At 42.9% G+C, this 72,089-nt stretch overlaps 1 protein-coding gene across 1 annotated transcript; it reads left to right on the forward strand.

The window, feature by feature from the left end:
- Positions 1 to 28,349: 28,349 nt before the first annotated feature.
- On the forward strand, positions 28,350 to 30,518 carry LOC146058525 (uncharacterized). The gene is made up of 2 exons (XM_083170814.1): positions 28,350 to 28,596; positions 29,971 to 30,518. Exons 1-2 carry the CDS (start codon positions 28,470 to 28,472, stop codon positions 30,516 to 30,518), a joined length of 675 nt encoding a protein of 224 aa, XP_083026940.1. The 5' UTR covers positions 28,350 to 28,469.
- The last annotated feature ends 41,571 nt before the right edge of the window (positions 30,519 to 72,089 follow it).

The raw sequence follows: 72,089 nt of genomic DNA on the forward strand, positions 1-72,089 counted from the left end.
TGTTCCTGATTCTGGGGCAAATTTATTAAGACTGGTGAAGTGGCTGGTGATAATGCACCAGCTAATCTGCTCACAACTGGCAAGTTACAATCTAGGTTAAAAAATGACAGTTATGCGCTGATTGGCAGGTGCATTATCACCGGCCTTTTTATCACTTCATCAGGCTTAATAAATCTGCCCATGCATCTCTTACAGCCAGATAGCACCCATTATATCCCTTTAACAGATGCCACAATGGATATAGAGGGAGCGCTCACCTTAGATGAATATTTTGCAGCACTGGGTATTTTGCTCTGTGAACCGGTAAAGATTGTGCATGTGGGAGACAGCAGGGCGATGGGCCACAACTCTAAGTAGGGCCAGATCATAATAATAAGTCACTGGCTTACAAGTGGCCTCATTGGTGCGTGGACCTCCTGGGATTATTCCCTGTAAGGGCAATGGCCAAACTGCCCCATGGGGTACACTGAGAGGGTGCCAGAGGCAGAGCTATGGGGCCTGGAGGGTTAGGTGGCACTCATCCATGTCCTACCTCCCTTATATCCAGTTCACATCAGCATTGGCGCTGAACAATGTAGTGAGGAATCTGCACCCAACAGAAAAGAGGTAACAGTCTACATACTGCACACAACTTTAATAGTGTATTCAATACAGTGTACTAAATACAATTGATAGTGGCAAGAAGTTTGTAGACTCCTACTTGCCCAACATGGAGGCACTATGTAGCATTATGTTAATCTTGGGGCATAAAATGAGTGCATAGACAAGTGTCTTGGGGCGAGATGTACTAAGCTTTGAAAAGTGATAAAATGGACAGTGATAAAGCTACAACCAATCAGCTTCTACTGTATCTGTTATTTTTCAAACCCAGCCTGTAACATGGAAGTTAGGTGCTGATTGGCTGGTTATTTATTACTCTCCATTTTATCACTTTTCAAGCCTAGTTCATCTAGAAGCATTGGAGATGTTTCTATTGGGATCGCAAAGTCCTACTTACACCATTGAGCTCAATTTTATAACCTTATATCAGGGTTGCCTACCATCCCGGAATGGCCATGAGGGTCCCGGAAATAGGGACCCCCTCCCGTTGCCCTAGAAAGGGGGGCAAGCCTCCCGGATTTCTGCCCGTTTCCCACACCCCTCCCATTGGCGAGGGTCTGTGGGATCAAATGACATGTTCATGTCATTGGAGCCATATAGGCATTGCACTACGGGGGGCGTGGCCACGAGGACGCGATCACACTCGCCATGCCACCAAAAGACAGCATAACACTGCGACTCTGCCCCTGTTCGGCCCCTTTTGCCTCCCCATCAGCTGCCCCGCCCACCTGTGTCAAAGAACTGTCTGGTTTCTCCCAGAGAAGGCAGCGCAAAAGTAGACAACCCTGCCTTATATAGTATATAATATATACACTATACAATGTGCAAGGAGATCAGCTATATCATTACATATACTCTGCAGGAAGGTATCACTTGTTAAGTGCTATGTAGGATTGTCCATTGATGAATAACAATCATAGATGGCTTATGACCAATGACAAATGCTTTTGCCATTGATGGGAGAAAACCAAATGGTTTCCCTTCATCAATGGCACAGAATAAACAGATAATTTTTTCTTTTACAGATGTAGCCCCTCTCTTCTTTGCCTGGCGCTTGCCAGAACGTCCCCACTGGCGAGCACTGGCGGAGAGGGTCTCCATCAGACTGGAACATGGATGCGCCCCAGTCTTTCAGTGGCTGGGCGGCGGGACCCTGCCCGTCTCCATTTCAGGGAGAAGGGCAGGGTTAGGGAGGGGCTTCAGGGCGGTAGTGGGGACCAGTGATGGCGGCGGGGTAGGCAGCGGATGGTGGTGAGGAGCAACGTTGAAACGGGTCGTGTAAGCGTCTCGTGCGCACGCGCCCCATTCCGACGGCTGGAGATAGAATTGCCAGCCCCTGCAAAGAAGAGAAGGGCTCCATCTGTATATTGCAAGGCCTTTTAATGAGCATAGCTCCGCCCCTGACACCTGTGACGTCCCGCCCATGGGCCATTCACTAAAAGAACAGGGATGGCCACCAATAGGTGAAACCATCAATGGTCTCTCATAATATAATTGGTGACCATCGATCCCACTCACTATCGATGCCATTGATTAGGAATGAGCTTATGGCCATCCCTAGCTGCTAGCTCCTAAATGAAAAATTCCAAACCGTCCCCTCTGTGTCTGTCTCTGAGGGCCAGATGTATCAAGCTTTAAAGAGTGATAAAATGGAGAGTGATAAACAACTAGCCAATCAGCTCCTACCTGCCATGTTACAGGCTGCATTTGGAAAATGTCAGGCAGGAGCTGATTGGCTAGCTGTTTATCACTCTACATTTATCACTTTTGAAGCTTGATGCATCTGGTGCTTTCACTCAAATTACAGAAGTACAGTATAAAGCACTATAGCCCTTATTCAGATCTGATCGCAGTACAAATTTGTTCTCAGAATGGGCAAAACCATGCTGCACTGCAGGTGGGGCAGATGTAACATGTGCAGAGAGAGTTAGATTTGGGTGGGGTGTGTTGAAACTGAAAACTAAATTGCAGCTTAAAAATAAAGCAGCCAGTATTAACCCTCCACAGAAACAAAATAACTCCCCCAAATCTAACTCTCCCTGCACATGTTACATCTGCCCCACCTGCAGTGCACATGGTTCTGCCCATTTTGAGAACAAATTTGTACTGCGATCAGATCTGAATTAGGGCCTATATACTGACACTTTCTGGACTTTTATATCCATCCCAGGTGAGGGCAAGGTCACTTTGAAAATGAAATGCATAAAAACTAGTTTCTCCATATTAGATGAAAAAGTGGCTATACTTTTATCTTAGCTTACAGCTTATATTAAAAAAAGAGTTAAAGAATGAACAAAAGGTAAAGTAAGCTGTAAAATACAATATGGGAATAACAACAAAGGATTTGGACATAGGAGATAAGAAAAGCTGAAAGTACTACTGTATGTAATAATCCAATTTATGCATACTTTTTCCTCTACAATGAAATAAAGTAATTCCACTATCAAATCATTCTATATATAGAAGTGCATACAATTCAATTAATGTATAAAAGAAAATGATTCTGAAAGGATGTGGAGGATAGAAGGAGTTTTTGGTTATCAGAAGATTCACAGGAAGCTGAACTCACAGCATGAGCTGGATAACATTCAGGTGCCGTTCCATCGCAGGAAGCAGAAATTGCTCTAGAAGAAGCTGTGAGTCTCAGTGATATAGTATAAGCTGATATAGCGCGATCCTCTGAGACAACATTGCATGAAGTACTGAATGTCTTATGCGAATGCAACCATTATTACAATGAATAAATTATTAATTAACTATAGGCAAATGTTACGTTGGGTGCACACTATAACATATATTGGATAATGTTACATTCTGTGATAGAACGCCACTCAATTCCCTCCAGATGGGACGATGCTGTGGATGTAGTAATGGTGTTACATTATGCATGTAACTATATAGCATATTGTCATACAGAACTTTGCAATGGAAATAAATATATTGCTACTGTACATTGCATAACCACATTGCTCATTGGCACCATCAGGTGTGTACTTAGCTATAGGAAACATCTCTGCTCCCAGCAACCAAGACTGGTTATCCACAGGTGTTAGGACAATGTAATCCTGTTTGACATGCTTGTAATCATTGTATTGAATGCAAGTTAATACACCCTGCAGTGCAGGCATCACTGGTGTAGCCTTTTGAACAGGATGTGGATTATTAGATAAACAGTTTCTAGATAGACAGTCAATAGGTTGACCCCAAAAGGTCGACATGCAACACTGTCAAAAGGTTGACATGGGATATGTCGGCATTGGAAAGGTCAACAGGGTCAAAATGTTGGCAGGGTCAAAGGGTTGACATGAAAAAGGTAGACATAGTAAAAGGTCAATATGAGATTTTCACTTTTTTTGTGTCATTGTCAACAACTGTTGACATGGACCACCAATTTGTGTAATGCGTACCCTCTATGCACTTGCCATGCTTCAGACTCACTATGCACAGCACAGTATTATATTGCCCCTCTATACTGAAATGGTTGGTGAAGTAAAAACAAACCGTTTAAAAAAAAAATCATTAGAAACTGTCACCCTTTTAATGGGCCTACCTTCTTCATGTTGACCTTTTGACCCTGTTGACCTATTACACATTGACCTTGTCATGTTGACCTTTTGACCCTCTCGACTTTTTGACCCTGTCAATTTATTGCATGTCAACCTGTTGGGGTAGACCTATCTAGACACTGTGTAGATCTATGAACCTGAAACAATTTAACAAATATCTCATGATGGGAATAGCACACAAAGGGGTCCATGAACTAACATTGCAGAGAGATGAAGTGGACAGAGATAAAGTTCCAACCAACCAGCTCCTAACGGTTATTACTTAAGGCCCATAGCCTCCCTCCAAGACTTAGTATATAGACTACTAAAGACATTCAAAAAATAAGTAGTCCAAATAAATAAAGCATTCTTTGACCAAAATGTCTTATTGATCTTGTGCAGACAGGCCAGGGTCAGATTAACATTGCCAGCTACAGTGCCTGGCCTCCACAAACAATAGGCCTATCATGATGACAGCTGTCACATGCTCATCCATAAATCATAAGTATTAAAATATTTGGTACTTGTGGAGTATCACGGCTCCCACGATGTGCATCGCACATGAAAAAATCGCATCGCATCGCATGCGATTTTTAATAGAAAAGCATCCAAATGCATTGAACTTAGTATGAAACATGTTCAATGGCCCCCAAATGTCATTTTTGAGGCTGTACCACCCCACTATCAACGTGAACCCGAAGCGTGGCGAGCGCAGCGAGCCCGCGAGGGGCGTCGGTACGCGTCCTACGACCTTTTCATACCCGAAGCGTGGCGAGCGCAGCGAGGCTCGGTGGCTCGCTGCGCTCGCCACACTTTCTGTTCTCAACTCCACGCCGACGTGGATAGTGGGGGTATGAAAAGGTCGTAGGACGCGTACCGCCGCCCCTCGCGGGCTCGCTGCGCTCGCCGCGCTTCGGGTTCGCGTTGATAGTGGGGGTGGTACAGCCTCAAAAATGCCATTTGGGGGCCATTGAACATGTTTCATAATAATTTCAATGCATTTGGATGCTTTTCTGTTAAAAATAGCATGCGATTGCATGCGATGCGATTGCATGCGATTTTGTAAAAACGTTAAAAACCGGCAAAAATCGCATCCCATCGCATGCCACTATATATGGCATGCGATGGCATGCAATGGGAGCCGTGATAATCCACAAGTACCAAATATTTTTTCCAGTTTTTCTACAAAATTATTAAATTTTGCTCATAGTGTTGCTTATAGTGTAAGGAGTGCACATGCTTCCATGGCACTGGCCACACCCACACAGCGCTGGTCACAGCTCCTCTTCCCAGTATAGGACTGTAACATTTTTAGCCCCAGGCTCGTGTGGCCCTTAATCCAATTCTGTAGTTGGCTCACACTAATGGGCATCATGCCTAGACTTGGTACAAGCCAAGTTAGCTGCAAAATGGGGCTTGTAAGAACAGCATTTATCTACTATACAGTACAATGCTGCGTTTTTATTTCTGTGCAATATAGACTCAGTGGCAGAAGATAATTTCAGAGATCTGGAGGCATGGTCTCCTCTGTTCCTGCTCCCTTGTTACTTATCAATAGAGACAGGATTATATGCAACATAAAAAGCTTAAAATATGCATGCAAATATGCATGAAAAATACTTAAAATATGCATGAAAAGTGTTAAAATATGCTACATTAAATAATAAAAGAAGTAATCTTTAACTTATTTATTTCAAAATCAGCATAAAATTTGTTGCAAATAAACCTCAAAAAATAGGCCCGCAGCATCTGCAGATGTCTAGTGCTATACACAGTATACTTGCATCATCTCCAGCGCCAATGGATCAAATGTCAGCATAGCGTGTGAGGGCGGCGCAGTGGAAGGCTCCCTGCACAGCATACTCACTGGGAAACGGCATTTCCTCCACGTCGCGTGATGTCACAACCCTTCCGCCACCTCATCTGCTGCAGAAGTCTGTCTCTTGGTGTAAAGTCCCAGGCCAGGGGCAGGCAAAGGTTCAGGAGCTTCGTAATGGCATCTGCCCCGACTGACTTTTATCAACATGGATTGGCAGCCTAGAGCAGTGTCAGACATACAGATGTGTCCACATACATCTTGGCATATTTTCTCAATTTGTCACAACATGGAAAGCATGGCTTAGCTGCTTTTCCAAATGTATCAAGTAGATGGATTCTAAAAAAATGTGCTGCAGTAGAATTTGTATAAAGTAATAGATTAGTGAAGATTTTTTTTAGAAAAATCACAATGCGTGACTTTTGCAGAGTCCAAGGTGTGCCAAATTGTGCCATATAAAACCAAGATGTATGTGGACATATCTGTAGCTTGCATCCAAGGTTCTCCACACTGCGCATATATTGCCCCAGCCTGCACACTCTACCACTACCTTGCCAGCAGCAGCAGGGCAAAGCAGTGCTGTGACTCGTGGGTGGAAAGGTGGAAGGGCCTAAAATATGCACCATCACTAGATTTTAGGTAAAATATGCAATAACCAGTGAGAATGGGTAAAATAGGCAAATGCATATAATCCTGTCTCTACTTATCAACCTGGATGACAGCAAAGTGAAGACCAGTAGCAAGTAGGGATACACATTGTAGTTGGCCACTCACTCTCTATCAAATCTTACAGGCAGAGACTACCAAGACAAACACCTTAGGCTGTCTGACCCAGTTTTCTGTAGGTACACTATCCCATACATACACACTTCATGACACCTGGTGTGTGAGAGGATGTAGGTGTCATCCTGACTCATAGAATTTCAGTGATCAGACGACTGGTGCTGGGTCCCAACATCTGTCATAGGACCAGTGGAGGAATCTCGAAGTCAACAAGCCAAAGTAAGCATGTTGGGGAGGGTTACTTACGGTTAGACTGTGTAGGTTTGAACACGGGGGGGGGGGGGGGGTTTAAGTTTAGGCACTAGAAGGACTTTTAGGTAAGGCTATCTTAGGGTTAGTCTGTAGTAGGAGTTTGGGGTTAGGCTGCAAGAATGGATAGTTATGGTTAGGGAGAGCAAACTTACCCACCAAGTTTCAGGATTCTTAGAACCAGGATGCAGGCATCAGTCTTGTGATCGCCTGCACTGTAAGTGGCGGGATCTCTTACCCAACCCAACTGAAAGCAAATAAGCAAATGTTTCTGTTGCATTTGGGGAGTTCGGGGGCCTCTTTATATAATAGCTAACTAGGAAGGGATGAAGAAGACTGTTTGAGGAAGGAGTCATGGGCCGGAGATTAAATGAGCCAAGGCATCCCCTCTTACTTCTTGGCACAAGACATCAGGTCATCTTAACCTCTATTACTGGTAATCACCACGATTTGTATTGCTTCAGAAACATTTTCTTTCTAATTAAACATACACCTACAGCAGTGAATTTATTACTCAATTGTATTTGCATTGTACATTAAAACTTTTAATTTCTATGATAATGAATGTGTGATTTGCTGTCAGGAAAACTGTCTTAGTTACTGAAAGCAATCATGTAGCAAGAAAATCAATCCTCATGGTTAATTCGTGACAATGAGTTTGAACAGAACCTGGACACATTGCCACACGACTCAAAGGTTCAATTTCATTTAATCAAATCTCGCAAAAGAAGTTTGTTTCCGAAGATGGTATCCCATCAGGCAGTGATCTAGAACTATGTATATCTGCAGCCATTTGTGAATGCTGGTAATCACTTGGTATCATTAGTAGGGAATAAGAAGATGATAAGTATTGGATATTATCCCCATAACAGCATCAATCTTAATCAGAATGAAACACATCTTGTGTACAAAGGAAAAGATTGACTTACAATCTCTCAATAAGCATGGATAAAGCCATATGCTTTACTTTACTGGAGCTCAGGGAAAGATTTTATGCTTATTTGTTAAAGGTATGATAAAATTGTATCCTTCTGTATTAAAAGTGCAATCTTATCCTTAATCCCATCTCCCATCCTCTCTCTTTCTAATAAGATGATGTTTAGAAAATGAGTTAGAAAAATAAACATTGTCAAATAAGAGTCTCTTGGGTTGGTGGGAGTGCACTTTTCAGCTTTAGAACTTTCTTCCCAAGACTAGTCAGTGGGTGGTGGATCTTCTTCCTGCCAAATAGTATTAGTCTAATTAACATAAAAATGAAGCACAAACATTTTAATCGACAGTGATAGCACTGATGTTCCAAAAATACTAACGGCCATTTAATAATGACTTACATGTATAAATAATATCAGTATGTAACCACTTGCAAAGGTAGTTTCTCTCTCTCTCTCTCTCTCTCTCTCTCTTTATTTAATCGATCCACCCCCAGACCAAGAGTTCCTGGACCTATTTTTATAGTACTGTTTACCATTCAAACTTGACAAACTAATTGATGCTCAGTTCTCCTAGAATAGAGGCAAAAGCATTTTTATCAGATGTCATTTTCCCTGAATTAAGGGTTTTTCTCAGTATCATAAATACTGTAGATCCCAGAATGTTCTTTCTGCTCTAAAGTAATGTATCAATATAGACAATGCATGATGGGACTTTATTTAAGATATTATTATTATTATTAATAATAATAATAATAATAATAATAATAATAATAATAATATAGTGATCTTCAATAATAATCCTTACTGACAAAGCAGTGTAAAACAAAAATAGATAGTAATTCATAATACAATATATTATTGTGTTCACCTTTTGTAAATTTGAGAGTGTGTCTGTGGTACAGTATTTGATGGTGTGTCCTAGAATTCTACTATGTGTGCTTCACAACTACAAACCAAGCATGTGGGCCTTCATTTTGTTTGTTTCCTATTCTGCCTTATTATATATTCTACATACACAGCACAAATACCTAACTTATTCACAATACCAACAGCTCCACCGCTTCTGCCCACCCCAATAGTTCAGTTCCTGAACCCATTTTTTTAAATAGCACACACACACACACACACACACACACACACACACACACACACACACACGCATGCACACACATATTCCCCAAAACAGGCACTCTGTATCAGAGGAGGATTTAGGCAGGCAGCACTGATAGAGTACATTGGCACATGCATTGTCTGCTGATAAATGCTCAGCTGCGTGAACATTGGCATTGCGTACAAATCTAAATCACTTTCTAGTCTTTTGGCAGTAGGTTTAATATTCGTGTCACATTTATGGTAAATTGACTGCCCACATACAGTGGATGAGACCATACTGTGTGTCCCAACATTTTTTATCCCATCAAAGAACATCAAAGGAACTTTGGGAGTGGGAGCAGTTCCATGTGATGTTATGCTGTCACGCGGTAGTCACGTAATGCTTCTCTGGGAACATTTTTGACTGCCAGAATATCTTTATAGGACCCCTTGCGACCTTCTGGGCCCTAGGAAGATGCCTATTTGCCTTGTGGACAATCTGCCTCTGCTCCGTATATCAATTGGTTACTTGCCGTAGTTCACAACCATGGTAGATAAATGTAGTAGAGCATCTGTTGGCACTCTGATGGTCAATTACTTATAACACAGGACACCAGTCGTTTTTGATATTATTCATTTATCAAGACCTGCAGGTGCCTTTCTAGACAGCAGGGTCCTCTTCAAGCATCACACAAGCTGTAAAAGAGCACTGTCTGGCCTGCTACTATGTCACCTTCCATGCCTTGTCCCTTGGGTGACAGTTGTGCATTTTTGCTCTGGCCCTGGTCATTGAATATATATTTTTAACACTATATTTACTTGTGACATGCCATTTTGCACAACATTTGAAATTTACATGTTAATAAAATACTTTTATTTCTAATATAAATTTTCTACATTTTTCACCTTAATTGCATTATTTCATGCCTCACATTCTCTTACGTTTTTAAATTCATTGCTATTATTACTATATTAATATCTTGAAATAGTAGTATGAAGATTTTCTATATTTAATTTCCAGTTAGACTGATTTCTTCTTCTTTATGTAATGTGCATCTCGGGGGCATTTCACAGAAAAGACTGATTTAAACCAACATAAATCCGTTCTTCTGACAGTAGATATTTGCTAAATATATCCCTCCTGCTTTTCCCACTTCTGGTTGCCTACATGGCACTGAATCATTCCAAATCATAAAGAATAGAAATAACAGTCATCTTCAATGGAATACTTAGGAAATCTGGTTTTCAGTTAACTTTCACAAATACAACGGAAGGTTTATGTAATTATTTTCTATGGTTCACATACAAGAATCTTTGATGTTGAATTCTGATTTACTGAGCTGATGAGATATACATTATAAGGTAATACTAACTTCAATAAGGGACAATAACCAAATCTATTGAGAAATAACTTCTCTAGTGATGTTTTAATCTGCATAACATACAGATATTTCCTTTACAATCTATCCAAATGTAATTAACGTTTTCAGTGCACTGTTTGTAGAATGCAAAAGCAGCTTTGCTAGAAATGCAAAAATAAAATGTTACACGTCCTGTCACAATAACAACGCCTTAAGTTAGAATTGAACGCATCTGGAACATTCATAATCAAAGCGTTTATAAAATAATATAAAAACTGTCTGGGATCTGGTTTCGCCCACAGCATTTTTTTTTATAAATTGAGAAGTTTTAATGGATCTGCCAAAAAATGTAGTATAGCAAATAAGAATATATAATTAGGGGGAAATTCACTAAAGGAAATTTGTAAAAAATAGGTGTATTTGTATCCAGAAATACACTTATTTTTTACATTTACTATCCCGAAAATATGGCAATTCGTATTCGTATTGATGTGCTATCAATACGAATACGAATTTCCGTATTTTCAGGATAGTAAATGTGAAAAATAAGTGTATTTCTGGATACAAATACACCTATTATTTACAAATTTCCTTTAGTAAATTTCCCCCTTAATGTCAGGATTTGTTGTAGGTATTTGTCATGCTGGGATACCACATTTCTTGTATATGCTTCAATGTAAGTGCTCAGTGTGAAGCATGCCAATGATAGAGTTACATACTGGCTTACAGTGGGTATGAAAGAATTGGTAGCATCAGTCACTGATCTATTACTAATCTATAAGTGTGGCAGCCCAGATAGTGGGATGAATAGGAAAGTACTGCAGAAATATGGTTTGTCATTTTGGGGGATCGGTGAATGTAAAGTAAATAGACATATAAAAGTAAACAGTAAATACAGGTTGAGTATTCCTTATCCAAATATCCCTTATCCAAAATATCCCTTATCCATAGCTTCCAGAATGTTTTTTTTTTCTAAAAGCACTAATGGGACATCTGTAACTGGCACTACTGGGGAAATGATATGTAACTGGCACTACTGGGGAAATGATATGTAACTGGCACTACTGGGTAAATGATATGTAACTGGCACTACTGGGGAAATGATATGTAACTGGCACTACTGGGTAAATGATATGTAACTGGAACTGCTGGGGAAATGATATGTAACTGGCACTACTGGGGAAATGATATGTAACTGGCACTACTGAGGACATGATATGTAATTGGCACTACTGGGGAAATGATATGTAACTGGCACTACTGGGGAAATGATATGTAACTGGCACTACTGGGGAAATGATATGTAACTGGCACTACTGGGGAAATGATATGTAACTGGCACTGCTGGGGAAATGATATGTAACTGGCACTACTGGGGAAATGATATGTAACTGGCACTACTGGGGAAATGATATGTAACTGGCACTACTGGGGAAATGATATGTAACTGGCACTGCTAGGGAAATGATATGTAACTGGCACTACTGGGTAAATGATATGTAACTGGCACTGCTGGGGAAATGATATGTAACTGGCACTACTGGGGAAATGATATGTAACTGGCACTACTGAGGACATGATATGTAACTGGTACTACTGGGGAAATGATATGTAACTGGCACTACTGGGGAAATTATATGTAACTGGCACTACTGGGGAAATGATATGTAACTGGCACTACTGAGGACATGAGGACTGGCACTAAATAAAAGTAAGAAAATGATTGATTGACATTCAAATTCAGTGCCTGAGATAGTACACAAACTTTGTTTCATGTTTTGAAACCTTGTTTCATGCACAAATACAATATATTTGTGTGTATTTCATGTGTCTGATGTGTTTAAATAACATAAATGCAAGATACCTCAAGATACATCGTTTAAATATAAAAATATTCCGAAATATGGAATAAACCATTATCCAAAATTCTTCTGGTTCCGAGCATTTTGGATAAGGGATACTCAACCTGTATACCTAAACAACACAACCTGTGTAATGTGCAGACCCCCCCGCCGCCCATGCAACCCCCCCCCCCCCAATCCCCCACAGTCTTACCTATCTCGCTGGTCCCGGCGGCTCTGTTCTTCTGCTGAGGACCACCACAAAATGGCCACCCCCATTCAGCAGACAGTTTAAGAGAACAGAAGAAGAACAGAGCCGCTGGGGCCAGCGAGATAGGTAAGTCTGCGGGGGATTGGGGGGGGGATGTAACTATAGCACTGCAGGCCCCGGCGCCCCCACATGCACAGCGCCCCCCAGCGGTGGCAGGGGCTGTGGTGCTATAGTTACGCCGCTGCATGTGGCTTGGTCTCAGGGGCGGATTGGGAATTAAAACCAGCCCGGGAAAAATCTTGAAGCAGCCCTAAGAGGGGGGGGGGGGGGGGAGTGTTGTTGCGCGCCGGAGGCGTGCCCGAATTTTTAGGGGGTGTGGCCTATCAATATGGGGGTGTGGCCTATTCCAACAAGGCCACGCCCAATTTTTGCCGCTGTGAGGGCATGGCTAGTGGCTCTCTTAGCTGCTGGCTATGTCCCCAGCCCCTCAGGCTGCAGAATAGGCGCATGCGTACAGCGTTTATTCTACAGCCTGTGGGGCTGGGGAGATAGAGATGGGGGGGGGGGGGGGGTGTGACAGGGGGTCTCCCAACACAGTAGAGTGGCAGGGTGGAAGAGGATGCAGGGAGGGAGGGGGGGATGGAGGGTGCCGTACAATGCTGGGAGGGGAGATGCAGAGTGGCTGAGAACGAAGGGAGTGAGGACTTACACAGGGTGGCACAGGACGCAGAGTGTGAGGGGGCATGGTGGCACAGGATGCAGGGTAGGAGGGGGGATGCAGAGTGGCAGGGGATGCAGGGAGGGGAGTCACAAAGTGGTGGAGGAGACAGTGATGCCCATTATAGATATGCCATACACCGTGATGCCCATTATACATATGCCACACATCCTGATGCCATTATACATATGCCGCACACCGTGATGCCCATTATACATATGCCGCACACCCTGATGCCCATTATAGATATGCCGCACACCCTGATGCCATTATACATATGCCGCACACCCTGATGCCATTATACATATGCCGCACACCGTGATGCCCATTATACATATGCCGCACACCGTGATGCCCATTATACATATGCCGCACACCGTGATGCCCATTATACATATGCCGCACACCGTGATGCCCATTATACATATGCCGCACACCGTGATGCCCATTATACATATGCCTCACACCGTGATGCCCATTATACATATGCCGCACACCCTGATGCCATTATACATATGCCGCACACCGTGATGCTCCATTATACATATGTCACACACCGTGATGCCCATTATACATATGCCACACACCGTGATGCCATTATACATATGCCCCACACCTTGATGCCCATTATACATATGCCACACACCGTGATGCCCATTATACATATGCCACACACCGTGATGCCCATTATACATATGTCGCACACCGTGATGTCCATTATACATATGTCGCACACCGTGATGCTCCATTATACATATGCCGCACACCCTGATGCCATTATACATATGCCGCACACCGTGATGCCATTATACATATGCCGCACACCCTGATGCCATTATACATATGCCGCACACCCTGATGCCATTATACATATGTCGCACACCGTGATGCCCATTATACATATGCCGCACACCCTGATGCCATTATACATATGCCGCACACACCGTGATGCCCATTATACATATGCCGCACACCCTGATGCCATTATACATATGCCGCACACCGTGATGCCCATTATACTTGTGCCGCACACCGTGATGCCCATTATACATATGCCACACACACGTGATGCCCATTATACATATGCCTCACACCGTGATGTCCATTATACATATGCCACACACCGTGATACTCCATTATACATATGCCACACGCCGTGATGCCCATTATACATATGCCACACGCCGTGATGCCCATTATACATATGCCGCACGCTGTGATGCCCATTATACATATGCCACACCGTGATGCTCCATTATACATATGCCACACGCCGTGATGCCCATTATACATATGCCGCACGCCCTGATGCCCATTATACATATGCCCACACCGTGATGTCCATTATACATATGCCCCACACCGTGATGTCCATTATACATATGCCCCACACAGAGATGTCCATTATACATATGCCACACACCGTGATACTCCATTATACATATGCCACATGCCGTGATGCCCATTATACATATGCCGCACACTGTGATGCCCATTATACATATGCCACACCGTGATGCTCCATTATACATATGCCACACGCCGTGATGCCCATTATACATATGCCGCACGCCCTGATGCCCATTATACATATGCCCACACCGTGATGTCTATTATACATATGCCCCACACCGTGATGTCCATTATACATATGCCCCACACAGAGATGTCCATTATACATATGCCACACACCGTGATACTCCATTATACATATGCCACACACCATGATGGCCATTATACATATGCCACACGCCGTGATGCCCATTATACATATGCCGCACACTGTGATGCCCATTATACATATGCCACACCGTGATGCTCCATTATACATATGCCACACGCCGTGATGCCCATTATACATATGCCGCACACCCTGATGCCCATTATACATATGCCCACACCGTGATGTCCATTATACATATGCCCCACACCGTGATGTCTATTATACATATGCCGCACACCCTGATGCCATTATACATATGTCGCACACCGTGATGCCCATTATACATATGCCGCACACCCTGATGCCATTATACATATGCCGCACACCGTGATGCCCATTATACATATGCCGCACACCCTGATGCCATTATACATATGCCGCACACCGTGATGCCCATTATACTTGTGCCGCACACCGTGATGCCCATTATACATATGCCACACACACGTGATGCCCATTATACATATGCCTCACACCGTGATGTCCATTATACATATGCCACACACCGTGATACTCCATTATACATATGTCACACACCGTGATGCTCCATTATACATATGCCACACACCGTGATGTCCATTATACATATGCCACACACCGTGATGCTCCATTATACATATGCCACACGCCGTGATGCCCATTATACATATGCCGCACGCTGTGATGCCCATTATACATATGCCACACCGTGATGCTCCATTATACATATGCCACACGCCGTGATGCCCATTATACATATGCCGCACGCCCTGATGCCCATTATACATATGCCCACACCGTGATACCCATTATACATATGCCCCACACCGTGATGTCCATTATACATATGCCCCACACAGAGATGTCCATTATACATATGCCACACACCGTGATACTCCATTATACATATGCCACACGCCGTGATGCCCATTATACATATGCCGCACACTGTGATGCCCATTATACATATGCCACACCGTGATGCTCCATTATACATATGCCACACGCCGTGATGCCCATTATACATATGCCGCACACCCTGATGCCCATTATACATATGCCCACACCGTGATGTCCATTATACATATGCCCCACACCGTGATGTCCATTATACATATGCCCCACACAGAGATGTCCATTATACATATGCCACACACCGTGATACTCCATTATACATATGCCACACGCTGTGATGCCCATTATACATATGCCGCACACTGTGATGCCCATTATACATATGCCGCACACTGTGATGCTCCATTATACATATGCCACACGCCCTGATGCCCATTATACATATGCCCACACCGTGATGTCCATTATACATATGCCCCACACCGTGATGTCCATTATACATATGCCCCACACCGTGATGTCCATTATACATATGCCTCACAGTATGAACCTCTCTCTCACACTTTAGTTACCTTAAAATCAAGCTGGCTGGCACTTCATCTACTTCTTCCTTTCATTAGATGTGTGCTCCCGTGTAGCTCCGCCCCCTTCCACTCGTGTAGCCCCGCCCCTCAACTCCGTGTTGCTCCGCCCCCTTTCCAGTCCCTGCTGTCATGACTCATGACTGATGACACATGAAAGTGGGTTGGAAGCCAGGGAGAGAGCTCTGTGCTGCCGGCGCTGCTGCCTCTAATGTAGTGTGACAGTGTACTGGCAGCCGGCAGCTACAGAGTCTGAGGACAGAAGCGGCCGGGGATGTACAGCAGGGAGAGAGCCTCCCTGCGCAACCATCCTCACAGTGAGTGCTTGCCACACACAGAACCGCGGGAGCAGCTGCGTGCGGTCGCACATGCGCACCAGCACTCCCGCGGCCATTTTTATTTCTGTAATAGCCGAGGCTGCCCGCAGCCATATTTGTTTGGGGCACAGTGCTGCGGCCGCCCGTTAACCGCAGAGATGGCGGTCTGCGGCCCCGCCAATGGGGTGAGCGGCCTTTTAGTGACTATTAGGGGCCGGCCCACCGGGAAATGGCCCGGTTTCCCGGTGGTCCAATCCGCCCCTGCTTGGTCTTCTAGTAGAGCATGTATGAATCTTCAATAAACTATTTATTTGGAAGAAGTGGTGTTGACTATTTAATTGGGGGGACCTGTACCAGAAAGGACATTGGGGCAGTTGTCTTAAGCCTGGTGAAGTGATAAAGTGTTGATAAAGTGGAAGGTGATAATGCACCAGCCAATAACCTCCTAACTGTCATATTTCAAACCCAGCCCATAACTTGTCAGTTAGGATCTAATTGGCTTCTACTTTATCAGCACTTATCACTTCACCAGGCTTAATACATCTGCCTCATTGTTTGCATTAGATTGTGTTGGAGAATTACTGGAATTTTTCCTGTTTTTAAGGCAACAAAAGCCAACAGTTATTTGGAATCAATTCTCTGAGTGGTTAGAGCCTTGGTCTGCGTATTTCTAATCTAAAACAATAGATCTTTTCTAAACATACAGTTGAGTGTCAATGTACCTGTATTTATGTCGTCATTGAACATATTTTTCATATAGGGGATACAAAAACTTTTAAAGAATTGTTTCTGAATTTTCTAAAGAATGTGCTCATCTCTCAGACACCTGGTGCGGCAGGAGGACTCTGTAAGCACACCAAAAGATGGCTTAAAGGGAAGATCATAGCTTCATGGCCTGATCCACGTGTTCATCTCTCCAGGGGTCCTGGAGTTGCAGGTTGGCCCTGGTGACTGTGTAGACTGCAGTTCTGGTTCTTACATGGTGACAGGAGCCAAGTATTGCACGTAATGTTACAGTCAGCACTTTGGCGTCACTCCTCGGTGACACCAGGGTGTCGCAGGCACCCCCCTTTGTGATGCCACTGAATATTATACCTGTAGCCTTATAAGGCATTGCTGGTACATTTAGTATGGTGCAAACATAAGAACTTTAATTGAGGGAATATATTATACCAGATCATTGCAATGTAAAACACGTGTGCAGCCAATCTACCTTGATAAATGATTATCCAATATCTTATATCCTTGTTAGACCAGCCTTCATTACAGAGACTAATCTAGTGACCAATGTACAACACCTGGACACAGTGCATATATGCAAATAGTATGCTAATGATCTTTATATTGTAAGTGATGTTGGGCACATTGTTAATGGAACTCTCAAAAGCAATGTGAGGATCTTCTCCAAAAGTACAGAATGTCATCAATCTAATGATGAAATGCCAACAGATTTCCTCCCCAAGATATGCACATGTTCTTCTTCACAATGGGACATGAATAGGTTTGCATAGCTTGATGAAAACTTCATACCCATTGCTGTGCTGACTAGTTCATTATCATAATGTTATTGAAATGGAAGCCATTGTTCATGCGAATAAACTCAATACCACGGATGATAAATTCATTTTTATCTACCATATACTCTGATGAATCCAAAAGCCATGTGATAGCTTTAATTCTATTCTTATGGGTGTGGTAAAATGAGGGCAAAATTAAATTTTTTGGGCTTTGGACACATTTTCCATATGTGCTAAACTCAGGCATCCTGACCCCCCACAGCCACTTAATCTCATTGCTCATGCGCAGAGGAACCCCAGGGCCGAACTTGGAAGTTCTGAAATTGCAAAGGACAGCTCTTATCAGGATAGCTGTTCTTTGCATTACTAATAACATGTGTCCCAAACAGTGTCAGTGTCCCGCCCTGCCACTCGCCGCTGCCCATCACCCACGATCACCGCCGCAGCTGCCTGGCACTTGCTGCTCTCTGCTGCCCAGCACCCAACACACACTGTGGCACGGCACCCCCCCCCCCCCACTGTCCACCCCTGCACATAGGTGTGTGCCATCAGTAGCACACACCTACAGATCCGATAGATTTTATGTGCAGCAGGGTCAATCTGTAGGGTCTGAACAGATGCACACGGGACCGCACATCGGGTCAGATGGGATGTTACACATTCGATTTGGGCCAATTTCTTGTCAGGATTGGAAAAAATCGGACCAAATTGTGCTGGTGTATGGGGACCTTTAAACAGATGCATATTACATGGTCCAGCCTGTATGACTCAAACTGTGCCACCATAAACCTGTTTAGTCATTAATGTATGCTAGCTATATAAGATGCACTGTAGCTTATCCTTTGAACATGTAATGTAGTGTTTGCATACTCATACCTCCCAACATGACCCATTCCAGGAGGGACAGATGCGCTGCTCCTGGATTTCCTTGCCAGTGGTAGTTGCAGAGGTGGGACTGCACCACTGTCCACAATTCAAATAGGGGAGTCACACCTGCCAATGAGTCCCGGACTGTGATGTTTGGGGTTGGAGTTGGTGGGGCATCCCTATCTGCATTTTGGACTGTGCTGCTACTCTGCAACTGCCTGTCCAGAAACAGAGCATCTTGTCCCTCCTGGAATGGGTCATGTTGGGAGGTATGCATAATTCATGTTATATGTACTGCATGTTTTCCTTGATTTGTTCATATGCATATTGTAATTGCATCTTCTCATTATGCTTACAGTTTTACCAATTTCACCACGTCACACTATAGCAACTTCATGTCAATTTCACATTAGCTCAACATCTCAACATTTTACAACGTATTGCTTACTATATAATTTCATCAGTCATCGCATATATTCGTGATTCCTTTACTAAATAATAAATACAGTTCTTCGGACATTGCAACTTAATGGATTATTGAAAAAGTAAAAGTTTTTATACTGTAGGCTTCAAATTCACCAAAGTTGTATAGTGAGAGTCTGAAAATCTCCAAAGGTTCCAAAGGAGGAACTGCAGTGCAGTTCAAAATTCAAATATGGGAGGCCCAGCAACTGCCATCAGCTGCCAATCCAAACTGACTCACTGGCAGTGGGTGTGGCTCCCCTATTTGAATTTTGGACTGAGGTACAGCCCCTTCTCTGGAGCCGCCACTGGTTACAATAATAAGTGTTCTTTGTTATATACTTTTTGCACATACTGTATGTACAGTATGCTTTGCTACACATGGGAAGAAGAACAACAAACTTACCACACTGACCTGTGGGCTACACTGGAGTTTCCCATGTTCATTGAGGAATCAAATGTTAAGTTTTTCCAGCTGTAATAAAAATGAGTTTTTCTGAATTTGCAAATTCCCACATTTGAATCATATTGCTTAATGTATAAATGTGCATTCTTCTGCTTTGTTATGTTTGTTTCTATCATTTATAGAGAGGAAAGCGGTGGGTTTTATACATATTGGAAAAATTAATTCTCTGAAATGAAAGCTTTTTTACTGCAAAAAACAACAAAAACATAAATATACTGTATTCTGAGAACGGCAGTTGAAAAAGCAGTTGTACTTGTTTAATACTTCACTGTTACATAAAATAATGTTTTGTAACATTGATAACATTGTGGTCTTGCTTTGTTAGAGCTCATAAGAACATTATGCTGAAAAGTGGCTGTTTTGAAAGGAATTCATGGATGTAGAAGCCCTTTGTAGTGTAAGTTAGGCTTTTATAAAGAAACATCCAATGTCACTAGAGCAGAATTAAAAAAAGAAAAATATATAGTGAACAAATTGACAACATAGCTGACACTAGACTTAGCACTTTTATTGTATAATGAGGTTTATCTTAGTAACTGCTTTTCTTTCTGTATATAGGGTCTGAGATGGATTTTGTCATGCCACGCAGAACTGACGCATGGCAGCACTTTAGAGTGGTGGGATGGTTGTCTCAGCTACACATTCCCGTTGGTGGCCTTTACAGTGTACGGATCGAGCCGTAAACAAAGTGTCCATTTTTTACTTCTGTCAAGGTTCAGGATGGAGTATACCATCGAGCAATGATATGCGATCAAGTTTTGTGTTAAACTCGGGAAATCGGGTACTGGGACGCTTGCCATGCTTCAAAAGGTCTTTAGGAAGGTATCCTTACACTGAAAAAAAAAGGTTGATTTTGCCATGTAATTCACTTTTCTTGATCAGCTCCACTCCTTCAGATGACATCCTGGCATGTACTGTGGGTCACTGTGCATGCCGTATTTCCTGCATCACCCTGTGGATGCCGTTCCCAGCATACCTCTGTTTCCATTTTGACATTATGACTAAGCCGAGTACATCATGGGTCCAACCATCTTAAGTCAAATCATGTGAATGCTCTACAATTATCTGGTTCCTGCATTATTCCACAAGTTCACTGTAACCTATGGACACTTAGATCTGCTTATTTAAACCATTCTGATTCACTAATGCATTGCCAGATCAGTAAGTCACATTTCCGACTACCTGACTCCTGGTGTGCTGCTTGCCTGCAGTCTCCCTGTTCCTGAGTTTTCTATACTGCTGGATTCCACTATCCTCACAATACAGCTATACCTGTGTTTCAAGCTCTGAAATGGTGTCTGCTCATTTTTTAGATTACAAACTCTTCCAATTATGTTTCCCACTGTTCTTCAGACCTTCTGTACTGCACTGTGTTTCCAGTAATACCTGCTCAAGCCTGGCTAGTAGAATAGAGTCAACTTTATTGGCCATGTGTGCTTGCGCACACCAGGAATATTTTGTGGATTACAGTGCAGCATCAAGCAGGGATGAAGGGGGTGGAGACATTACATATATTACATAAAGACATTAAATGCATTCCATTTCTAGCTATGACTATGGTGGTCAGGTCGACAAGTAGGGACACGTTGTTTGGCTGTTGATATTGGGATTGCATTCACTTTGGATTGTTCAGGTGATGGACAGCTAATGGAAAGAAGCTTCTTGCAGATCTGGACGTTTTAACGGGGATGGACCTGAACCGTCTTCCGGATGGTAGGATGTTGAACAGGTTGTGACCGGGATGCAGCTTGTCCTTCGCGATCTTCTCAGCACGTTTCCTTACCCTGGATGAGAACAGATCCCTTATCGGGGGGAGGTTGGTCCCTATGATCTTTTCCGCAGTCTTCACTACCCTCTGCAGTTTTTTTGTCGATCTCACTTGCGCCACCGTACCAGATTGTGATCGATGAACATAAGACAGACTCCACGATGGCGGTGTAGAATACGCACATCAGCTCCTGTGGGATGTTGAATTTCCTGAGTTGCCTCAGGAAAAACAGGCGCTGTTGGGCCTTTTTGATGTTTGTGGTTATGTTTAATCCCCATCTTAGGTCGCTGGACATGGTTGTCCCTAGGAATTTGAAGGATTCAACCCGTGACTCCACTACGTTGGCTATTGTTAGCGGGACCAGTGCATTTGTTTTTTTCCTGTAGTCGACCACCATCTCAACTGTTTTGGTGGGGTTTAGAACGAGGTTTTTGCTGCTGCACCAGTGTCAGCTTCTCCACTGCACGCCTGTACGCGGTCCCGTCACCCTCCTTGATCAGGCCGATGATAGTGGTGTCATCATCTGCAAATTTGATGATACAGTCAGGCCCGGCGACAGGGGGGACAAAGGGGACAGCCGTCCCGGGCCCCAATGTCCTGAGGGGCCCCAAGGATAGACTACCCATTGTCCCCCGGCCACTCGATCCCCACACCTAGCAGCCCCCCTGCCCTAGCTCAGATGCCAGTCCTCGTTCAGATGCATGGGACTCATGGGGCGCAGAGATACAGAGATACAGGGGACTCGGGGGGGGGGTATAGTGGTATACTGTTACTTACAATATCCGTCCATCCGTCCTATAGCACAGACAGTGGAGCCAGATTTAGGGGTCTGGGAATCAATGTGTATGGGCCTTAAAAGTTTTTTTGTTTTACTTTGTCTTTTACAGAAAAAAAATGAGAGAATGTTTCCTCTAACTAATTTTTTCTCCGCTAATCAATCATACTCCTGGCATTTAGTGGCTGTCCCTGTGCACCAAAATTGGTTTATTCCTGCCAGGGAAGGCAGATGGGGTTCAGTCACCATGGCAGCTAAGCTCCATTTCCTGCTCCTCACCTGGCTCTGACAAGCTACATCAATAGGATTTTGCAGTCAGTGTAGGACAGAGGTTCCCAACCTTTTTTCTCTCCCCTACCTCTTGAATAGACTTTTCAGTTATGAGTACCCCTTCCACTCAATTTGAAATATCCAAAGTGGAGTGGACGTGGATGGTTTGCTTATCTTTAATCGTGTCCTTTTATTAAGGAGTAGCGGAGGTATAATGTGCGTCAGGGGGTGCCGGACAGGAACCCAACAGTTGGGATCCCAACAGGCATTAACCCGACTTGGGATCCCGACTGTGAAAACAGTGACAGCCTGGTTCCCGACGGCCACCTGCTATTTTCCCTCTTGGGGGACCACGACCCCCACAGAGGGAGAATAGAATAGGTGGCGAGCGTAGCGAGCCACTGTGCCCTCAGCGTGGCGAGCGCAGTGAACCCGCAAGGGGCTTTGTTGTGCTCACCATGCTGTCTGAGTCCGGCCAGTTGGGATCCCGACGTCGGGCTAATGACTGTCGGGATCCCAACTGTCGGACCACTATACCACACCCGGTAGTGTCCCTGTTTTAAATGTATTTATGCTTTACTTAGAAACATAGAATTTTATGGAAGATGATACACACATACAGGGTTGCAGTTCAAATTCCGGCGGTCGGAATCCCGGAGTTCAAAATCCCGATTCTGGAATCCCGACCGCCGAAACCCCGACAAGGGGGGGACGTAGATCGCCCCCCCTTGCGGGCCCGGTGCCTCGCTGCGCTCGGCACACTAATTTATTCTCCCTCTATGGGTGTCGTGGACACTCACGGAGGAAGAAAGTGTTGGGATTTTGGCGGTCGGGATTTTGGCAGTCGGGATTCCAGCGTCGGGATTTTGAACACCGGGATTCCGGCGTCGGGATTTTGATGCCGGGATTCCGACCGCCGGGATTTGAACTGCAACCCTGTATGTGTGTATCATCTTCCATAAAATTCTATGTTTCTAAGTAAAGCATAAATACATTTAAAACAGGGACACTAATAGGTGGAGTAATAAATTCCCAAGTACAACCAAGATAAACAATTCAAATAGGTAATTTGGAATGAATATTGACGCTGTATGCAGCCCCCTAATCAGAGTATATGTTGGGCTGCTGGGTGGGACTAGGGTAAGTGTACTAGTGTGAGTAGTTGCAGTGGGAACAGTATAGGTCAGGGTTGCCGACTTTAATATTCTCCTCTCCGGGAGAAGCCCGGAGAGGAGAGTTTCAGCAGCTGCTCTGAAGGCGGGACTTGAGAGCCCCCATGATGTTAAACAGTTGAATTTGCTTATCTCCGTGGAGGGGGCGGGGCTAAAATGACACAATTTTGCCATTTTAGCTCCACCCCTCCTCTGAGACCCGCGGATTGCGGCATTTAAATGCCACGATCGGGGGCGCAGCGGGGGTCCCCCTGAATCCGGGAGGGTTGCCCACCCTTCCGGGGGGGCGGGAGGGGTACCCGATTTTCGGGAGACTCCCGGCCATTCCGGGAGGGTAGGCAACCTGGTATAGGTGTGAGGTTGCGCCAGCATGAGCAGAATACATACAGTATGTGTCATCATAACCTAGCACCTATACAGCATAAGGTGCAAGACACCAGGCATGAAAGACATAAACTGAAGAGTAGTGTACTGTGTTTTTCTTAATTGCACTGCTGACACAGCAAAACCCTACTCATATTGTACTAGAGATACTGGGCAACAACTTCAACTGCAGAGGAATTAGTACAAAGTGACAGAAGAAACAAAACGGAACTTGGCAGGAGAAAAAGCTATGAGCACTACATCAGAGCACTTCTTAAATAGATTTGGTTGCACAGTTTTTCACTCTCAGTTTTATTTATGAGGAGTCACACTGGCCATACACTTAAAAATGTATTGTCCGATCTGGCTCTTTCTGGGCCTTATTCTAGTTCACTCTTTCTGACAAAATCCTTCTTAGATGGACAAAACCATGTGCACTGCAGGGGGGCAGATGTAAAATGTGCAGAGAGAATTAGATTTGGGTGAGTTATTTTTTTTTCTGTGCAGGGTAAATACTGGCTGCTTTATTTTTACACTGCAATATAGATCTCACTTTGAAGTAAAACCCCACCCAAATCTAATTCTCTCTGCACAAGTAACATATGCCCCACCTGCAGTGCACATGGTTTTGTCCATCTAAGAAGGATTTTGTCAGAAAGAGTGAACTAGAATAAGCCCCTATGTTCCAAACGGCCAGATCGGACAATAAATCTACAGTAGGTGTATGACCAGGTATAAAAGCACATATTGGGAAGCTATAAGGATGTACCACTGTGAACAGATGACCTATATCCAGGAATAAGACAGGTGGTAGAATCTACCACCATGAGTATTACACTGTAGATATTGGTAAGGAAGTTGTAAGGGTATACCATTATGTATAATGTAGGTAAAAGCAGGGTAGGTATGATGGTGAACCAGTGTGAACAATATAGGGGGAAGTAGCATAGATGTAAGATAGCCAACACATTCGACAAGCCCCGGTATTGAGTACTCAAAGGGCCACTATAGGATAAGGCTACACTAAGCCATGCTAAATTATACTCATTTGCACTAAGAGGGAACGCAAAGTTGTGGGATCGAGGAGAGAATGTCTATACCTCCCCTGCACCAATAAGCTTGAGCCCAGGTACTTTGCATCTGCCCTCCCTCTTGGCACCACTTTGTAGGTTTGAAAGTGTATTGTTGGGTATAGTAAACTCTAGTAGCATTTGCTACTACCACTGTTACTCACATACGCTCTGCCATATGCCAGATGCATGCACTATCACTCCTGTGTAAAAGCTATTCTAAAGGCCATTTCTCACTTCTTATTCTTCTAGATCTCTCAGCTGCCTTTGACACGGTTGACCACTCTCTTCTCCTACAAACACTACAATCCCTAGGTCTTCAGAACACAGCCCTTTCTTGGTTCTCTTCCTACCTACCTAATTGCTCTTTCAGTGTTCGCTTCTCTGATTCTACCTCCTCCTCACTACCTCTGTCCGTTGGAGTACCACAAGGCTTAGTCTTAGGTCCTTTGCTTTTCTCAATCTATACCACATCTCTTGGCAAACTAATCAACTCTTTTGGATTTCAGTATCACCTGTACGCTGATGATACTCAAATCTATCTATCCTCCCTGGAATTGTCACCATCAGTATTGCTCCGTGTCTCCGTGAATGTTTTTCTGCCATTTCATCTTCTATGTCATCTCGCCACCTAAAACTCAACATTTCTAAAACAGAATTAATTATATTCCCACCAGCCAAGAGTAGTTACCAACCTGATATCTCTATCACTGTTGAGAACACAACAATTAATCCTACTCCACAAGCTCGCTGCCTAGGGGTCATCCTCGATTCTGAACTGTCCTTCATTCCTCACATTCAATTTTTCTCTAAATCATGTTACATGCATCTAAAAATCATATCCAAAATTTGTCCGTACCTTACACAAGACACTGCAAAAACTCTAATCCATGCACTCATTATATCACGCATTGACTATTGCAATAGCCTCCTTAACGGTCTTCCTGAGAAAAGACTCTCACGACTACAATCCATTTTGAATGCAGCTGCGAGGCTGATCTTCCTGGCTAGACGCTCATCATCTGCTGATTGGCTCTGTCAGTCCCTCCATTGGTTGCCTGTATATTACAGCATTCAATATGAAATACTTCTACTTATATACAAAGCCATTACTCTGACTACACCGAATTATATCTCTTCGCTTAGCTCAATATATATCTCCACCCGACCTCTCCGCTCTGCACAAGATCTGCGTCTCTCATCCACACTCATTACTTGCTCCCACTTACACTATTTTTGTCGGGCAGCACCCACCTTATGGAATGCCCTTCCACGCACACTAAGACTCTCCTCTAGCCTCCAAACTTTCAAGCGTTCCCTGAAAACTCACCTCTTCAGGCTAGCTTATGATATTCAGGGCCCCCACACAACCACCAGTAGCATTTATATCTAATTGCATCCCATCAGGACTGTCCTGTAATCTGATGGGACTGCCATGCTATGGAATTCTGTCCTTATGTATCCCTCCTATTATCCCTATCCTCATGAGCTCTTCCTTCTCTTACTTAGGAGGGTATTCCCGATGGGGGAGATGGCTGCGGGGTCCTATTCAATGCTGTCTTCCCCGCAGCTCGCTGCCACACCCCTTCTCAACCTGCGGTAGGCGGGACATTGAATCCCCCCTGAAAATTCTCGGTCAATCAGACCGAGATCAGGATAGGGTCACGGCTGTCGGGCCAGCCAGACAGCCGTGACCCAACATTGAATACCCCCCTTATAGTATCTTCTACTCCATACACTCTGCTATGGCTCCTATCCATCGTTTTTTGCCAGCCTTATACCAATTTAAGCATCATGTCAAGCATTGCTTATACACCATGTGCTTGTCCTACATTGTCTTTTACTGTAAGTCACTGTTGGTAGTTTTTATGTACTTTGTTAGGTGTTGCAAATGATTTTGAGGCACCATATAAATAAAGGGTAATTATAATGTTATATATATAATACTGTATATACAGTATATCAGCTAATTTTAGTTATTTTATATTCCGGGTACTTAAAGTTCTAGTACAATTATAATTTTGGAATGTTTAGAATAAGAAAACCAATTATAATAAGAGCTAAATATAAACAAGTGCATATAAATCTGCCTGACACACGTGCATTAATACTGTCAAATCTTTATACGTTTTCTCCACTTACAAAAAATCCTCATTGTTGTGTACAAATTCAATTCAGGTTAATGTGCTGCTGCTACACACATATCGCCCAAATACGGTAGGGCTGACATCTCATGTTATCCCTTGGGGGGCTGGGGGGGTGCTGTTCCATTCCAGTAGGACTCATTGCATCTTTCACTCTGAATTGAATTCCTTTCATACAGTAAAATGAGACTTATTTCCTGCTTCATTTATCTTGTAAAAAAAAGTTCATTATTTAGCAGTATAATCAATTGGGGGTATTTGTATTCGATACTATATTGGGTACAGGGGGGAGGGGTAATAGGAGAGAGTGACAGTATTAGTGGGGGCAGGGCATTTGAGAAGAAGGATCTGTTGTGGAAGCTTACCATATAAAGGGGAGGGATAGAGGCATAGCAGTGACACAGAGGGAAGAGACAGTGGGCGATGGGTATGGCAGTTAGGGATACTTGGTAAAATGTATTAGTTAGTAGCTATAAAATCAGGATTTACTTTCAGAGTAACAGTTCAGTTTGACTGCTAAAATATAGCATCAGCAGCCATAATGTGGGGCATATGCATCAAGCTTTCAAGAGAGATAAAAGCAGAGAGAGTTAAAGTAACAACCAATCACGTCTAACTGCCATGTTACAGGCTGTGCTTGAAAAATTACAGCAGCTGATTGGTTGGTTCTTTAGCTCGCTCCACTGTATCTCTATTAATGACGTATCTCCTCATTTTAAGTCAAATATGCTGCTGCTTCCTCCATACATGTACAGGTGTGATCAAGGAGCTCATGTTATGATTTGAATATCCAGCAGTTGTGATATATGGGGCACTGTCTGGTGCAGGTTGTGCTGCTTGGCATCAGCCAATCAGAGCATGAGGCACCTGGAGATGCTGTGATAGAAATGACAGTTGAACTCTGCCAGTGCAGAGGCCAGAGACGATCTATGAGGAGCTCCTGTGTCTGAGCCTCTTCCAACTGTTCTGTTGACCTTTCCAGAGTCCAATTTATGAACATTATTGCTACCATGCATTTTTTTGTGGTTTCCCAACCTGGTACTTTTCTTCCAGTCCATCAGGCTCCAACGTACCAATATGTTCATGGTGCCTTATCCCAAAGACATGTTGAGGGAGATGGTAAGTTTTAAAGCTGTGAATGCACCAATAACAAATAATAATGCTAGAAATAGATACACAAAACATGGGAAAACAGTATTATTGGTCAGATTGTTAAAGGGTATTGGGATAAATTCAGTACAAATATCTTTGATGTAACAACCTATCAATCCATCTAAATACAAGGCTGGTGTAAGATTTCTCAGCACCCTAGGCAAAACTTCAACCTACCCCCCCCCCCCCCCCCCCCAATACTGCCACTGATACCTACTTTCCAACCCCTTAAGGCATACTTGCCTTAAGGTCCTCCCAGCCCCTGGGGAGTGTGGGCAAGTCCCCTACTTTCCCTGAAGGACCCCTTTGCAACCCACAACAGAGTACAAGGAGGAGGGCCAGCAAAGTAGGGAAGTATGCCTCAAGGGAAAGTATGGTGGTGAGGTCTTAGAAGTTTCACACCCGCCACCTGCATTAAGTAAAACAAGGATCCTCATAGACATCTTTGATTTGTTTGATAAGCAGATTGGTGGCACCCCCCCCAGATCCCGGTGCCCTAGGCAGCTGCCGAAAGCTGCCTAATGGTAGAGCCGGCCCTGTCTAAATATAGTACAAAGTAGCAGCAAAGATGATTTATGAAGTTTGTTTTGAATAAGCAATCACAATGATATAATAGTTAAATACAATAGTCCTGTATTTTAGCCCCTACAGTATATATACATTAGCTTAACTGTCTGGTGACCTTTACAAATAATGGTGGCAGATTGCCGGATTAGGTGGAAGTGTGTAAATGACAGCACCCTTTTTTGAAAACACGATTTTTATTCTTAAAGTGTAATTAGTCACCATTTGCATGTGATAAAGTAAAAGTCCCATTACTGTACATATTGCTCTGTTATTATGGTACATATAGGCCTACAAGTAGACTTTATAAGAGAAAATGTAAACCTCATAACATCCTGTATCAAACTCCCATAGAGAGACTTATAATTACAGACCACACACCTTGGTGTACTCAGTCACAGATGTGCCGAAATATAATCATCATCAACACTTTATCAATTGTTAGTGTCAGTTCAATGGTCAGTTCTTTGGTACACATGAAAAGTGACTGACACACACAGATCACTGTATGATGCAAACGGTGAAGGCATGTGGCTACGTATTTCTTAAATGAAATAAAGAAGAGTAAATGTCACTATGAAATCTAATACTGCATTACTTTGGTTTGTATATACCCCATTGGCTGTGGGCCACTAAAATAATTTTTTTGCACTAATTAGTGTGTTGAAATTATCTTATTTTTTACTTTGAGCTTTAAAACTGTAACTGACAACATGAGAAAACTGCTGACTTAATTGTAAATATGTATTTCTTCCACTCATTCTTCTTTTTCCCTAGTTTGTCTTTCCCCAGGACAAGTCTTGGGTGGACAAAATGACAACTCTGGAAATGTTGCTCAAAATGCTGAAAGATCTCCATCGCCACAAGAGGTTCCCGAACATGGTTCTTTGTGTTACTATGAGCCCTTACACCCAGTCACTAGTTATGGCTGGCACCAGAGTCCTCATACAAGACCATACTATTCATGTAATTCATTGGTGCAGGCATCATACAACAACCAATGGAGCAATATCCAACCAATGTCTGAGCATGCTCAGTTCCCGGAACCGACACTGATATGGTATATGTCACCTTCTAAGAGTGAGATCATCTGGGGACAAATGCAGCCACAATGGTTGCCCAGTATGATGCAGAGAGCACCAGGACTTAGGAATCCCACACCTGCAGGATCTGTGATGGAGACACTGCCCAGTGATATCCTCTCTTCTGACTATACAGATCCTGATGTCGCCATGATGATTTCCAGTATGGATTATTTCTATAATGTCAGCACATATGGAATCACAGATATGGCTGCCCTGAACACCAGTAGTGACCCCATGTAAATAAATGCTGCTTGTATTCTATTCTTTCCTGTGTGGGTAAAGTATTTTTAAGCAACATTTTGGCATAAGGTCATGTTGTCCAGATATACAGTACTGTAGAATATAGACATGTATAATTGTTGTACAATTTAATTTAATGTTTAAATTAAAGCAAAAATTAATAAGATAGCAAAATGCTGTCTATGCAACAAATAACAATTTCAAATAGTAAAAATTGTTTATACCATAATTAGATACATATAAACATTACATAAAAACATATACAGATGATCGCAAAAAAGACGATTGAATTATTTTGTTAATAACAAAAATCTTAGCAAAGCTTCATCGCACTATTGTTGAAGTATTGCAAAAGTGTATAGTTGTTATAGGTTCTTTTCAATTTTTCCTAAGGCCCTTTTTAGTCTCCTTTTCCAATATTTGGAGGGTATGCAGTCGTTGGGTCGACACACTAAAGGTCGACATGCAGTGCGTCAACCACTGAAGGTCGACTTGGCCTAGATTGACACCTTTAATAGGTCGACATTGATGGAAGATCGACACAAGTATTAGGTCGACAATGACTAGTTTGACAGTCAAAAGGTCGACATGGGTTTTGTCACTTGAATACTCTGTCTTTACTGATGATGCCTTTGTTTATTTTTAAATCTTTGGATGACTCTGCTAACTAGTGTGAAGTATATTAAAATGGTTCCACCATTGGGATATGCCACCATCAGAAGTGGATACCATAGATGTTTCTATATCATATACTGTTCCTATCTAGTCACATCCCCACTGTACAGTCCACACATATCCACTCTTTATTTTTCACATTTTTCATCCTCCTGACCCATGGCCAAACTGCTGGGTCACCGTATCATACAGCACACCATGAACTTTTGCATTCTGGTGGAATTAATGCAATAAAGAACATCTATCCTCATGTATCAATGCCTATTTCCCTATAGCTTGTAAAATTGCGTGCAGGGCCCTCATACCTGCTTTGACTGTCTGTAAATACCCAGTTTGTTGTATCACTGTCTCCTATTGTAAATCGCAATGGTATATGCTGCGCTATATAAGGAACTGTTAATAAATAAATATATCCGCAATCAACAGAGATATCAATAGCGAAAATACTTTTTTGGCGGTAATGAATTTGAAAATAAGAAAGAAAAAGAACAAAATACCCTAAACACAAAACCTGTTCGGTGCTACTAACAATAGTGGCTAAGGTGTCTCCTGTAGTCTAGTGGTGTAAATTCTATATACTAAAAGGCTAACGCCGCTCCTCACCTCTATGGAAGGAATTCAAGTGTTATGCGTGCCGATAGCCACAATATGGCACCCGACTGAGCAATTCAAGTGCTGCTCCATTAGGCTGCACACAGGCCCCGGCCCAGACAATACTGTTATGTTGTTCGGTCATTTTGATGGGCTAGTAAAATATATAAATAAAAATAGTTTTTGTGTTTGTCACAGTTTATATATGGTTACCGTAATTGGTATGGTTTGGCTATGGACCCCGTTTTACAACAAAAAAAGAATCACTTAGCACTTGCTAAAAGTGTTATGATCTCGTTACAGTATTTAACAAATTCAAGTAATCTTAGCTTACCACTGTACTTATCAATGTACTGTCTATACAGGACCATCTAAACATGGCAACAGCTTTATGATATCCATTGCTGGACATGTGGACCCAGCAGCAGCCTTTCTGGCTTCAGCAAAGCCATCCAGGCATTCTTGAGTGCCTCCTAGGGGAAAGTGTAATGACAGGCTGTCACACATATGCATGACACAGCGGCTCCTAGCTGGCAGCAGAAGGCTGCCAACAACAGTGTCTAGGACAAACTCGGTCCTCACACAGTTTATGTTTTCCCGGTCACCCGACAGGTGTACACTTGCATTTATTGCTGACTGACACATTTTAAAAGATCCACAGGTGGAGTAAATTATTTCACTTGATTCTGTGAGGAGACCTGCAAAACATGCACTGTGTGGGGTCCTGAGGACCGACTTTGAGAACCTGTGGTCTAGGATATAGATAAGGTGGAAGAGGATGTCGCTCAACCTCGTCAGAGGGGTAAGCAATGATAAATTCCAATGGCATATTCATTAGTACCACACTGTGATACTAAACAAAATATTCTGCTGGTTATAAGGGTTATTCTTATCTTAAGTGGATCCCTAAATGTGGGATCAGACCAGTTGGGAGCTGATTGGCTGGTTGTTTATCACTATCACTATCCACTTTATCACTTTTTGAAATTTGATACATCTGGCCCTTTGTATGTCCATGCCAGTGGGATCAACATTGATGCCGAATAAGCACAGATTTGCATGAACGACTGCACCCCTCTGGCTACACCGCTGGCATCAGCCTCATGTAGCTACATAAAGTTGAAATTAAGTTGTCATCTACACACATTGTTAGCTTTACAATTATTTATATCTGCCAAGGAACCACTAGCATCCAGTGTGATCAATAAGGTGATTAATGTAGGCGGCCATTATATAAGTACTGAACCAGTAATTATTAGAATGCCGATTATTATATCACTAGAGACTGACTGCATCCTTACTAATATTTATTAAGTGCTACAATAAAAAAATTCCAGTATTGTAATAATTATAACAATTTATGTGTTGATGTACAGTATAAGGATCAGGGATTTGTCTATAATGAAAGGTTACCATTCTTTTGTTAAGTGTTTCCATGAGTGAAGTTGGTCCTATTGGGGTCACTTAGTGGTGTGCAGTGGACTTATATAGTAATGGGATAATATCAATTGGCCATGCCATGTTGGGTAGATGAACTGTAGTGTGTTATGTTTATATAGTGTGTAACAAAAATATATTAGAATTATACTCTGATCATGTCCATTGTCCAATCATCAGGTGATTTCAGGTAGATGATTAATTGCAGATGTGCAGATACCAAGCCTTTATATTTTCCAGCCTGATATTTTTCTTGTTTTTGCTTGGGCCTCTATGAAGTGTGAACTGAAATAATTTAAATTACTCTTCCTGTTATCCTAAAATGGATTGGTCTTTTAGGATCTTATGAAACTCAAAGCTGGTTGAGAAGCTTCTGTAATGTCCTGTAAATGTATATCTTCTCAACAGAAAATCAAACAAAAATCAAACAAACAAATTGCTTTTTACAGTATGTTGCCATTTGGTTTTAAGTAGGATAAAATAATACCCATGTGTTTAAACTAAATGTAGATAACACGCTTATATCCAATAACACAGTGGTGGCCAACCTGTGGCTCTTGAGCCTCATGCGGCTCTCCCCCTTGTAAAGTGTGGCTCCTGCTCCCACTGCTGCCCGCCGTCCACCGTCTGTCCCAGTTCCCTCCTGCTGCCGGTTCCCTGAATCCCTTCTCCTTCTGAGGGGAGGAGAGCGCGCATCGCGCATCTCTCCTACCCCTTACTGTGCATCCTTGTGACTGGGCCGTTAGCCAATCAGAGCTCGTGGGCCAGCAGCCAATCAGGAGCCGGCCAGCGAGCTTAAATTGGTGGGCGGCCCAGTCACAGGGAAGTGAGTGGGTTAGGACTAGGAGTCACGCGGTGTGCTGTGCTCTCCTCCCATCGGTGACATGACAGGAGGACTGCAGGGGGACACCAGACTGTCCTCTCCCCACCTGGCAGCAACAACGGTGAGTGCTGCTGCTGGGAAATTTGCACTGTGGGGGCATAGCAGATTGTGGCACTGTGGGGGCATAACAGTTTGTGGCACTGTGGGGGCATAGCAGTTTGTGGCACTGTGAGGGCATAGCAGTTGGTGGCACTGTGGGGGCATAGCAGTTGGTGGCACTGTGGGGGCATAGCAGATTGTTGCACTGTGGGGGCATAGCAGTTTGTGGCACTGTGGGGGCATAGCAGTTGGTGGCACTGTGGGGGCATAGCAGTTGGTGGCACTGTGGGGGCATAGCAGTTGGTGGCACTGTGGGGGCATAGCAGTTGGTGGCACTGTGGGGGCATAGCAGTTGGTGGCACTGTGGGGGCATAGCAGTTGGTGGCACTGTGGGGGCATAGCAGTTTGTGGCACTGTGGGGGCATAGCAGCTTGTTGGCACTGTGGGGGCATACCCGGCACCGTGTGGTGCATACCTGGCACCGTGGGGGGCATATGTGTTTCTGGCACTATTGGGGGCATATGTATATATGGCACTGCACTATTGGAGGCATATTTGTATCACACCCACCCAGGGGGTCAAAATAGACCACGCCCCTTTTTTGGCGCATGCGCCTTCGGCACGCACATGATGTCGGCTCTTTAGCTTGACTACCGATATTTTTCGGCTCTTTACCTCTGACCGGTTGGCCACCCCTGCAATAACATATTAATAATTTAATATTTCTTTCCGTAACCAATTTTTTATATTACTGTTCAGTAGCGTAAGTTTATCCCAGTTGCCCGGATGTAAGATAAGTATTGGTGCCCCTCCAAATAGCTCAATCAGTAAGGTGTCTGTCTCCAGTATGGTCATGGGATCTAATACAGGGTGTGACACTTGCAAAAATGCTGTTAGAAGGGGGAGTCAGCAACATTAGCAATATCAACTGCTTTAAATTAACTGATTCAAACTTGAAGGGGAGGAGAGGTGCCCCCTTGGGAGCAGGAGCCCGGCGGCAGACGAATCCATTGCCTCCCAGAGTTCTGCCTCTGCTGTTAAACAGGGAATGTCATGGCATAGGGATTCAATTATAAGCATGTTAACCCAATCATTGCCTGTCCAATTTTCACTTATTTTGTAACCAGCAGAGATTATTTTAGATTAAATTTTATGTTCAAAAATATAAATAAATCCACAATTCTTTAAATGCAATTACCACATCCATTTTCATTTTACTAAAATTACACTTGTATTGCCTTTTTTTAATTACTATTTATTAAGTGGAAGGTCTAATACTGTACATTTTACCTGTGAATCAAATATCCTTAGCAACTAGTGTAATCTGTCTTTAAGAATGTTAAATGATTGGTTCAAGGAGAAGGGTACAATTGGTTGGTACTGTACAATTCTTTTTTTCCAAAAAGTTGGGGGATTCATTTCACTCATATATTCTGTTATCTATAATATATAATAACAATATTATATTTCATTTTGATCTTCATAGCACCACCATTTTATTTCCAGTAAATGTATGTTACTAAAGGCACTATTTGATAAATATCCTGTTGATTTTTGCATCTTTCTCTCTCACTCATTACAACTTCCTGCCAGTGTTTATCTACAATGAAGAGTAATGAAGAGTAAGGTGGCCATACACTACTGTGAGATGTTGCAGCACTGTATGGCCGGGTGTGGTATAGCATGCCAGCAGTAGGGATTCTGACAGCATTAGTCTGACGTCATAATCTGACTGCCAGGACTCAGACAGCGGTATGGGCGCACCAAATCCTCTTTTGCTTGCAATGCACACCACCTATTCTGTTCGCCCTCTATTGGGGTCGTGAACTCCCATGAAGAAGAATTGCCCTTGTCATTCGGGATCCCGACTGTCGTGGTGTTAACAGTTTGGATTTCGACGTCGGTGTCATGCCCGTCTGAATCTCAGTAGGGCATCCGGCACCCTGTATGGCCAGCCGATCTCCCTTACACCACCAGGGACCTTCCCGGGCAGTAAGATTGCATGTGATACATTGCATGAGGTCCTTCTGCATGTGACATATAGTATGTGATTCCGTTCTCCACTGCCGGGAGGGGGCCAAGTTGGATGTCAAACACGCAGCAGTTCCGACCTCTGACTCTGATCCAATGTGCCCGGGACCGTTTTTGAATAGATAAAGGAAGGAAAGCATCTTATCTAATTAATGAAGAAAGTATGGGAAACCATACAAAGAAAATATTCTGAAATATTATAGATATTCAGAACAATATACGTAAAAAAAGCGAAATAAATATTGATAATAAACTACATGGGTTTTCTTCTGCATGGGGATTAATACAGATACAAATTCTGAGTGTTTCTGTTATACTGTATCACTTTGTTGTAAGTCTATCTAGCGGTCAGTCCTTGCTTCTCACTCCTTGTATATGAAACAGAAGCACCACCCCTCCCGGGTGCCGGACGGCTCCCCGACAGTCGGGATTCCGACAGTCATTCCTCCGATGTCGGAATCCCGACTGCTCTCTCGTGGGGGTCCACGACCCCCATAGAGGGAGAATAAAATAGGTGGCGAGTGCAGCTCGCCACCGTGCCCGCAGTGTGGCGAGCGCAAGGGGCTTCATTGCGCTCCCCACGCTGTGCAGTCGGGATTCCGACGTCTGACTAATGACTGTCGGAATCCCGACTGTCGGGCTACTATACCACATCCCCCCTCCCAACATGGCAGCCTGCTGCAGAGGAATGAAATAGAGCGTGAATAACAAATTTAGTAAAGTATAAACTCTGCAGTTATTTCATGCATTTTATTCAGGACATTAAGGCACAGCCTTTCATGTAGATAATGTCAAACAGTGACTGAACTCTTTAAAGTGTAATTAAAATAAAAACTACTAGCAATTAAAAGTTTATAGATGAATAAATCGCATTAGCTGTCAGAAGAGATACCTTTGCTTAAGAAAGAGTTTAATATTTGTTGTACTCTGCCATGTTTCCGAATGAGTCTGTCTCCATACCAGAAAACTAATGGGGAAATTTACTAAAGATCAGCTTTGTGTGCAGTTTGCAAACGCTGCTCATTGCAAAAACAGCTGGATTGGTTGCCCTGGGTTTGGTGAGGAAAACTCAGACAACATCCAATGTTCTGAAGCTTGTAGAGTCCCAAAACTCATGCAGATTATAATAAACCTGAGGCTGATAGAAAATCACTTGATTACACATTAAGGTACAACTTCAAATAAGCGCAAGGTCCCACTAGCGCCCGTGGTTGTGCAGCGCTGCACATACTGTACCAGGTAAAACCACTAATTGTTGCTTGTACATTTAACGAAGAAAATGAAAAAAAAAAATTCCTACCTGTAACGTCCAGTAATGTGTTGTCGCTTTATGGGACCTTGCACTGAACTGAATTACAATCAAAACATCAGCTCCCCTGGTCTTCTCCCCATGTGAGGTTATAAAAAAGCATTCTTTATGTATTTTTAAGTAAAACTTTTTATATCTTATTTGGTGTTTCATGAACTTTTAACCTAGCATTTCTGGGTCCATAAGGTGCTAAAAGATACCTCAATGTGCCTGTCCAGCAATTGTAATTATGAGTTCGGAATGCTAGCCTAGTCTCTCTTGGGGTGCAAAGATACCTTTATATGTACATCTTTACTTAATATCTTGTGAGTTGGGGTACACTAGACATATACCAATATAGACATCAAAGAAACCTTTATATAAATATTACAGGTTGAGAATCCCTTATCCAAATATCTGTTATTCAAATGATTCTGAAAACCATACATTCCAGAAAGTGGAGAAAAAAGATTATTGCTAAAAGCACTCCTGGGGACATCTCTGACAGCACTACTGAGTACATAATATGTAATTGGCACTACTGGGGACATGATATGTAAAAGCACTACTGAGGACATGATATGTAACTGGCACTATATATGTGCAAAATAATGATTGTTTGGTATTCAAATTCAGTAGTAGTACACAAACTTTATTTCATGTTTTCAAACCTTGTTTTATGCACAAATGAAATATATTTGTATGTATTTCATGTGTTTCATGTGTTGTACAACATAATTGCAAGATACATCACTGAAATATAAAAATATTATGAAATACGGAATAATCAGTTATCCAAAAGTCTTCTGGTCCCGAGCATTTTGGATAAGGGTTACTCAACCTGTACTGTTTTATTTCCCTGTGAGTATGGTATGCCACCCATAATTCTCATAAAGAAAGACCAGAGGGATCTGTGATTAACTACAACACCCCTCCGAATTTCATGCGAACACTGTGATGGATCTAACTATTTCTTTTTTTTTCATATCATTTATCATTGGCATGAATCAGCCTTGAAAATATTTTTTTAGATTGACATCAGCACAGTTATTAACTGAAGGACACCAACCATACACAAGGGAAGGTTTGGTTTTTACTGTTCTAGTTATTAGTGCTGACATTGTATGTTTACCCACTCTTTATGCTAATGACTTACCCACATTTATAAATTAACATGAATTAACATGAATTAATCGCATATTGCTTAAATTCTTGATTTTGTAAACCTAATCCTTCTGTATATTACCTTAAAGGTTTAAGAAAACAAAACTATTATTTGGAATCAAATAGCAATTGGGATATGATATATGTACAGGCAACTAAAAAGGTAAGTAACCCCCCTTAGATAAACTTGAACTCGCCATTGCTTGTGCAGTTGTGTTGCATTTGACATTTTGCATTGAGTCTGGAGGATTCAGTTTGTTTTCTTGTAGCTCTCTAACTGCATCAAGCTCCCTCCATTGGGAACAAAATATGCAGAGAGAAAAATTCTTAATTCAAATATAGTTTTTTTTTTTAATGCTAACTACAGTACATTGGCTACATAATAAATTAATCCAGAGAATATATATCTCAGAAGCAGAAATGTTATCTTTTATAGGTATCAAACTGAAATGGCAATTTGAGCAAACTCGCCTTTCTGCAGCACTTTCTCACAGTTTTCCAATGATGTTATAAGCCATGGCTCAGGAAACTGCATAATTTGAATATTTTCCATGTGTAAAATCATTATATTGATATAATGTCGGCTGGCTTAAATGCATTTCCTCTTGATAACCTCTCATACTTTCTTGTGACAATATCTTCCTCCTGCCATGTCCCAAGCCTGGATGTCAGCTATGATTCCTCCTTGTCCATCACCTGCACTTTCAAATATATTTCAAGACTAACAAAAACAAATTTCAGTTGCTAATAATAAATATATTGACACATTTTATTGGTTAATTTAATTGACTTAATTCAGCTTCAGAGCTGTAATACACTGGTATAAGCATATTTGGGTGACTTCATTATAAAGTGCCAAATTAGGATTTAACTATAATTTGAACTCATGCGCTCATTTATATCATACCTATATTAAGTAACGCAGAGCTGATATGAAATGATGGACACATATATTTAACAAAATATAAATTATTTAATAAAAAATACACAATTTAATATAAAACAAATATACTGATAAGAGCTCTAAATAAGATCAACATATAATAATACATTGTATTTATATTTATAAATATAAATATTCTTTGAGAGGCGGATCATTATTCGGAAATTAGAGTCTCCTTCAATTTACTCTTTGTAAAAAGATATCACCAAAAATAAGTTACTGCATAAATAGAAGTCCCAAAATTATACCCCTTTTACACCGCCGCAAAAACCCGGGTCATCGGTGGGTCAGTGTAAATGGGTTACACAGTGTCCCTTTACATGGGATTTCTAAATGGCTAGGACCTGGGCAGAGGGCGGTGTAAATGCGTATGCCAGGTCTCCCGACCCGGCTCCCGTTTACATCAATGGGGGACGTACAACCTGCAGACCACAGCGTCCGCAGGTTGAACGGGGGGGCACACAGCCTCCACTGCTATCTGCTATACTCTGCCTGTGTGCGGCATCCATTCAACTCTCGGACAAGGGCTGGGGGGTGCATGGGGCCTGGGGGCAGCCCAGCAGATTACATTAGTGCTAGGCTTGCCCCTAGTGCAGCGGTCCGGGTCCCAGTGGCGGCGATCAGTGCTTGGAGATGATGTCATCTCTAAGCGGCGGCTCAGGAACCGCCTGGAGGGGAGGAGCTCCGGTGTAAAAGGAAACAAATGCCGGGTCGCACATGGCTGGAAGCTGGGCCCAAAAACCCGGGTGCGACCCAACGTTTTTGGTGTAAAAGGGGTATTAGAAAGATACAAGATCATACAAAGAGCACAAATTACAGTGGTAGTATAATGCCCTGATTATGAGCTCGGTTCTCCACTATGGGAGATAAGGCCCCCCATACCAATGCAGTCTTTCCCATTGGGCTTAATGAGCAGTTGCTCAAGGGCTCAAGGATTCTAGGGGCCCACCTCAATGGGGAAGATGGCACTGCCCCGGGGAGCTGCGGGTGGCAGGCAGCGGGTCCGGGCAGCGGCGGCTGGCAGCTTGTAGCGATGTGCTATTTGCTGGACGGCGGAAAGCTGATTTTGAAAAGACTGGCTGAACGCTGATTGGCTGAATTTTCTCAGCCAATCAGCTTACAGACAGTCTTTTAAAAATCAGCTGCACTTCCCGTATGGCAAATAGCACTACAAGCTCCCAGCTGCCGCTGCCCGGACGCCACTGCCCGGACCCCGCTGCACATAGGTATGTGGCCCTGCCCCATACACTGCGGAGACTTATCCCATCAAAGAAGACTCATGCAGTGCTCCATTGAGCCGTTTGGGACCTTCCCAGGTGGCAGGATAGTATGCAATATATTGCATTCGGTCCTTTTGCATGTTATATATAGTATGCAATCCCAGCCGATCCTGCCTGGAGCCAAAAGCAATCCTGCAGATTGCTTCTCCAGCCAGGTGACCCAAGGTGCCAATATACAATGTGTTTGCCCATATGATGCAATATGCACTTCCACGCACATCAAATCGCACAGCACAAAAAGTATATGCAGCTCGTACTCTTTGTACTAGAACACATTGCATCTAGTACAAAAGGCACTCTGCTGTAGCACATCGCATGCATTATGTACTAGATACGATCTAGTACAAAAATTACGGAGCACATCGCTCCGTGTATGAGCACATTAAGAGGGTGTGGTGCGATGTGTACGGGACCCCGCATTGCATCGGGCCCGCTGTCAGTCACCTGAAATGTAATCTCTTTCCCTGTGATTATTTGCTGCAATCACAAGATTAGAGCACAAATTGCATGTAAAACGTCCAGTGTATGGGGGCCTATGGGGGCCTAAAGAGTTTGAGGCGGCCAGTCTTTGTGTTACCTCTCCTCAGCTGTGAGGGATCGCTGGCGTGCTGCTACCATCTGTGTTGTATAGATATTATATATATATTTGCATAAGTGATCCTATTTTTACACCACATTCCAAGGCACAGCATACAACTATGTCATAGGGGGGAGATCAATCCCAGCCGCTATTTCCATTGGCGGAAATAGCAGCCCTCGCCTATTCAATGCTGCCGTTACCAACAGCATTGAAGGCAGTTTCCGCCAAAACAGATCCAACTTTAAAACAAAGGGTCGCGGATTGTCGAATTCACGCCTGCTTTTCTACAAACCACATCCATTTTCTACGATCTGCTGAGTTTACAGTACTCGACAGCGGAACATTGAATTTCCGGCTGTCGAGTTACAGTCGAACGGAATGAAAATGGCCCGGGATCCCGGATTGGAAACACACCACACTTGCACCTAGTTTTGGAGGTGCCTCTTAAAAAGTGCTACCATTTCTGTTTATTTCCATTGTTTATTTAATGTTTGATGTTTCCCCATGTTACAGATGTAGCGCCTCTCAGCCAGCCCAGGGAATCGCCAGATTCCCTGAGCTGGCGAGCGCTGGTGGAGAGGATTGCGCATCTGATGGGGAAACGCGAGCCTCTCACACGCATGCGCCTCCCCTTTCGTTCAGCAACGGGTGGCGGAATCCTTTCCCGTCTCCACTTCAGGGAGACTAGCAGGGTTATGGGGGGGGGGGGAGGGGGTTTGCGAGCAGCTGCAGGGGGGCATTGGGGAGCGGCGAGGAGGCGGCGGGCTCTGTCAGAACGGGGAGCTTGCCCCCTTCTGATGGCTGGCGGCGGATGCCAATTGCCGATAGAATCACCAGGAACTTCTCTAATGGGAGCTGCTCCATCTGTATGTACTCGTTCATTGTAATAAGCTTAATAAAGTAATCAATTGCTGTTAATTGCAAGCAACCATGGCAAGTACTAGACAAATGCCAGCATACTAAGACATGAATTCCCTTCATTGTTTATCAGTCTGTGTGTTGTCTCTATGATTTAGTGGTTTAGATGGATTTGTGACCTGCCATCTGTATGGATATAGCACTTAACGTGTCTAGTTTTATTTTAGACCAGCTTTTAGTAGCTTTAGGGATTTATGAGAGGAAACATGTATGCGCAAGCCTTGTGTTTATAATATTATGCTCTTCTTAAAGATTCCATGGTAATTTCATTCATGCCTCTAACAGAATGTCTCAGCTTATTTAAAGGAATACTATATCCCTAAATTTTTGTTGGAATTATGACATCTATTTTTGCTATGCACATGCTAGGGTAGACTCTGTGACCTGTGATTATCATGTTAATCTGGCTATTAAGATTACAAATCATGACCATCATCATCACCATCATCATCATGTCCATCATCAACATTCAGTGCTGATAAGTCAATATTCAAAACATGAGCACACAACAAGCAGTAGCCTAGACATGTTGTATAAATAAATGGATTTTGATGATGATAATAATACTACAGATATGAGTTGCACAATTACAATGACCAGCAGAACTAAGCAAGCATAGATGTTGTATGAATACGGTTATCGTAGCAGAATAGCATAACATAAATAACATTTCAGAAGAATATATAACTGGTGCTAGAATGATAGTGAGGGGGCAGACATTGGAAGGGGTCACTCCCCCACTGGTCAATCTAGAAGGACACGAAAGGTGGCAATAGTAGGAACAATGCAAAAACAGTTGGCCATGGGAGATAGCCAGTGTAGAAGGAATAATAGAATGTGGCCAAGAAGAGTGCAGGGTACACAAGACTGAGGCAATGCTGGAGAAAATTAGGTTGGGGGAGAATATGGTCAGGCTAAGTAACCTATGTAGCCAACATACTAACTTATGGCCACTGGCTCTCCCCTGTGTGCCCCTATCTTGCCATGGCAACAATCTACACTAATCAGAGACAGGAAAACCTGACAGGGGGGTACCACAATTAATAAAGGGGGGTGTCATTGTGTGAGCAGGTTTCTGGTAAAGGGTGTATGACCTAATAAAACATGGTTGTGGCCTCAAAAGGGAATTCTGTACCAAGTGGTGCAAGTAGAAATAATGTTTTAGTGGCAAAAATAGAGTGCGCTGCAGGTGCGCGCTCCAAAAGTGGGCGTGGTCATGTGTTGTGAGGAGGCGTGGTTATATGAAACTAGAGGAGTGGCTACATGAAAATAGGGGCATGGCCACATTATGCCACAGAAATATTGTTCATTGTGCCACAAACCGTAATGCCCATTACACATTATGCCACATGCCATAATGCCCATTACACATTATGCCACCTGCCATAATGCCCACTACACATTATGCCACATGCTGTAATGCCCACTACACATTATGTCACACTCCATAATTCCCCCTACACATTATGGCACATGCCATAATGCCCACTACACATCCTAGTCCTCAGTGTTGCAGACAGACATGCGCATGAATGATTGCAGGCAGGGAGCTCTGATTTCCAAATAAAACTTGCAGCTGAGCTCTCCCCCTAAGATAGCAGTCATTCATCCTCATCCATACCAACCTACTCACCAGGGCTGGTGCAAGGGTGTTGGGCGTCCCCTAAAAACTATTAATTTGTACCCTCCCTTTAAAGCCAGAGGCATCTTCAACAAAAAAAGGATGTCTTCTCACAAGAATTGTGTTCTAAAATTATGCCACACAGTAGCACAATGTTATTTACATTACACCATGTAGTGCTTCTTATTCACACACACTAGTGTCCTTTATTCATGTTACCACATACACCACATAATAGAACCCATTATTTATGTTACTTCGGACAGTAGTAGCCCTTATACACATTACGTCACACAATAATGCCAACAGTAGTAGTGTTTTCTACACATAATGTTCACAGTTATGCTGCTTATAAATAATGCACACAATAAGGCCACATATACATAATGCCCAGACTACTGCAGGATCCACATAATGCCGATAATAGTGCCACTTACACATAATGGCCAGAGTAGTGCTAATTCGCAGAATGCGCCCTGAGGTGCCACTTATACATATAATGACCCCAATAGTGGTGCTGTTGACCCAGAATGCCCCCAATAGTGTTGCTGCTGATCCAGAATGCACCCAATAGTGGTGCTGCAAACAGATATATCCCCTGTAGTGCCCACAGAAGCCCCCTGTAGTGCTGTTGACAGAGAATGTCCCCAGTAAGACTCACCGCTGGCAGAGTGAGGGCTGAACTGCCACTTGGCATTGCATCCTACATTGAGCAGCGGGTCTCACTGTTGAGTTCTGGAATGTAGACACGGCGGGTGCAGGTCACTTACATCACTTAAAGCAATGTCACACAGGGCCCCGTGCCCCTGTGCCACCCCACCCACCTAAATCCGCCCATGACACTAGTTAAAATTTAAATAATTTACTGACCAGTGTGAATGCAGGAATAGGTCTACAGAATAAATCATATATATTGTATTAGATAAATATCTATTGTCCTATCAGATCTTTGCTGGTAAATGAAAAGCTTATTATTATTATTGTTTCGTTGGTGATTATGATGGCACTGGGAATGGCCCAATTCATGGGTTCCTTTTATTTTAATCTATCCACTGCTGCTAAGGATAACTTTTATTAAATCTGACTACTGCAAATAAATATTAATATGATTATTTATGATGATTTAGCATTTGATGTAAAAAAATCTAAGTATATATTAGATCTGGATAGCAATCATCTGGTTTTTTTTATTAACCCAGTTTTTTCTTGTAAACTAGGTTAATATAAAACTCATATGACAAGCGCATAATCAGTAGTTTACAATAGGACCAGTGGCGTAACTATAAATTTTGCTCCCCCCTGCCAAACAGTTTGTGGCGCCCTCCCAGGCTCCTCTCCAGAATGTTTCCCCAGTGTGTGACGTGATGACGTCACACGCATAACGGAGAAGCTGAAGCCGGAGAGAGGAAGAGAGACCAGTAGACACTGCTGCTTCCCCTGGCTCCGACACATCCCAGGCCGCCCTGGAACGCCCATCCTGTACACAGTGGCCAATATCCGGCTCTATGTACAGTAAATTGAATCAGTGGGGGGGATTTGTCATCTCTGCCATGGCCGCACCCGCGCTGTGGCTGACTCGCCTCCAGTGCTCAGTCAGTGTGCAGCTGCAGGCAGCAGCATGTCGGTGCGTCGAGCGGGTGCCCCACTGTGGCTTGCTCCCCCAAGCGGCTGCTGGGGCTGCCTTACAGTAGTTACGCCACAGAAAAGGACAATTTATTTAGAATTATATAGTACTGTATGATTCATACAAACCACATAAAAAGAAAAAAATCGGTCTCTACAACAACCAATACATTATCTATACCTTGCAATCCCACTGTCTCACTGAATAGATGCTGTGCTTATTCACAAACAGCAGGCAGGGGGGACTCCCAACTGCCCCCTCCTACGGCGGAACACTGCCAGAACCGGGTGGGAAACGGGGCTGTCCCACAAAAACTGGGACAGTTGGGAGGTATGCCACAAGATTGGTACTGGCTAAACTGGTACTCTACATGAGGGCCGCAGCAGAGCCAGTCTATCTTTATTTGCATAAAGGCAACAAAAAACATAAATAAATATTACACACAAGTGCACTGTTTTGCAGTACAGCCACAACACAATACACCACAAGACACAATCATTCATACATAATGGCACATTATAAGACATATGGCATAACATATCCCAGTATACATCATGTACTGTACTATTAACGCATTACTTTAGCAAAACAATACTACCAAATACAACAACTAAGGGTATGGTGGGGTAAAAGGGAGAGTGATCGAAAAAACATGAATAAATGAAAAAAAAACCATCAGCAAAACATCAGCTGTGATTGAATTAAGGGCCGATTTTATAAAGGAATCCCAATGTGGTGTTTGCTTTGCACGTGCTTGAGTAAGCTGCCTTTGAAAGGAGGGAAGGCGAGGGGGAGACAAGAAAGTTCAGTGTGAACAACTGCCCAAATGTGCTGCTGCGGGGGTTTGCTTTACATGGTGATGGGTCCTCCAAATGACCGTTTCACCAGGGGGCTTCCTCAGCACGCGTGTTTGTCACACTTTTAAAGTATTTTCTCGTCTCCCCTCAACTACCCTCCTATCAAAAGGCAGCTTACTCAAGCACGTGCAAAGTAGATACCGATTCCATGCTTCTTGTATATACCTCTTTTTAAACTTACCTTCCCTCTGACTGGGTGTCACTCACCATCCACCAATACAACAGGTTTGTATGTGAAGGGCAGCAGAACACTAAGGTCAGCTGGAGTACTCTCATCCTGAACCCTTGGAGTTACCATCCTGCACTGGAGTACTACTACTCAGGGGGGATACGGTCAGAATGTCTACAACAACTAGGTTGACAAGCATTGGGTCGACACCACTAGGTCAACATGCAGGAAGGTTGACATGGGTCTAGGTCGACATGGGTCAAGGTCGACATGGATCTAGGTCGACATGGGTTTTGGTCGACAGGTCATTAGGTCCTTGTCCTGTTATGGGTTTACAGTATTATTATAACACTAATGATACATTTTTATGTTGCTGAACACTTGTAGCACAGCAAGCAGGTCTGAATCAGGCCCATAGTGAAGTTATGTATAGTAGCATATAGGGGCATGCAGTGCAGTGTATAAGGGTGTGTAGTGAAGTGATGTGCTCCTATGTGATGATCTGCTACTAGGTGGTGATGTGCTCCTAGGTGGTGATGTGCTCCCAGATAGTCATGTGCTCCTAGGTGGTGATCTTCTCCTACTGTAGGTGGTGATGTGCTCATAGGTGATGATGTACTCCTAGGTGATGATGTACTCCTAGGTGGTGACGTGCTCCTAGGTGGTGACGCGCTCCTAGGTGGTGACGCGCTCCCAGATAGTCATGTGCTCCTAGGTGGTGACGCACTCCTAGGTGGTGATGTGCTCGCAGATAGTCATGTGCTCATAGGTGGTGCCGCAATCCTAGGCGGTGACACGCTCCTAGGTGGTGTTGTGCTGACAGATAGTCATGTGCTCCTAGGTGGTGATGCACTTCTAGATGGTGACGCGCTCCTAGGTGGTGATGTGCTCTTAGGTAGCGTTGCACTCCTAGGTGGTGACAGTTCCCTGTGATGTATATAAAAGTATTGGGCTGATGGTATAATGGCACACAATGGCAGCTTTCGACAGTGATTCGGCCCATTTACCTGCTTCCCAGCCGGACATTCAATGGTCCTGCACTTGGCAGACACCGCTCTATCTGAGGGGGTATACTGTGCTTTGAGGTGGTGCTGGTTTTAGAGAGTGAGGGTGATGGAAGCCAAAACACATGCAAGCTGCTATAAAGGTGGAAGGGAGGCTCAGTAAAGATGGTATGCAGAACTTTTCAAAAGGTCCACCTCTTACTGAAGTCAGAAACCAAAATGAATGAAAAAACATTACATAAAACATTACTTTTTAAAGAAAAAACACTTACCTGATAACCAGGTGAATACAATTCAATGACCAAGTTTAGATGACTATTAAACAGTCTGCCAACCATCTCCAAACATTTCAATAGGAAGACCCACAGAAAATGACTGTGATATAAAAGATATTTTAAAAAATGACGACTTACAAAACACATATGAGAATTGAATATCACACTAATATCATGACATATAAATAGAGTTAAATTAAAAGGGAGAATGGGTGTAAAAAACAAAGAAAAAAACAATACCCCCCTACAGTATGTGCATTATTAGAGGATGGTAACCGTGGAATATATCCACACAATTTAAGCTGCATACAAACGGCAACTTCACACAGGTTGCACTACCTTCAGCCATTTAATAATGTTATGTCTTTCCCACACTCTCTAATAAATAACAGGGTTTAAAACAATACTCGGTAGCAATTAACATATATTCTCAAAAATACGAATAACAAATGCTACCATAATTATAAGAGGCCTTGCAGTCTCCTTGGCCCTGTTAGCAAATGAAACATATGTAGTCACCAACAGCAGGAGATCAATACCGTACCAAAGATATATCCCATGTTATATGAAATCTCTAAGATAACTGCAATCCCAGGTATGCTAAAATAGCAACGACATTCTCTGCCAACATACAATAGCAGCATCTGACTCCTCGAGTCATAGATAGCAGCCATAATCTATGAGCAGCAGCGGACACGGAGGAATAAAGGACGGTGACTGCATTCAGTGTTAAAAATACACTCCTTGTCACAAATGAATAATATATAATTAATGCTTATTCTGCTCTGGCATCAATAACTCACTGTTGGTCTTGCGGCTGATGCACTGCGGAGGAAATTTATTTATTTATTAAGAGTTTCTTATATAGCGCATACATATTCAGCAGCGCATTACAGAGAATATTTTAACATTCACATCAGTCCCAGATGTGTTACATGAACCTCCATTCGCATGCCAGTGGGAACCTCATCCATTTTTCGATGGTCGCAGACCATCGAATGACTGTGAAAGCTCACGCATATGTAAGGGTGGTCCAGACCACTCATACATATGCATGTAGAATTCCAGGGAATTGGGCGGACAGCTGACATCCGGTTATCTCAGCTGTCAGCTGTCCGCACTTGCGTCACAAATGCATTAGCATGTGTACGCCCAGCGTTTTCATGGGAACACTAGGTGATCACATATACTAATGGAACAGGTTGGCACACCACATAATGTGTAATGGGCATTACTGTACATGTGTGGCATAATGTGTAATGGGCATTATGTGTGTGGGATAATGTTAAATGGGTATTATGGTGTGTGGCATAATGTGTAACAGGCACTTTGGTGTGTGGCAATGTGTAATGGTTATTACTGTGTGCATAATCCTGGTGCATTGTGTCTAAGGGGCTCTTTCAGATCGTTAACCATCAGTTGGACCCGGGATTTTGAAATTTGATGTAAACAAAACAAAAAGACACAATGGGGGAAATTTACTAAGAATACGAATACAAAAAATTGTATTCGTATTCTTAATACGAATGAATACGACTGCATATGGCTATTTCAGACGTATGCAAAGTCGTGTTCCGGAGGGGAATTACAAAGCAGTCAAATACGACTGCTTTGTAACCCTCCGATGGTGTAATGATTCGTATTAGTGGCCGTATATACGGCCGCTAATATGAATTCGTGCAGGCAGTCTGCATGGATCAGTCAGATCCGTGCAGGCTGCAATGTGTAAAAAACAATGGTAAAATAAATAAATAAATAAAAACCCGGCGTGGGGTCCCCCCCACAGCGGTAACCAGCACCAGGCTGAAAGAGCCGGGGCTTGTAAGAAAAAATCAGGAAACCCGGCAAATAGGGCTTTGCTGATTTTTTTTAAATCAGCCCCAGGCTCCAGGTCCGGGGCTGGTTCCCAAAATACGGGGGACAAAATGAGTAGGGGTCCCCCGTATTTTAAGAACCAGCCTCAGGCCAAACCAGCCAGCAGGGTAATGCAACAGCCGGGGGACAATTATTATATAAGGTCCCGCGGCCAAAGCATTAACCCTACCGACTAGTCAGCCTGGCCAGGGGTACTGGGGGAGTGGGGACCCCACCAATAAAGGGGTCCACCCCTCCAGGACTTACCTGACCAGGCTGAAGCCTGGTGCTGTCCTCGATGCCCCTGGGCGGTGGGCATCGAGCTGATAAAGTATAAAAAATAGAAATAAACCATTGGGTTTTGCTGTGGAACTATGAGTCCCAGCAAGCCTGGAATGAATCCTGGGACTTGGAGAACCACAAGTCCCAGCATGCGGCCCATTAAAGAGCTTGATGTGACTTTTATTTCCACACCAAAACCAATAGTTAAATAAAAGCACACTGACACATAAGAAAAATAAAACTTTAATACACACAGAGCCCATACATACTGATACTTACCTATTTTGAGCCCATAGGTAGCCCTCGGTCTTGGTCCGGTGTCCTAGTCCTGATCCATGTCGGCGTCAGGGTCCATGTTGGTGTCCGGGTCCATGTCGCCGGGGTCCAGGGTCCGAAGTAATCCATAGGGGACCCGTGAAGGCAAATTATACTTACATGTCTCCTGTGGCGAAGATCTGGTCCTCTTCTCTCCTGAAGTAGTCCAGGTCTTCGGAAAACAAAAAAGTGCAAGTGTCCCGGCGGTCCCCTGTCGCGAACTAAACAGGAGAGATGCTGATGGTTCATGTTAAGCGCCTCTCCTCCGAATGATTCTATTGGCCGCCTAGTAGCCAATCAGGAGCCGAATTTCCCGGCTCCTGATTGGCCGCCGGGCGGCCAATATAATTATTGCTGTGGCATTACCCTGCTGGCTGGTTTGGCCTAGGGCTGGTTCTTAAAATACAGGGGACCCCTACTCATTTTGGCCCCAGTATTTTGGGAACAAGACCCAGCCCTGGAGCCTGGGGCTGGTTTTAAAAAATCAGTGAAGCCCTTTTTGCCGGGTTTCCTGATTTTTTATTACCAGCCCGGCTCTTTCAGCCTGGTGCTGGTTACGGCTGTAGGGAGGACCCCACACCATTTTTTAAATTTATTTCTCTATTTTTTTTTAACGCTGAAGCCTGCACGGATCTGACTGATCCGTGCAGACTTCTGGCGAATACGACAGGAAAATAAAGTGTATTTTCCTGTCGTATTTGCCCGGCCGGTATTCACGGATGTTTTATGCTAATTATTAAATCAGAAATCACCATTCTTTTGAATGGTGATTTCTGTCGTATTCTATCGATGGTGTAATCATTCATATTTGTAAAAAAAAAATTGAATGTCCCATCAATACGAATATAAGAATTCATATTTTTGGCATAGTAAATGCCAAAAATACGAATACGCCCCCAAAAAATCTTATTTTTTTAAAACAATTTTTTTAAACAAATTTTTCTTAGTAAATTTCCCCCAATGTGTTTTTTATGTTTGTGTTTGTGTGTGTTTGAGGTGCCCCAAAGATGATTTTTGCACCTGGGCCCACAACTCGCTAGTTCCGCCTCTGGTCACAGCGCTCCCACAGAACCGCAGCCTGGAGGCAGGAGTCCTGTGTAAGCTGCAGCAGCATGCTTGCCGCCCTTCCACCATGCCCGCTGCTCCCCCTTCCACTGTGCACATCACTCCCCCTTCCACACTGCAGATTGTAGAAAGCGACTGAAGAGAGCCCGATGTGCAACGGCCCATTAAGAAGAGTTGGCATCCAGGATACAGAGAAAAACCAGTATGAGTGGTGCTTGATGTTGAATTCCATCATCTGCTACATTTCAGGATGTGCTCTTCCCAGGCCCTACTGACACATTAAAGCAGCGCTGGTACTGTTCATTCTGGGTGTTGAGGGGGTAAGCAGTTGTGTCTGGTCCCCTTTTAATATAAGTTTCAAGTGTCAGTGTGTTGTTTTACCCCAGAAATGGGAGGGGGAATTGACGTCACACACGATTACCATGGGAATGCCCAGAGTTTACATGGGAACGCCTATGAAATGCTGGGCATTCCCATGGACGCTACTATCCTCTGCCACCCCCCAGCTGCAGCCTTGGGTGTGTGCACCCAGCAAACAGTCTATTCGCCAAGGCTGCACGCACATGTGCAGAAATGCAGATGAGCATGCACATAGGCAAAAAACGTTGAATGAACGCTGGCTGCGAATGGACCAGAATAAGGTAACAATATAGTGAAAATAGACCATATCCACAAATACCATGCAGAAATGGTTATACCAGGATTACCATTTAAAAGAGTGGAGGCAGACACACCTGAGTGCCAGCATCAATCACTCAGATGGACTGAACAAATACAAGAAAAAACTAATAATAATAATAATAATAATAATAATAATAATAATAACAACAAAGCTAATACAACACACTCATACAAAATGGGATGCAGTCATTAGGTTGGCACAAGAAAGTTTGACACTCCTTAGGTCGACTCCAACTGGTGGAAGGTCGACAATGCAGAAGGACGACATGTTTTTTTCCCCACTGTGGTTCCAGAACAGGCGGTAGTTGCCCATGCCCAAAGCATGCCGTACACTTAGACAGTGTCTAGAACTAGACGTCTAGATATAGATGCCTACAAAAATTATGTGTCAACCTTCTGCATTGTCGAACTTCCACCGGTCGACCTAAGGACCCTGACGATCTCCAGTCCTTTGTCGACCTTCTGCCTGTCGACCTAAGGAGTGTTGACCTTTCTTGGGTTGACCAATTGATCCATATCCATAAGTGCTACATAAGTGCAATATTAGGCAGATAGTCCTATGGCAAAACTATCAAAATGCAAGAGAACTTAAGCCAGATCTACGTAAAATGATAATAAATGGCTCAGTATTGGTCCCTACAATCCACCAACAGCACTCAGGATATAAGGAAGCAATTGAGAGGATTATTTTCATTCAGTCCCCATGGTGAGATGGAACAACATCTGTGTATCCATCGCGACTCCAATCGTCGAAGCGTAATGGTGCGATCACCACATCTGGCGGGTTTAGGTACATGGTCCGCCACTATGCAGCGTAATGTAGCCACCTGATGGCCCGTGGTAAGTCAGTGTTTACAGAGTAAAGAAAATACTGTATAAGATTTTCCCCAGCAATGTTTCTTTTTTTCTGACTGTTGTTATCATGTAATATTAGCAAAATCGTGACATTTTAGGTGTTAAAAGAAATAATTAAGTTTATCATGGCAAATTAGGCAAATCATGAGCAAGACAGAGGGGGTTTGCAGGTGCACTATTCACTCATTACTGCTAACATATATTCCTTTTATAATTCATTTATGAGGATGTTAGCATACATTTGGCCAAAGATATGTACCTGCCCACCCCGTTAAGGTCACCTCTTTAGAACAGGTCCCTAGCACTATGGGGTTCATACCTGGGGTGCAGGGCACCCCCAAACCAGTCCAGCAAAACCACGCCAGGGCATCACATAAATAAAATATAGCTGTGAAGTGTAATAGAGTGTAAATTGTCATAGAGTGTAAAGTGTCATAGAATGTAGGGTATGTGTAAGCAACTAATAGTGATAAAGGGTGTATCAAAAGTAAATAAAAAAATTGTGAAAAAATGTGAAAAAATACATATAAAAAAGACATACATAGAAAAATGATGATATATTTATGTAAGTCTATGTGTAAAGTAACGATGCCCTGGAGTGGTCCAGCCAGATTAGCCCAAGAGGGCACCGCACCCAGACAATTACCCCAAGAAAACTGACTGTTATAAAGTATTAGGACTTACTTGAAATTATGTCTTCATCACAGTTGTGCAGTCATTGCTAGTCCCTGCTTAAAACATTTGAGGGTGGTGGGGGAGGGGTGCTAATCTAGAAAGAAGCAATCTCAGGCTTCAGGTGTGTATGGATACACAATATAGACTATATGGGAAGAGGGGGTCCCTAGACTGCACACCTTGTAATGAGAGGTGCTACCTTGCTGAGATTTTTAGCTATATGCAAGACAGAGAGGGTTTGCAGGTGCACTATGCACTCATTACTGCTAACATGTATTCCTTTTATATTTAATTTATGAGGTTGTTAGCATACATTTGGCCAAAGATATTTACCTGTTCACCACGTTACGGTGACCTCTTTAGAGCAGGTCCCTAGCACTATGGGGTTCATGCCTGGGGTGCAGGGCACCCCCAAACCAGTCCAGCAAAACCACCCCAGGGCATCACATAAATAAAAAATCATGAGCATGTTATTGCATATAATATGGCATCTTAAGACAAACTTTATGTTATAGAATATTTAATGAAAGACATCACAGACTGACAGATGCCATATGACCATAAATATTCTTAGAACCGATTTTACAGGCTTACACCAGGGACAGTCAAAGGAAAACACTTCAAATAGCAAAAAGTAAAGTTTGTATAAAGATTAGCTCATATTTAGAGCAGTTTAGAACTGCTTTGCACAAGAGACAGTCAACGGAATTATACTAGAACCTAAACTTTTGAGACAAAATAAAATCTAAAAAATGTAAAGGACTTGTGGATTTTGTAGCGCAGCTTAGAGTAAACACCCAAATGTACAACATTCCTGATCTGACCAAGAGAAAATCAATAGCTCTCCCTGATGAAGTAGTTTTCTATAATACAATATGTTGGCTGTTCAGTAATATAAATCAGACCTTTCCCATCACTGGCTTCTGGTCAAGGGATTGAAATATGTCCCCGCTGCTTCCCTGTTGCTGCCCGCAGGCCCCCCCCCCACAGCCCCCACTAACCCTACCCATCTCCCTGAAGCAGGGAATCTGCTCCCTGTCGCCATGCTGACAGGAACATGCGGGTGTCCGAGACGCTCGTACGTCCATGTCAGATGGAGCACCTGACCACCAGGATCTGGCGATTCCTCAGGCTGAATGGGAGGCACTCCATCTGTACACTCAATGTTTGCTTCATTTGCCAGGCTTTGGGCAGGGTTACTATTTACGATCATTGTCTGTATAGATCATGGGTCCTCAAACTGCGGCCCTCCAGATGTTGTGAAACTACAAATCCCAGCATGCCTTGCCATAGTTTTGCTATAAGGGAGTGTTAAAACTGTGGCAAGGCATGCTGGGATTTGTAGTTTCACAACATCTGGAGGGCCGCAGTTTGAGGACCCATGGTATAGATAGTAAATCAAGAATATATTTATAAATGTGTAAAAAAAAAAGTGTCAACAATTGTCATTAGTAGTAGTAGTACATTTATTTATAAGGCGCCACAAAGTGTCCGCAGCGCCGTACATAGCAAACAAAAAACAAATTACAAGGTAACGTACAGGGTGTGTTGATAAAATACAGCATAAATTGGGGTATAGCTGGTAGAACTAAAATCAGCATCGGTTCAGAAGTAGGTGTCGAAATTGTCGAGGAGACTGAAGATGAAGTAGAGGAAGGGAAGAACAGGACAGGAGCACAGGTGAGGTAAAGAGGTAGGGGTGAGTACGTAAGGAAGGAGAGCCCTACTCATAAGGTGGGTGGACGAATGAAAAACAATAGGATAAGTAGGAACAGAGGCAGGATAGGAGAATCAAAAGAGGTTAGGAGGAGGGATAGGCTAGTCGAAAAAAGTGGGTTTTGAGGGAGCGCTTGAAGGAGGTAAGGGAATCAGAAAGCCTGATGGGTGGCGGGAGGTTGTTCCAATGCAGGGGGGCAGCGCGAGAGAAGTCTTGGACACAGGAGTGGGAGGAGGTGATTAGGTGAGAGGTCAGTCGGCGGTCAGCGGCGGAGCGAAGAGGATGGGAGGGAGTGTGGATAGAGATCAGTGAAGAGAGGTAAGGATCGGTGGAGGAGGAGAGCCTTGTAGGTGGTGGTGAGGAGTTTAAAGAGAACTCGGAAAGGACATGTCAACCTATTGTACCTGTTGGCCTTATGCACTGTCGTTTCATTTGTTGACCTTTTGTACATGTTGTACCTGTACCTTTTGTACCTTTCATGTTGACCATATGATGTCGACCTACAGTAGACACTGTCTATCTATCATCTGATACTGTTTACACTCATACACTGCATTAATTAGATCACAGTTACTTAACCATCAGAAGAACTCTGAACTTCTGTTTGGTGCTTAGAATTCATCAGCAAAAGAAACCTGGCCATTGTCAAGTGTGAAACAGTCAATGATAAAGGTAAAGTAAATGTAAAGAAGATATGTGTATGACAAATGTGTATATCACTATAAATGTGTGATACTTATGCTGGCTGTGTGTATACATTACCAATGGGAGTGCCTCGGGAACTGTTGGCATGTCCCCTCTTAGGTGCTGAACCTCTATCCCTTTAGGAAACAATGAAAGACAACAATTCTTTCTTGTGTGGAGTAAATAGGGCAGGGGAGCACATCTTCTGCTTCCCTGCCAAATTCGGAGCTTTGTCCTGGCCTGTGACACCTTCTCAGCCGGTGAAATCTATGTAGCAGCATGAGATGACAATGCCACAAGTAAGGAAATGCTGGCTGGTGCTCCTCCCGTCAGCTGTGGTAGCTAATGATAGGTTCAAATATTAATATTGTTATAACAATTGTACTGTGTGAATCCTATCGAAGAGCTTCTTAATACATAACGTGACTCTGTATATGGCTCGGTATGGGTACAGATGGCGGCACTCCAGCGGACTTTGATAAAGAAGTTTAATGCAAAAGTGTGACCAACGTTTCGGGGTTACAATCTTTCAACCCGTTTTCAAGGTGTGCAAACAATAGGATAAGGGACAAAGGGTACCTTAAACCTTAAAAACAGTGCGTGCAGATAAGACTCCCCCCCTTGCTGTCCGGCTGCGGTGTCCATCCATGCTCCAGCTGACTTCCGCTGACATCACTGTCAGGCTAGGGAACGCCTTCCGGCGTCCGTTTGCCTAGTGACCCGCTGAGCGTCTGTTGGTTGCCATGGCGGCCCGCAGCTGCACACTAAACAGAGCGGAGAGAAGATAAAACATGTACATTTAGGGTGACATTCTATGGGATGAGATTTGTGTTTTTTGGCGTTAATTAGTAAACAAAATGGCGATATCGCATTTTTCCGTGAAATCGCCTATTTAATAGGATGCGTTAAGGGACTGAAATCGCATATTATGTGCGTTAAGGCATGCGGACCAAAAGTGCGAGATAAATTCGCATTTATATCACATCCAGATGTTTTCGTACAGAAAAGTATACAAATCGCTTATTTAATGCAATGCGTTTTCTCAAATCGCACTTTTTAGGTGTCTAATAATCACACTTATTTCAGACCAGGTTCTGTTTGGCGATTTGGCCCAGAACTCATTTTGGTCAAGTGCACACATGGTTAATTTCAGCACAGGTGCCCTCATTTTCACTCAGAAACACCCCTACATAAACCCCAACATCATTAAGGACACCTGTGAGGGTTTGAGACATGGAGATTTTGCAGAGTGGTTTGGAGTTGCTTATCTGTGATGTGGCCCATTTGGAGGAGCTGCGCAGGAGGGAGGAAGCTGCGCGCCAGATCCAGGTAGCCCCCCGACTACTGCGTACCCCACGTATGTATCGTGCTCGGCTGTACCTGGACTCCCTCTCGGATCAACAGGTTGTGGGGATGTTTAGGCTGAACCGCATTAACCTGTTGGACTTATATGAGCAGGTGAGAGATGATTTGGACCCTTTTGGGGGTGGCAACTATGCAGTGTCTGGGCTGCACAAATTAATGTGTGCCCTCTACTATTTGGCCACAGGCTCCACTCAGTCTGTGACCTCATGGTCCTTGGGGGTATCACAGGCCACTTTCTCTAAGCATTTTACTCAAGTGTTACTTGCTTTAAAGAAGTTGTGGCGCACATACATCAGATTCCCCAGTTCTGAGTTGGAGTGGCAGGACCACAAGTTGGCTTTCTATAGACTCTCAGCATTCCCTCACGTGCTGGGAGCTATAGGCTGCACACACATTGGGATTAGGGCACCGCACGTGCGGGGCCACGTCTACGTCAATAGGCGTGGGCGGCACTCCCTGAACGTGCAGGTTGTATCCAATGCTCACCTGAAAATCCTGAGTGTTGTTGCAGGCTTTCCTGGGAACTGCCACGACGCCTATATTCTGAGACACTCAGCCCTCTGGAACCGATTTACCGACCACCAAATGCCAGAGGGCTGGCTACTAGGTAAGTACCTTTTTCATATTACCCTGTCTGTCCTTATCTGTACCTGCTCTAATGTGTGTGTTTCCTGTTTCACAAGCATATTGCTCTTCTAACAGTGTGTCCTGTTTCAAAGAAACACATACCTTACCATATAAGGCAATCACTTCCTATCTGTGTTTTAGGTGACTCAGGATATGGGTGTGTTTCCTGGCTCATGACACCTTTGCGCTCCCCAGAGGGCCCTGCACAGCACCAGTATAATGAAGCCCACATTGCAACCCGCAATGTGGTGGAGCGCACATTTGGCGTTTTGAAGAGTCGATTCCGGTGTTTGGACAGGTCATCGGGTACGCTGCTTTACCACCCTGCCAAAGTAGTGATGATCATCCAGGCTTGCTGCATGTTGCACAACATAGCCCTGTCCCAACCTGCCTATGTGGAGGAGGAACATGCAGCAGTCGTGCAGGAAGTCCAACCTACCACACCTCGGGTAGTGAGGGGTACGCAGAGGGGGAATCTGGTGCGCACACATATCATCAGCCGTTACTTTTCTGGTAAGCACATGTGCCCTGTACTCCAAAATGTACCTGTGCTGTAAGTGTACTCATAAACAAATTATTGACCAATACCATCTGTTTCCACTCACATTTAGCCTAATACACAGAGGCCAACGGATGCAGCTGGTGGTGCTGACCTATCCGTTGCTGGTATCAAGCTTGTAAGTACATTTGATACATGTATGAATTACGTTTGCTGGAAAACATGGCTCACTGGTGTTGTGGAACTACACGTGCCAGCATGCCCTGACACACTATAAACATTACAGTCCAAACCATGAGTGTCAGAGCTTGCTGGAATATGTAGTTCCACAACCTTTGACGGGCCAGGAGTTACCCCACACTACTTTAGAGCAATCCCATTGTCATATACCATTACAATATGTCATAATTCACACAATAATTGTTTTAAAAATAATACACAGACACAATGGTATGCGGTTAGACATTTTTACTGCAGTCTACTATGTCAGAAGCAATCTGCATTTTTGCAAGTGAAACATAAAAACTGTCGGGGGATGTAACAAGATGTGTTGCATATTACAAAACTATCAAACATATGAGCTATCTTCTCCCAGCATCAGGCAACCCTACACCTAGAACCTGCACCAAGCCCACCACGGGTCCTAATACTCCGACGGGGTGGGGAAGTGGTGGAGCCACTTATTGGGGTGTTAGATACACTGCTGAGGGTTGATGCTGCGCCACCTCTGACATTGGCTTCCAGCTGCTGTAGTTGGGCCTGCATACCTATTAAGGCATTGGTCTGCGCTGTGCATGATTGGCTTAGTGCAGCTATACTTTGCGCAAGGCTGCCAATATGGCTATTCTGTTCCCTTACAGCAGAAGTTAGATCTGCAAAACGGGTGTCAATACTATTAGCAATGCGCACATGAGTGCCTACACCTACCCGTACACTACGTGCAATTTTTTGTAATTGAAGAAACGTGTCACGCATGTACCCCTGGATGTTACCTATTTGCAGGCTTTGGGAGGCCATGAATTCTATTTGAGTGTCCTTGAAATTGACCAAGGAGTTAGCTACTTGGGAAGCAGAAGCTGCTGTATGGGGTGTCTTTGTGGGTGGGGGTGGGTTGGGAGACACCCCACTTGGGGGAAGATCACTCTGTGATGAGGTCTGTATTTCTTCCTCTGCCGCAAAGGTCTCCACCGGTTCAAGAATGATGTCCATTTCGTCTAACACCATCATTGAAGAATCGGTTTGGTCTGTCCCTAGTTGTATAGTACCTGTGGATACAGATGAAGAGGTAAGTACTGATGCATATATAGGCCAGACTCTCTTCTGTACTGTTTTAGAAAGGGCTTGATATGCTGGACGCACATACCTAGGGGTGTTATGTACTTACACATGTACCCCGATACAGCATGTAACATTGACATTAATAATAAGTCACATGTCTAGCTCAGATTACATTCATTTCCGTTGCAATGTAGCCACAGGAGATGAATGTAGTGTGAGATATTGTTGATGTGACATGGGTGTGTGTACTGTATGTGTAATGGCGTGTTTTTTGTTCATTTACATGCTTCCACAGATTCTGCAGCAACGGGCCTTCTTTTCTTGGATGCCGCAGCACTTCGGGATGGACAATCTGTGCAAGGAAAGATGGGCAGCCATTATGGACCTTGCAATGGATAAGCATTTTCAGCAAACATGCATTCAAATGACAATAATGTACAATACTTCCTTTGGATAAGGACTACATTATTTATTCACCACATTTTTTTTTTCCAAGATTATTTTGTTAGATTATTATTAAACTATTGTACACATGACAACTATTGGATAATCTGTGGTATGTAGGCATGGCAGCTAAACCACCAGTACACCTCTGTGTTTTTGGCCACATACATGTTAGGCTGCTAGAAAGAATGTTACAGTGTTGATCAATATGAGCAGTTGTGGAACTACAAGGCCCAGCATTATGAGCAATTTGAAAGTAGGAGCAGGCAATTTCTTGTGCATGACCTTGCTGGGCTATGTAGTTCCACAGCAGCACTTTACTTAGCATAACAATTCAAGTGAAGATTACAGTTAGAAAACATTGGCATGTTTATTTAAGATTGCATGTGGTCACACTTACCAGCTCTGGATGGCGTTTGCGGCCTATCGGTATCCGCCACGTGCATGCCAGGCAGGACCTCAGGGGGTATGATGCGCTTCAACTTCACCTCATACGATGTGTAGCACACAGTGGTGGGGCTTCCTCCGCCAGTCTTGGTGGCCTCCTCCAACTCCATGGCCATTTTACTTTTCAGCTGCCTTTTGATGTCATTGAATCTCTTCTTGACATTTCTGACCAGGCGCTTGTGCTGACTTGCAGCGTTCACCGCCTGGGTGATGTCCTTCCACATAGCCCTTTTGCGCTGTGCAGTGGTCTTGTGGTTAGTTTTCCCCAGTAACCATTCAAACACAGGCATGATAGCCCGGACAAGTGCAGCATTTTCCTCATAGGAGAATCGGGCCTTTCGGCCACTTTTTGTGCGGCCAGCTTCTACCTCCTCCTCCTCCTCATTTTCTACTCCAGCCATGTACCCCTCCTCCTCCATGCCAGTGTCTTCCTCCTCCTCACCTCCATCTTCCTCCACCTCTGACATGTGGCCCTCCTGCAGCTGCTGTGGGGTATGGTCAAGGTCTTGGCTATAGGATGGGGATGCCAGCGGATCCTCCACCTCCTCCTGCTGGGGCTGGACGGCCAGGGCCTGGTCTGGGGCTGGCCTTGCTGTGGCCATGCTGCCTGCCACACTGCTGGCTCTTCCACTTGGCTGGCTGCTGCCACTGCTCCCTCTGCCACTGCTCCCTCTGCCACTGCTTCCTCTGCCACTCCTCACTCTGCAACTGCTCCCTCTGCCAATCCTCACTCTGCCACCAACACCTCTTCCTCTACTCACACTGCCACTGCTCCTCTCCATGCTCCTTACTTCCTATCAAAGAGTGAAATGGCGCCAATGTCCCTTTATATAGGGGGTGTGATGCATAATGGAGGGGACAGAGGTGGGCCAATAGGTTGGGGGGTTCTTAGTCATGCGGAGACAGTTTTGTAAATCGCACTCCGGTTGGTCCAAAACTCGCACATGACCGGCGGAAGAAATCGCACTTTTTTGTGACTTAAATTCGCACCACTTCGCCGCAAATCGCACCACTTCGCACTTTTCAGCCTCCAAAGCACATCTCATTAAATATGCGAATTATTACAAAAAAATGCGATTTCAAAAAGGGCGAATAGCGGCGATGTGGTGCGCTAAAAAAACATGCGCATTTATCTCAAACCATAGAATGTCACCCATTATGTGAACTGTTAAACACAAATGTGTGAATGTTATATTACAGTGCTGTTCTTATACAATAGTGCCTATAAAACCCGTGGATGGCCTAACTGCTGAGGAATGTTCCCTTTGGAATGCAAAAGTTTTGTTTTGCATCGGTTAGTTAAACGAATACACCGCATGCGACCGAATATGTATAGAGGAAGAGAGACACACTCTCGAAAAACATGTTGATCCAGACATAGTGTGACTTCAGCGGAAGAGAGGTGTAGAAGGCTTTCTGGCAATCAGTTTTTCTTCATTGTGGGTGATATCCGGATAAAACCCATCCTAAACACCTTTCTGGACCACCTTTTATGCAATTTTTAACCTGTTTGTACCGTGAATAAATTTTATGAAGGAAAAGAAACCTTGATGAGCTTTTATTCCTACATTTGATCGTGAGTAACGGTATGCAACCATGTTTATACATACAAAGATACCTTGATGTGTATTAACATACATGATATTGTGTGAGTTTGGTATGCCAATCTACTCCCCTATAGAAGCAAACTTGATTGTAATAATATTTTCTATACAAGGCTGTCCTTCACATTTTGTTTCCTCTATATTTTTTTCGTTCTCAGAGCCACGATCCATCAGGACGGGAGAAAAACGCTCAAAAGGAAAAAGCAAGAGGAGAAGGGAAGTTGATTCATATTTATAATTTTTTTTATTATTATTTAAAAAAAAAATATGTTTTGTTCTGAACAAAAGGGAGCGCCCAGTTGTCTATACTAAAACAACCCTGTATCAATGCCAGGGCAGCTGGCAGAAGGAGACTGAGTGGAGGCAGCCGATTGCAGGTTACACTCACTGGGCGCATGGGTCCGACGGTGACACCAGCGGTGAGTGGGCGGTGGGTCTGCAGAGCAGACACTCGCGAGATGATGACATCTTCATCTCGCAAGAATGTCTGGGCATCTCCGCAGCGGCGAACAGGCTGGGGGGCTGGACCAGAGGCTTTTTAAGACACCCGGATTCTGGGAGAATCCCGGAATCCAGGAGACTGGAAAAGCCTCCAGGAGGGTTGCCACCAAAAATGGGAGAATGGTGGCAACCCTACTTCTAATAGTGTTAAAAAAGCTATGGAGAATGGGATACTATGGGAATTAAGAATGACTTTCAATCACACACACAGTCCCCACGCCTATATACTATATTTCATGATAAAACATAGGACACAGATAAGACAGAACTTCCCATTTCCATGACAACATAAGCCAGCACAGGTTCCAAGATTCTCCTTATAAAAAAGCAAAACTGTCTTAAATATAAATGAATGCTCTAAAACAGTAACATAGTAATATAAAAGTTGACCATGAAAAGAACCTACAAATACATCCAGTGAGACCTTTTTTGAGTGAATGTTTTTATTTATTTTATTTTTAGAGGGGAAAGGTTGCTGTTTTGATTTTTAATTTTTTCTCCTCTGTAGTTACTATTTATATTTTAGCCATTTTTGATGTCACTTGCATTCTTGAATTCATTTATTAAATAATTAAAAACAAACAATTAGGTACCACTTAAAAGACTGGCAGTATTATAATAACAGTTGTCTGTAAAATCTTTCATATGTTTCAGTATTATTTCCTTTATTTCCAGATAATTTCCCTGTGTCCCAAATTCCATGACTTTAAAATGTACTGTATTGTTTAATATTGTATCATGTTACATCTGTTCGTTCTCTCTTTTAAGCTGTGCATTTCTGAATTGAGTCTATTTTATTAACTTTGGGAGCAGTCTTTTAGCCATTCACTTGTAAGAGACAGCTCCTCATTTGGCTATCATGCGATATAGCAGTGGTTCTTAAACGCTTTGGAAGCACGACACCCCGGCGTATCAATTTTTTATTTCAGGGCACCCCTAGGCCAATATTTTCTCAAGTAAATTGTGTTTATATCACATACTTAGGGTTAGTTTTGTGATAATGGACAGGATTAACTGCTGTTCGTCTACAATTTGACTATTACATTGGCCGTAAATAAACTGAATTGGTCATGGACCACCAATCCAAGGTACCCCTGCAAGTCCCCAAGGCACAGTTTTGGAACCACTGCTATACAGTATTTGTGCTCACAAAAGCTTAAAAAATGTGTGTTCTCCAGGGTGTACATTTATTTAAAGCGCTAGAAACATTTTCTTTTGGTGTGTCCCTGAAAATCTGCACAGAAGCAGCCAATGGTTAGCTTTCCAAATTCGATAGGGGCTATCACCGAAACCCAACACATACCAAAAAAAAAAAACCTTTGAATAAAAAAAGCTATCAGAGGCTCTATAAATGAAGAGTGCAAGCAAATAAATCAAAATTGACAACAATAAATGTGATGTGTTCCTTTGGCGCATAAATAAACAACAAAGTGATTTCCTTTGTGTTCCAAAATAAATGATGCCTTATGTGATCTGATTGACGATTGTTCTTCAAACGTTGCTTGAAGTGAATTGGTGAATCAGACATTATTCCAATAATTCCAATAAACAATACTGTACTACACATTGATGTTTTGTGCTTTATTTTCACACCCCAAATTAATGGAAGAATGTCTGATTGACCAACTGACTTCAAGCAACGTTTGTAGAACAAATGTCAATCACATCACGTAAGGGGTCATTAATTTTGATACATAAAGAAAAGTACTTTGTCTTTTATTTATGCACAAAGGGAACCCATCACCTTCACTGTTGTGGATTTTGATATATTTCTTTGCACTCTTCATGTATAGTTTTCGCCGCTTTTTTTATGCAAAGATTTTCAGAAGTGTTTTTGGTAGCTTATTTAGTTAAGGTGGTTACTGGTGGTGAACGCACATTCAGAGCCGAATTTCCCATTAGGCACGTGAGGCACCGGCCTAGGGGCGGCACATGTTTGGGGGCGGCACTTGGATGCCTGTGATAGTACTGTCAGCCCAAAATGTACCAATAACTGCAAAATATCCACTGTACTGTACTATATTCCATCTTAAATAGAGTGTAAATGGGTAGGACATGCAGATACTGCCCCTATAAACTGTCCTACTTAGTAAACATTATTGTTGTGCCTAGGGGCGCCCTCCTCCCTAAATCCGCCCCTGCGCACATTGGGAAAATATCAATGTTTTTCTGATGTTCAAATTTGACCAAGATTTTTTTAGATGCTTTTTGCATTAGTACTATAAATCTCTGATTTACAAGATAGACTAAAAAAAGGTTTTAAATTGGTAATTGTTCACTACCTTTTAACCATATCCTTCCCCTTGAAGGAATTTTTTTAGGAATATTTTTCTGTGATTAAATGCTGTTATGCTATGAATATTGTGTTCTTTTACATGTAATATCGGGGATATCTCTTTTGAGGATTGGAAGCTTTATCTGTCTTTAAATTGGAGTATTAAAGGATAACCAGAAGGAATCTGTAATCTTTGTTCATGTGTAGAAGTGGAAGCGCAGAATTGTTGGGTTATTTATTGATTGTATACAAGTGTCAAGTCCAATCGGCACTCACGTATAGAGAAATAACACACTGTCTCCGGTGCCCTCATCCTGATGAGGAAATACCTTTTCGAAATGTTGGTAACAACAGCTGTGTTAACGAGTGATTACATGGGATCACTGAGGAAGGGCGTGAGGGCCCGAAACACGTTGGATGTTTGAAAAATAAATTAACTTTCTTGCACTGAAAGCCGTGAGTGCCGCCTCATCAATCTAATCTACAGAAGGAATACTAAATCCAACAAAGAAGGCACCGGGTCAATATAAATTCATCCACCTGGGAGTGCCAGACATTTTGTTTAATATATATATATATATATATATATATATATAGAGAGAGAGAGAGAGAGAGAGAGAGAGAGAGAGAGAGAGAGAGAGAGAGAGAGAGAGAGAGAGAGGATTATGTATTTTATCTCTGATGTTTAATGTATATGATTGTAATATATTTGTGGTCACAAGTTTACACTTTAGGCAACATACATTAATATTTTGATGTAATAAATTTCAAATAAGGTATCCCCGTGTGCAGTTTTATTGTTTTTTTTCCTGTTTTAGCACATTAACCTTATAATATGGCACTTGATTTAAGCTCAAGATGTAGATTTTATGAATTTTAAATAATCTCCAAGGCTACTTTTATGTTGATTGCAACTAATCTGGTTTTATGTGACAGAACACGCTTCCTATGTGGATACCAAGAAAAAGATTAAAGGCCCTATTTAAATTCCCATTCCATTAATGTCCTATTAAAAGGGTTCCTTTAATTTTTACATTTGAAATATTTAATAATAAATGTTAAAATGAAAAAAATAAAATAAAACAAGAATGGAATATTTTAATAGAGCTGTTATAGAAAAGCAGTATTATATGCCTTGGCTAACACGGAGGATTGAAAAAGCATTTATAATTTGTGCAGAAAATCCACATTGTTGTAAGACAATGTATCAAGATCTCAATGAATCATACACTATTCATATGTCTATAAAACAATAAATAAGTCTGTTCCAGATTGAAATATTAAACCTGTGTTCCCTGATCCTGTATGTACATGCTGTTTTAGAACTTTCAATCAGTACAAAATTCTTTTATTTATTTTTTTAATTTCTTTTTGATTATTGTGTTCTTTCTAACAAATAGAAGGCATTTAACTATACTTTTCAAAATTATGTTCAATTTGTACTATGTAACACATTGAAAGAACATAATTGCTTTAGTAATATTCAGGTTTCATACAAAATTGTTTTCTTGTTCTGATTTTTGTTTGTCATAAACTTGTAATTGTTTACTGGAAGTGACATTTACCGTACTGTGCTCCTTAAATGCTTTGACGTCCATAACAAATAGCTAATATAATATGTATTCTCACAATGAGAACTGTATTATCTTGAAATTTCAAATTGAAAAAATAAGCTCAAGTAGTTTATGGGTTTTCAGATTGTTTAGATCCAATTCAGCTCCCCACACCATTGCCCATGATTGCACCTTGCACACACAGTCCATGATTACACCTATACCTGTCTTCTGCCCCAACAAGCAGACCCTCATTCTCTAATCTGTACCCACCTCTCCTACTTGATGCCGACTGGTGGATCTGGTGATATCTGCATTCAACTGAGATCATGTACATAGAGAAACTTGGCACCAATGTCACTGCTGCCACTACCAATCTGCGTGACCACAGACTCACATGGTGAGTCAATTTTCCACTTATGGGGACATTTCCATGGGGCATCTCTGATCTTCACCGGACAGCTGCTTCATTTGTGATGATTAGAAAGTCCGTAGGATGAAAATCGAAGCTGCATAGGCATGTTCGTAACCAATCTGAATCAGTACCCTAGATAAGATTAATTACCCATATACCTTGTACATAGACCATTTACCTAAATGAAAGCTCCAGCCAGTGTCAGATGCTGCATAAAGGGCCTACCGAGTGAATGCAGTGGTAGGAATCCATGCTTAGGCATGTGGTCAGCCTACGGAGTTGGTGTGGTCAGCCATCACAGAAGCTTGGAGTGCATGGGCTGGGTCCCTTAATATATAGTCCATGTATAATAATGTAATGTACCATAACAGCAGTTAAATGTAACATATGGTGTGTGTGCCCTCAAGCAAGTTTCAACCTGTACCCCTGTGGGCGAGTCAAACCTTGGCTCCAACACAATAGTAATTTTCTACAAGTGCAGTCCACCCCATGCCTCCTGAGAAAGTACTTTCCCACCCAGTATCCAAAGCCAGCAACTAAACATATTTCGATACACAAAAAAAATAATAATACACAATGAATAGCACTGTCCTATTCAGGGTCTGTACCCCTACCAATAACTACACAACCAAAAGTAAACAACAAATAGAAAGTGGTCCTATTGTAGATTAAATAGTTTCCTTCCATCTGTTTGGAGAGCTATATTCTGCTTGAATCAACAGTTATTCATCCAGCCTCCTCTATCACCAAACTGACCTGGTGATGATGCCCTATTTGCACATAGGGGTTTAGTTAACTTGGAGGCCAGTATTCACTTTACTTAAACTTCCTGGTGGTGCTATACAGACATACTTCTGAGCACCCTAATGTATTGCTGGATACTGACCTTTGTTATAGGCCCTATCTGTGCATAAAGGTTTCTTTTCTGGACACAGATAGATAACTGAAAAATCACAGGTTTTCTGGCACACGCTGATACTCTGAATGTCCCTCAATCGGGAGAAAGGCCCTATATTCACATAAAGGGTTCTTTTCTGTCAACTACGCCTTTTCAGTCTCCCAATCATTACACCACACTGACTTCAATACAGGGCTCTTTTATGCATGCACTCACCTCCATATGAGGCCCTAAGTGCCTCAAAAGGTTTCTTTGGTTTTCTCCTTACACCAGATATCCCAGAAATCCTACGTCTCCAAATTCAGATTAAATTATGATTCCTAGGAAATGTACCTTCTAGTTTCTACTACAAAGGAAACTCAAGCTGTTTAACAATCGGGAAACTGCATGTTTATCCCCTTACTTGAGCAACCAAATACTGACTCCTCCTGCTGAGGAAAGTTCAATCCCCCCCCCCCCCCAATCTGTTCTCCCACACTATCAATATCTATAGATGGCACTACTCTCTCCTCTAGTCCACCATGTGTACTGTATTGGAATGATCCTTCACTCTTACTTTTCTTTCAAACCACACAGTCAGCACCACTCACAAACTTGCTGTATTCATCTAAAATATACAGTATTTCCAAGATCAGGACCTTTCTCAACAAGGATGCTGCAAAGAGCCTAGACTACTGTAATGTGCTTCTATGTGGCATATCTGACCAATATCTATCTTCTCTCAAATCTGTACTCAATACTGCAGCCTGGCTTATCTTCCTTACCAAACACACTACGTCCACCCCCCCTCCTCCTACAAGCCCATAATTGGCTCCCCTTTACTTTCAAAATAGAACTCAAGCTTTTCACTTACATAGCCCTCAGTCACTCCTCTCTCATTTTCATCTCTGACCATACCTCACTATACACTCCAACCCATCCTCTTCGCTCCCTTAACCCCTTCACGACATTGCCTTTTAAGGTATTTTTTTTTTTTTTTTTTCCTCCTTGCGTTCAAATAAGCGTAACTTTTTTAATTTTCCGGCTATATAGACACATGAGGGCTTTTTTTTTGCGGGACAAGTTGTACTTTGTAATGGTACCATTTACTATACCGTATAATATTCTGGGGAATCAGGAAATAATTCAATGTGGGGTAAAAAAAAAAAAAAACGCCATTGCACAATTTTGCGCTGGTTACGGTTTTTTTGGAGTTCATAGTTCGTTTAAAATGATGGGTTATCTTTATTCTATGGGTCGTTACGATTCTGGCGATACCAAACTTATATAGTTTTCGTTATGTTTTACCACTAAAAAAAAAAATCGCAACTTTTACGGTTTTTCTAATTTGCGTTGCGTCGCCATGTTCTGCGGCTTATAACTTTTTTATTTTTCCACCTACGGACCTGGGTGAGGGCTCATTTTTTGCGGGCTGAAGTGTACTTTTTAATTAATACCATTATGGGATATGGGCGACTTTCTGATCTCTTTTAGTTATTTTTTTTTGGGTACGCGATGCGACCAAAAAACGTAGTTTTGGCGTTGGGGATTATTTTCCGTTTACGCCTTTAACCGTGCGGGATAACTAATGTTATATTTTAATAGATCGGACTTTTAGGAACGCGGCGATACCAAATATGTTTATTTTTTTTATTTATTTTTTATTTTTATTTGGGAAATGGGGAAAGGGGGGTGATTTGAACTTTTAATATTTTTTTATTTTTTTTTATTTTTAAACTTTTTTTTTTTTTTTTTTTTTACTTTTACTACAAGGCCCCCTAGTGTACTTGACCACTAGGGGGCGCGATCGCCTGTACTAGGTTCAGCCATAGAGCTCTATGGCTGAACGTAGTGATTTTATGCACTTCCTATTACATCCTGCCTGAGGCAGGATGTAATAGGTATGCATATACGGCCAGCACAGGGGTCTACATTAGACCCCTGGCTACCATGGCAACCGATCGGCACCCTCCGATCTCGCTGCGGGGGGCCCCGATCGGCGCCGGAGGGGGGCGCCCCCCCTCCGATCAGCTATTTAAGCACTGCGGGCGCTTTGCCCGCGGTGCTTAAAGGGTTAAACGGCCACGATCGGCGAACTCGCCGCTCGTGGCCGTGAGAGCAGGGACCTGGCTGTAATATACAGCCATTACCTGCTCTCTTTCAAGCCAGCTCACTCCGTGAGCTGGCTTGATTCCCCCGCAACGGCCATATGACGTATATATACGTCATATGTCGTGAAGGGGTTAATGCATTCCTCCTCTCCTGCCTACTGATTACTTCCTCCCACTCCTTTCCTCAAGATTTTTCACATGCTGTTGCCTTTTACTGGAATTGTCTTACTCTCTCCCTCAGACTCTCCACTTCTCTGCAAAACTTAATACGGCTCTCAAGACACACTATTTCACCAAAGTAAGCCAAATCTCAACCTAACCCTTTGCTTCATTCCCACTATTTACCCCATATGTGTCGCTTCCTGTCTGTCGGTCCGTTCTCTTTAGAGTGTAAGCTCTAATAAGCAGGGCCCTCTTCCCGCATGTGCTTTTCCTTCTCCTACTTATACCATCTTTGATGGCACCAAATCCTGTGATTTTCTGCCACCCTGATACTTCTTTCAGTGTCCTCTGCTGATGCAGCTATTTTATTGCACCCTGTATACTTGACCTCTATTGTATTCAGCTGTAAGTCACTGTTTCCTGTTTTGATTATTTGTTTACTTCCTCTGTAAAAGGATAGGGTGCTGTGGATCCATTGTGGTGCTATATAAATAAAGGATAATAATAATAATTATAATCATCAGCCAGTTGCGTGACCCATGCTGTAGCACAAGCTGCCCCCTGTAGATACAACAAAGAGACCAGGAAATCTCTGTCCGCTGACAGAAATCCTGGCACAATCTCTCATTAACAATGGCAGCAATTCCATTCTGGAAAGCGGAGGCTACTGTCACCCCCTCCTTACCCCCAAATGGCATCAGACTCAATCACTGAAGCAATGACTGCTCGCCCCCCCTAAACACAAACACAATAACCTGTCACCCTTTATTGGGCATTCCTGGGGAGAGAGGATCGCAAATAAAGGGCCCCTCCTCCTCTATGGCACCCAAGGCCCAGGTCTATCTCTAGCACCCATGGGCTGTTGATGTCAAAATGATAGCACCAGTACTGCATTGCCCCTGTTCTTCTATGGAATGATCCATGATTGGATTTATATTTTTAAATCTAGTACAGGAGTGAAGCTATTGTTGTTGAACATAACTGCTTCAACATGTGAATATACAATGAGATAGGAAAAGGCGGGACCACTGTTACCGTTATCAAGCAGTTTTATTAAAAGACTGCAACATTTTCATGACACCAGAATATTTTTCTTTTATTTCCACTTCTGATCTTGGGGTGCAGATAAAGCGAACACCACACACCCAATAACACAACCCAGCTTGTGATATGCACTGTTTCACTTTATTATACAGTAAATGTCAATAATATGAATTATTATTATTATTATTTTGTATTACTGTATGTTATACAGTATGTACTGATCAGTATGTAACACAAGCCAGCTAATATAAAACTAGAAGAAAAAGAATTCTGTGTACAGACAGATAGGTAGGCAGGCACCTGATAACATAACTCAGCTAATAGTAAACTTGTTATGCTGTGTAACTGTTAATAATAAAGTAATGCATTTATTTTTCAATTATTATTATTTTTGTATAACATTAGAAAAATAAAAGATGGCTTCTTGGGGTGCTCAAACACAGCGATGTGGACAGATAATCATCTAATCATTAATTGTCTTTGCCAAGGCTCTTACAAAGTGACAAGCTATAATGCAGGCTTACTGGATATCAACAAACAAAAGCCTTTTAGTTTTTTCTTGTTTTTGCAACAGCACGAATAGTTTACATGTTCTTACAGTGAAGTGTGTGTGCTGTGTAGTGTATGAGACAAACACTGACAATGATGATGCTTGCGGGCACAGACAGGAAGTCCCTGTTCCCAGGCACCAATAAATGAATACAGGTGGAGTCACCCATTTCCATAATTCTGAGATACAAAATCATATTCATGCTACTGTATGTGTATAAGTAGTATATGAAATATTCTGTGTTAAGACTTGGGTCTTATTCCAAAGATATCTCATTATGGGGTTACGAATGGTCACCAGAAAAGAGTCAAC

Source organism: Crinia signifera, chromosome 2, assembly GCF_055691185.1.
Source record: "Crinia signifera chromosome 2, ASM5569118v1, whole genome shotgun sequence".
Taxonomy (NCBI): domain Eukaryota; kingdom Metazoa; phylum Chordata; class Amphibia; order Anura; family Myobatrachidae; genus Crinia; species Crinia signifera.

Coding starts and splice junctions, on each gene's coding strand:
- LOC146058525 (XM_083170814.1), top strand. CDS start 28,470: ATGAACATTATTGCTACCATGCATTTTTTTGTGGTTTCCCAACCTGGT. Junction 28,597..29,970: donor AAGACATGTTGAGGGAGATG/GTAAGTTTTAAA, acceptor CTTTTTCCCTAG/TTTGTCTTTCCCCAGGACAA.